Here is a 72,089-nt window from a genome sequence, read left to right as displayed (position 1 = left end):
GACAGAATTATGATACAAAGACAACCATTTATATCTTTTATTGTCTCTCAATTCTGTCACCACCAATATCCACCCTCCCCAGTTTCTAAAAGAAACACTTCCAATATGTATTCGGCTATGTATCACAGTTAGTAACCTAGGTATTCCGTTACATGATCGGAGTACGGGTAGATAAGGTACAATATGACCTATTAAAGGCCGACACACGGGGAGGGTTTCTGACCCAAATTCACCTGTTTACGAACACACAATAATAGCACACTTAATTCATACATTGATTAATATTGACTTCACAAAACAGATAAAGACAACAACCTTTAACTTAAATGAGGCCAATATGGAAATACCGATATACCAATGAATGTAAAATCTATAGATAACATTTCATAATTACACGGATTACAGGTGTGTTAAAGAGTATTCACTATGGCCCTGTTTGTATCTATCGGAGTTACCTCCCTTTGTTTTACTCTGTCGGTGATAGTATAACAGTAACTTGACCAGGGCCGAGAATGTTTTTATCCGGATAGGACGTCAACTGTTGCTTATAGGGTAAGATTTGACAGTTGGAAAGTGAAAGTTACAGTTTCGGTTCTTAAGGTTCTCGTGTCATGGGGTATGAAATGTTAGTTTCGTAACTAGTGTCAGCATGTCGTTTATTAACACTACAATAAAGATAGGATTTCATTGAAAGTATCTAATAAAAAAACTACAACAACAACAACAACAAAAATCACAACACTTATCAACTGTATGGAATAATATTCCAAATTAATCTCAATAACAAGTAATCCGAATCGTTCTGACTGTATATCCACTTTGACCTACAGCAGTCATACTGGGGTTTTACTTACTTTGAACAGATGATTAAAGTTTTGAGGAAGTTCTCTGGTCGGACAGAATGTTTTTATTATGGTTCATCTCTGGCGAGGTATCCTGGTGATGTAAGAGACGGCAATCAATATCAATAAGAGGAATGTCTACGTAGGCTTCAAATATAGATTTGATTTGTCCAATCTGAATTGACGAAATAAATATTTATTTAAAAGCGACGGCGGTTGATTTTGGTGAAAGTCGTTCTTACTTTAACTCTATTAATCTGTCAAAATCGTGCATTTTTCATCTGAAAAAGAAAATATTATCCACTTCCCCTCTACACACCTGCCGAAAAATAAATAGATAAATTAAAATAAAAGAAATTGATTTATCTAAATAAGTAAATGAAAATGTTAAGTCATGAAGACTTCCATAACCACATGTTATTACCTATATATTTGTACAGGAAATAAGTCAACGACACAAACGTGTAATTCGATAATATTGTTTGTATACTGTATTGTCTTTATTTCAATAGATTTAAATACTCAGTAATGACAGGTTATACGTTACTGGTATTATCGTACCTCTACTTTATCTTCTCTGTAAAAAATTAACAGGTTGAATATCGATTACATATTGACTAAAACAGACTAGCAAGGCTATCGACGGAGCAATACACGCCTTACATCTAAAACTACCGCCAGGTGTCGTCTTATACCAAAATGTGTCATAATACCGAATAAAGGTGTTCTAAAATAATTAATTCAATAAATTTAAGATATGTTTTTCAGAATTTGCATGATTTTAGGTATTTCTATTTATTTACCCGTCGATATTTTACCAATACATAGGACACACAAGCTGCCAAATAAGTCAGGTGTTTTCTAAACCTAGGTGGCGTATTGTCGGCTGCAAAGCAGTAATTACCAGGAAATTAATAGGAAAGTCAGAAAAAGTTCCTGTTATGTTTCATATTACACTAAAATGTGCTAATAAGGTTATATAATTGTGAGGGCCATATTTAAAATATCATTACACCGCCAAAAACAAAAAACAAAAAAAACGACAGAGGCTACCGGCATAGAAACCTTAACATAGCAAATGTTTTAAATACTTCCAGTAGATAGACCGACTTGGTATTGACAACATAGCACTTAAACTTTGTCTTGGAAAAGGTAAGTTCACGATAACATTTATATAGATATATTATTGAAATCAAAATAACTTTGTTCTAATTTCAATATTTTGAATGCATGCTTTTTGCTTTTTTATAGAGTAAGGTTACGCAGTATTTCATGTGTGAGTTTTGGTATCCATTAGTTTTGCAGTTGTTTTAATGAGATAGAAATGACTGACTATAGAGTCATTAAAATCTTAAAATGGAATGATATTGCTTGGGTATACAAAATCATTTCTCGTATATTCCCACATCAGGACTCTACCAGAAGACAGAAAGAGCAAACAAAAATTGCAAAATTATGCCGTTAAATTTGATTTCGTTAAATTCACAAATACAGGAAATAGAAACTATTTTGTAGGGGTCCTATACACAATAGATGATATCAGAACAATGGGTTATAATGAGATATAGACAAGGGATTCATGGATAACGATAGCCATATTAAAGTATTGTAGATGTAAGGATAATTAACCTGTGTTATCTGTATACAAAGATTTCTAAAATACGAACGAGGTATAAAATATAGCATATGGATAAATAATAGTAGTCTGAATTTTTTTTACAGTTTATGTGTGAATCATGGCAGAAAATATACAAACTTAATTCATTTAAAAACAATTGCAAATCAAGCTACATCAATATATATATAAACCACTCTTGTGTGTCCCGATTAAGCGCGAGGGGTCTTAGTGTGGAGGTTTTCATAATACCCGGGGAAACCCACGTGGACGGACAGATGGCCCTTATCCTTTTTTCAGATATCAATGTATACCCGTAATCGGAATCAAGGTTATTGTTAATGTTTATGAAAGTGGCATACTTATCCTTATATAGAGTTAATGACATTAGATATAGTTGGATATCGCTAAAGCTCGTGTCTTTTGTAACTTTTAAAAAATAACTTACTCATTTGAAATAAATTCCATATAAAAAATCACGAGTTGCATGACCTGTTTCTACCACAATAATATCGGCTTGAATCAAAGGGAAACGTGTGGCCAAGTCAAATTTCTCGTATGCAAATAATGTGTACAGGTGGCGGCCTGGACCAGGTGATGTGACGTCATTCGATTATTGATGACGTCGATAACAACAGCTCGGTTCAATGTTCGTATTCTTGACCAATCAAAAAACCGGAATCTCATATTCCACTAGTGGAATATAACATATTGATATCCAACAGTCGGCACATCTATACAATGGCTTGGGAGTGGAATAACACAGCGTATTTTGTTAGAAACAATTATGTATTACGATTGAACAATATAAGTAGATTATTACATTAAACTGGTCCAAACTGTTTACAATATTTACCTGTTTACAAACAGATTCTGCCATAACATCCTAACACTACAATAGAAGTGATGCCCAGACTACAAACACTCGTTTTTCATACAACCTTCATGGAAAATAGCAGGAACATTTTACGTGAATAAGCTTCTATTATTTTCACAATATGTTCATGGTCCTCTTTCTATATATATATGGGTCAAAGAAGTAATATAAACGGTAATTATCCGAATAACACCGGATTCTTGCAAAGGTATTATGCAGGATGCTATAATTTGATAGCTGGCGTGAAGTAACAGTATTGACAATGAAACATGTCAATTTTTCGAGGCATTCTACAGTGCGGGTCTTAGGAATGCACACAAAGTCACCATATGCCCGCGTCTAATTTTCTGGTCAAGGGGTCAATCACCGCGATTTATCACCCTAAATCCCTATCAGTGATCATGAAAACGGCGTCATCGCGATCCCCGGTGGTAATGTGTTCATCAAAATTCGCGGTGATCGTTTCTCCGCGAAACATCAAAGCAATTTGTCCGCCGCGAATCTTGATGATGCAGCCCCGGAGAGCCACGATTACATTAAGCACTCGGTTTTACCTGTGGTGGTGTGGCTCTCAGTTGACCATTATCGACCCTTATCGTTGTATCAATTGAACAAACGAAACGAAGGTTAGTAACTCCTAGCTGCGATAACGTACGTAGCTCTGGACGACGGACGGACAATTTCTGACAGATGGTCGTCGTCAGAGCTACGATTCCCTCCTATTCATATGCTCGTAATGTAGCAAAACAGTGAACCTCGAAAATGCTACAAATAGCGGATATCGTTTAACTTTGGAGTAATAGTTCGTATAATTAAACATTTCAAATACAATTTTGCAATGTATTAGCCTATCGTCTAATCTAGAAATCTTAAATTCGCATATTCTGATATCATACTGCTCGGAGTTGTCTCCGTGATCCGCCATGATACTTCTCGAAGAACTCTCGCGAGGATTCTTACCCAAATATGGAACCCGTGATCCATATGGATGAAGCTACTACGATAAATAAATACATAATCAGAGATATTTAACCACTGTTTTGTAACTCTTGTGAAGAAAGCGAATCTTAATTTGCGTGATTAAATAATTTCAGAATGAATTGACCTTCCTCACCGAGGTTTATAACTCCGAATCTGTTTTTCTGTTGAATCTCATTAGCATCAATTTATTTTGATTTCCTTATAAGGAAATTGACCTTTACACTTGTATCAAAGATGGCGATATGTTTGAACTGACATCTCCGTGTGTCTTGCTCGTTTTGGATTTTACTATTTATTGTCAAACAATTCACGTAATGTGCAGGTTTGTGGCTTGAATATTGATAATAGATACCAGAATCATCAATTTACATGTGTTTATTTTATCCGAGAAAATTTTAACCACAGCTAAATACTGCCTGATGTGAATCACATCGGGGCTTGCTACACTATCGGCAATGGGAGGGACTTCATACCCTGCCGGAGAGCAGTGTAGGCAGGGTATGAATATTCGTTCTAAGTAACTCCCTAATGACGACATCGAATGCTGTATAAGCAGACGCTGTGGAAAAGTGTTATGAATGAATGATCTATATATAAATGAGGTGTAATGTACAAATTTAGATGCAATATAATGTCCGATTTACCAGTAAATGATAAACCACGACATTATTTATTAATGTACGCAAGATTAAGACTTATAGCATACCACATACTTATTTATCTCATATTCATACCATAGCGTAATTATCAACAGTATGACAATGTACACGGGTATAAGATTACAACATAAATAAGATTAAATGATAAAAATTAAAAAAATAAAATTCAAAAATAAAACAATTTGATAATACGTTAACAAATGATGTTTATTCGTTAATGTGTATTCCATGTGGTATTATACACATTAAAACACTCATGACGACGTTATTGAGAAATGAGAAATGTGTACTGAGTCGATGTAATGGTAAAACACATGCAGAGAAAAAAATGTTTTGTGAATTGAAATAACATTGTCATAAGTATGAGAAATGGCCACAACCGACTTCAACTTTAAGGTTAGACACAGGACTGCGTACGAAGAATAATTCACGTCCCTACATCTGACTGACACAATGGTTATCAATGTACTCATGCATGGATGGTAGGCCACGCCTCTTTTCCTGACTGCCATAATCGAAGTACTCAGATTACGAGTGGCTAAAATATTCCATGTGATTACGCTAATGTCATCCGACGGTATTTTTTTCTAACTGTTTTCATCACTCGAAAAAAAACTTGTTAGATCGAATATCAGTATATATGTTTCCCTAGAAACTACCTATATAAAGCATTCTACCATCTTTGCTATGCAATGCCAGTTTTGATTGGTTTAAAACAATGTATTATTTGTCAAAATACACACTTGTGTTAATAATACACGCTCGTGAGTCACGGCTATTACAATTTTATGTAACCTTGATGTAATATGGTTACCTTAGCCGAGTGGGCTAATGGGTTAGTCTAACAAAACTGACTATCACGACGGTAATTCGAATCCTACAAACGCCGCTTTTTTATTATTTGATTTTTAAATCAATGCCATATGATAGATGTTCTTGATTGTAGTACTGTAGTGCATGTAAAGAAATGTATACTTTATCAACAAAATAATGCAATACTCAAGAAATAATTTACAAGGTTTTCCCGGGGTAGATCTCAGAACTAAACAGTACATGGTAGAATAAAAATAATCAACTTTGACTCGTGTATTGTTGCAGGATATACAACTCGGACTCGGATATTTTGCCATTTTAATTATTAACTCAGGCCTGCGGCCTTCGTTATTAATTTAATTGCAAAATATCCTCGTCCTCGTTGTATATCCTGCAACAATACACGAATCATCGTTAATTATTTCTTAAGTAACACGTTGGTATAAAATAAAACTCGCCTTCAAGTTGATATAGTTACATTTCATGTATGCATTTACTGTTATTCCTTTCCGCATTAAAGTACGAACCAATATTACGCTATGATATGGCATTGTAGTTCTTACTGGCTCAAAATTTTAACTATTTTTATACATGTATATTTTAGAAAAACGAGCGGTCTCTAATGATGAGTCAAATCTATATCCTATGCAATTTACCGTGGTTGTTTTTTACGACCAAACAGACGTGAAAAGATGGAAGGGGATCTCTGTCTGCTAAGTGTTAAAATGTACTCTATTTGCCAACATGTCGGATGTCACAGTGCAGCGTCCGCTTATGTGCAACTTTTTCGTGTGCCTTTGTATTTGTGCACCGAGTCGTCGCCGAGTACGCGGTCATGGGTGTGTATATCAAATATTGCATCACAATGTATAATTTCTATTATCCATTTAGATACAATATCTGAATTTGCTTATTATTGTTACTTGAATTTGGATATAAATGCTTTTATTAAACAAAAAGGTCCACGTTGTATAAAAAATGAAAGTTTATTTGTATCATTTGTGCTTATATTTCAGAATTTACATTCTCGTGGTATCTAAGTCCAAGATAGTCAATATCTCATTTGTATGGTGGCATGGATCTGCCATCACATAACAAGATAATTTTGTCAACATAGCGAGATAAATATACCATATAGCGAGATAATAAAACGATCCATGCCACCATACATTTGTATTCTGTAGCTTCATTTGTGTCGTAAAAATTATTTGTATTTTATACCTGACTTACATGACTTTTGTATCCTGTTTGCTTTGATATTTATTATTTTTTTAAATATGATTTACAGTCCAGTCACCTTGACCTTCTGCTACGGCATCACTTATGTTATGTTAACGTCTACATGCCCACTAAATAGCTGAAGATATGTCGGGCCTAAAGGCCGGTGTGGCGAAGTTTTAGACGCTAACTGAGATGAAATCCTGCATCCCGACAACAGCTCTTTTCAGAGCCAAATATTTTTCTGTAAAAGTACCACGAATCTCGAATTAACACAAAAATACGTGTACCGTTGTTATTAATCTATCTTCTTACACGTAGCGGTACATGCTATATCAAACCAAATTAAAACGAAATTAACAAATACTTGTACAGTGCAATTTCCGAAACCCAACCTTCTAAAAACCGAACACCTCTGAATACCGAACAAATTGTCATTGTACGGAATTGGTCCTTCTTTATCATAGTATTAAAAAAACTTCCAAATACCGATCCCTCTGAATTCCGAGCACAGGACCTATTTGATGTCCGGTTCCTGTTAAAATATACCAAAAATTACTTCTGAAAACCGGCCTTACCTGAGCGATTATGACACGAGCTCATGCCAGTCAACCTTGAAACAACACCTGTGACGGATATTGTCTGAAGCCTAATTGTCTCGGGACCTACGTATACATGTAGGTAATTTGTACAGGTATCCAATATATACCCCTCTTCAAATTAAAGTCGATATACAAAAATACAAAATTACCAAAACGGTCCAGGGTACTCCTTTTTTTTCTAGTGAAGTGCAATTTAATTTGTTGAATATTCTATTTTCTCTGACATTTCATACATTTCTGTTCTTAATTTCAAATCGGTCTGACGTTTAGAAAATACTTTAATGCATATCAGAAAACGGACACTTTCACGTGATGAGGAAGACACAAATTTTCATGTTATTCAAGCTGTGGGTCAAGATTACCAAAACGGTCCAGGATACTCCTTTTTTCTAGTGAATTAAAATCTAATCTGTTAAATATCTTATTTTCTTTGACATTTCATACATTGTTGTTCTTAATTTCAAATCGGTCTGACGTTTTGAAAATACTTTATTTTATATCGGAGAAACGGACACTTTCACGTGATGAGGAAGACACAAATTAACACGTTACTCAAAATGACCAAAACGGTCCTAAATACAGTTTTTTTTTTCTATGGTAGTGAATTCGAAGTTGTATCTGTTGAATGATATATATTTCCTTGAGATTTCATAAAAGGATGTTCTTAATTTCGAACTGATTATTATAAATACACCATGTTATATATCAGGAAATGGACACTTTTAACACAATACTTATTAATTTACCATAAAATTGACTCATTCTGAATGTGAAAAAATGTGCCTGCTTGTTGCGTCCTGTGCCACCCGGTATGTACGTTAATTGACCACCTCCAGCTAGATGTCACCATATTAACACCCCCAACCCCACCCCCCTCCGGCCATGGACGTTTTACTTAAAGCTTATACAAGTTCAAGTTCAAGTTTTATTTTATTTGAGTGTCACATGTCAATACAATACTTGATTAAAAAATTACATAAGAACAATAAAATACATATTGACATCCAGCCATTATTGGCTTATGAGACACTAATTACGATTAAAATCTATTAAAAGCTATCAATTATGCTATCCGTTATTGTTAAATTATACAATGATTAAAATATATAGATTATCAATGTCACATACTAATACAGTGATATACATGTATCTCCAATGCCGGTACAGGTATGACTGTGATCTAAAGTTCTCTGGCTGCAGTTCAAAGGAACCTTGCAACTTACCTGTGATAAAAATCACAACTTACCTGGCTGTGATCGGGTGGCATGTTGACAAACGGTGATGAGTACACGAGCAAATTCACACATGATTGTCTATAGCCAATTTCAGGTATCAAACGCTATTTTATCAGCGGTATTATCAAGCAGGGACATACATATCTTATATGTCCCTTTATCAAGTAATCATTAAGGAACATAAAATGTCAAACTTTTCAGGAAAATTAAAACCGGGAATAATATGCATAGAAAAAAAAATATTAGGAGAAAGATCCTACGGTCGGTTAATTTATGTACATGTCTGGTCTGTGATATTTAAATAAGACACACTAAAAAAATCCTTGCACATGTTTTACTTTTTAAATGACCGTTTCTTTAAATATCGTTATTCAATAAAACCGAAGACGACTTAAAGTTCTTTATTACTTTAAGACTTTCGGCTCAACCGTAGACATGTGAATATTCATATTATAACAAAATTATTGAACACTTTCGCCACATACCCACACCGACAAATGGACGTGATATCTAGCGTGTACTGTACAGAATGACCATGACATTATTATAGTAAATTGAAATACTTATACATTAGCAATTGCTGGCATATTTGTAAAATTCTCAGATTGTAAATTCCAAGTAGACATCACGTATGCATATTTACTATATCTTCATCCAATACACACACATGTATGAATATGTGTGCCTGTTCACTCATATATACATATACAACACGTGTATACATATATACCCTCACACATATTGATATGTGATTATATACATGTATATAACAATTAATTTACTATTTACATCATAAACAATATCCTATCATAGATTTGTACTGGAATCGCACAGAGACGATTCAACTACTAATAAAAGTAATACAACATATGTATGAGAAACATTATATCACTATACACAATTATTGGTTATTAGGCCATTCTAATTTTCTCTTCCTTGGAAACTTAAGATATTTAGCAAGATTTGAGATATCATTTCTATTACTTCTTGTTAACAGCTCTATTAATTTGAACATGCTAGGTTTTCATATATTATGAGGTTTAATGCATTTCTTTCGTAATGAATCAAAATAAGGACAATTTCAGATGAAATGGAATTGAATGGAGTGAAAGTCGTCTTTATAGCGGGGTTGTTTAATAAGGTGGTGGTCGTAATACCGAGTTTCATCAAATCAACATTTGACCACATATGACTATAGTTTTATATATGACTAAAAACAAACACATCTTATGTTAAATATTTTATTAGAAAAATTATTTAGACAATGCAATGCATGTATATTTGTAACTTTCAACATACATGTCAAATACAATTTATATAATTCATAAATTCATAAATATATAGGAACTCTAGCAATATAGTCTTTGGAAAAAACATTTGATTGCGTCACATGCATTTTAAAGTAGAGAAATGCTTTCACAGCTAAATATTTAAATCACACGCTTCAGGAAAAAAAACGTTGATTTTTTTTTATTGTTATCACATGAAAAAAAACAGCAAATATGTTTTTTCTTTATCTACTAAAAAACACCGTACTGCCTTCATAAATATTGTTAAATAAATCTCTTAATGTTTATTGTCAAAGATACCAAAGAAATTGTTGATGTAATACCATGATGTATACTTTCGTATACGTGAAGTATCACTATCGGAATGGAGATCATTTAAAAATCGTATGCTTTTCACACGCATCTTATTCCCGTATTCAACAAGACAAACACCGCAGCATGAATTAAATAACTTGCACAATTCAGATGATCGGTGGTAAAATTATGAATTGAAATATCTAACTCGTCATGGTCATAAACATGATAAAACTAACTTTCTGATAGGAAAACTTAAAAAGCATAGTTATTATTTATTTGCAAATATGTTTATCTATAAAAGATTGATACATAGTAATAATAAGACATTTTGTAATTGTCCTGTAAATCTTACCTGTGCACTGAGGATGACTTGTCAATCATTCTTATCAACCAATGAAATACGCGCAAAGCCATGCCACGGCGTTTGATTGACAGCAACGATGCTCACTGAGGTGTGACGAACTACAGTGTCATCTGCCTTGTATAAGGTGACTTGTCAATCACTCATTCTCACCAACCAATGAAATTCATGTAAGGCCAGGTACCATTTTCTAAAGCATTTGATTGACAGACAGCCAAGATGGATAATATAAACAAATGACGGCTATCCTGTTGATTCACGACATAATGAAAACGTGTTGTATTCTATAAGACGTTACGTAATACGTAATAAAAGGTACAGGTATTATGATTTAATAAAAATCATTGAAATCACATTTTTGATAGAAACAGAAACCATAAAATAGACCAGAGTAAAAAAATACTCAATGACATGATATAATATGAAGACATAAAACAGCCGGTACATTTAAGGCAGAGAACATCCATATATGCAGAGACATAATATACAGTATATATGTCTCTGATATATGGGTGCCCTAATGTAGCGGGATATAATTTGTCTTGAAATGATGACAATGCCGCTGGGTTCGTTTGATTTCAAAGGTTTTATTATTTCTCAAAAACCCACGTTCTGAAACATACATAATAAAACATAATTAGTTTCATTCACAAACCATACATCTGTCATCTGTCATACAACAATAGTTCACGCGTACAATTACATATAAATAAATAATATTTCCAACACAACGCTAACACGATAAAATATCACAGATAATGACGATTACTCGGTAATATAAAATCACACACTTACAACACGTATAGTGCATCAAGGTAAGGCTAAACACTGCTCACTTCCATGATCGTCATATACCACACAACAGATGTAAACTACAATAATAAAGTACAGTTTTCACACTTGTACAATAGTTTCAATATGAACACTATTACATTTATAAAAATATCTCTGCTGTACGATAACCGTGTACAGTACATATACGTATATTTATTCAAAGTATCAAAAGTACGGAAAACATGATCTTATCATTTATAACTTTCAAATAGCATTCTTACAGAAACAGAAACAGGGGAAAACAACTAAAGAAAGATATCAAACTTACCAATACAAGAATACGACTCTATATGGTGACAGATGAATTCGAAAACCTAGCTCCGGCTTCAGTGACGTCGAAATTCAAATGTACCGAAACACAAAGAAACAAAGACTAAAACCACAGATAGAAACTTTCAACCAATCAAACAACTTTGTCACAGTCACATGTCACGTTCGTCAGTGAAATATACTCAAGGATACAAAGACATACACATACCAATATACACACAAAGAACCGCGCACGGGATCGCCGGTAACGCATATATATATACGCACGTACGCAGGTAAAAGGTCGCGAGGGCCTTATACCTCAATAATAAATACCTTACATATTTATTATATTTTATTAATAATTACCACACATGTACATGTATACATTTCACAAATATCAAACACTTCATTAAAAATGACCCTGTTACACTAAGATACGATATATTGCATGCTTTTGACTATGCAACCAGTACCATTAAACATAATTAGTGTTATTCCCATTTTTGATCAGTTTCATATGTGGAATTAGCCAGAGTTTCTATTGGCCTCCTCTGGCACACTACGATATGAAAACGTGGAATTCTCCGACACCTCAGGTCCTGACATGTGGCATGTCGCTAAGATTTTGGTCCTAATACAATAAAATCGGGAGTGACATAACACTTACATATATGGATAAATGAGACATTTATTTACCCCAGTATACCCATTTAGCCCCATCTAGGTGTTTTATTCAGTCCCTATGCGCGATGGAGTGAAAAGAAAAAAATACACCTTTTCATACATTAACATAGGTTTTTTTTAATTAGAAATTAGTTTAGGTAGTTATTTTTATACGGCTACGCAGCTGTGCTAAACTCATTAAATTTCAATGTAATTTCTGGGAAGGAATGGTCAGATCTGTAACCGGAATATATGCCTGAATCAAAAATACTTGGTAATAAGCTTACAGATACTAAAATAATAGAGTATTACCTTACAGATACTAAAAAAAATTGAGTCTGGCTTTTTCTTGGTCTACTCTTCTGCCATGTATTTCTTGAAATATCAGGATGTTGCTCTCTGAAGACATCAACTAAATTAAAATTATCCGAGTTTGTATTACTAAGAAAAAGAAGGATTTTGACCGGTACCGGAGTAATACTTATAGTAAACAGGGTCTTCGAGTAATCCGAGTTCAGGTTAATGAAGTTTGACTGTAAGTGATTATAAAAATCTTCAAAAGTTATAAATGGGGTTTTTGCTCTTGCATTTTTTAAAATTGTATTACTATTTAAAACAAAGGGGGTTTTGCCGTAGGTGCTCCAGCATATCGCCCTCAAACTTGCTATATTGCCTTTGTTGAGAGGCACATGTACATGTATATTCATTTTTAACTTTCTCTATATACATTTATATTTCAGATATTTAATCTTTAATGCATGCATGTATGTTGTAAGAAAATAGGGGAAAATACTATTCTCTATGCCGTGTGGAACACGGGTAAATCTCAGGTGACTGTACAGGTAAAAAAGACTACTTATATGAAGCAGTATATAATTTCCTGAAACAACACCTACCTATTGTTAAAAAAATGTTGGCGTTCAGAGAACACCCCCTGTGGGCCGCCCATTATATTTTGGCGGCGTACGGAGGAGGTGTGTTATAATCGCACGTATTTTAGGTTAGCATAGTTAGTGTTAGGGAATTTATTTATAGTTATAGGAAATTAGTGTTAAGTTAGTATTAGGATAGCGTAGATTGGATATAATTATATGTATTATTGGTGTTATTTTATATAACACCACACAACTACAAACACATGTACAATCTGTGTTGTGTTATTTATTTACACCACCCATTTTGCCTACAAAATCTGTGATGTGTTCTTTATTTACACCACCTGTGTTGCCTTATTTATTTTTCCTGTTATAACCATGCCTTGTATTAATTTAAGAGAAGCAACAGAGGAAGAACTCTGTTCCCTTCCAGGTATAGGGGAGGTGTCAGCAGGAAAAATAATAGACATCAGGGAAAATGGGGAGTTAACATTGTCTGCCCTAAAGGAAGTAAGGGTTGCAAAGAACACTTGGTTAGAATGGATAGGGCAGGGGAAAATTACAGGCATTAGCTTAATGCCAACCTCACCACCCCATTCACCCAGTTCCCTGGGAGGGCACCATTCCCCTGTGAAAAACTTAGAGAACCGTTTGAATCGGCATGATGAGGCTCTCTCAGAAATGACACATAAATTCCATGAATTATGGGGTAAGCTAGAAAAATTTGTGGTAGACAGGGAGACAGCGGATCTCTTAAAGGAGGAGTCCGCTGTTACCAGGTCAATTCCTGGTAAGGTTGTACAACCGGGGACAATTCAGCTAACCACCCCTAGTGGGGCACAATACATTCACGACCAGGTACCACTGGAGCCCCAGCCCTCAGAACCAACAGTTCCTGACTTTCAGTCAGTATGGGGGAACCCACCCAACAACGGGAAGCACCAGGGGGGTTAGTCATGTCGGGTACCCTCCCACAAGGTAACCCTTATCTGGACAGTATCATAAATGTACTACCCAAGGATGGTCGATACATAAGAGATCATGTCCTTGTAGGGCCTCAACCCTCCCAAGCTACCTCATACCCTCCCCAATCTAAGGCCAATACATGGGGGATACAGATATCGCCCCAACAACAAGAATTTAAAACATCTTGGGGTTTTACAGAAACTCAGAACAACATGAACAGTTCTGTGGATCAGCCACCAGTATCTAGGGATACTATGGGCATTACCAAATCCCATGTTGGGGACAATCTACCATGTCAAGGTATTCAACCCATAGGCAATGACATACCTGTAGGTTATGGATATCAACCAGGTCTCCAGGTACCAGGCAGGCACATGGTAACTGCTGGAGTCCAAGCGTTCGCTGACTTCGACCCTTTGTGTTCCAGGGACCTGGGTGGTAATGGTGGTAACATTACTACCAATCTACCACCACATGATTATGGGGGGGGGGGGGGGGGGGGGGGGGGGGGTGGTGGTGGTGGTGTACACCCATACCACACCCACAGATACATGACTTACCCACAGCCCCTGTATGTAGGCCCAAAGTGGGTACATAGATGGCCTCACAATACCAAACCGTATTAAACCGGATAACTCAGGGGGGATAGTAAACCTCCTCCTATGGGAACAGAGACCCACGTGGGGATACAGCTGTTAGGTATACCCATAGGGGTTCAGTAGACATACAGTCAGTATACCCAGTGAGGGGGGGGGGGGGGGGGGGGGGGATGGGAGGCACACATATGATAGGCATAATCGAGACGACCACGGTTCTCGGCGCGGCTCAACCGATCGAGGGGCCGTTGACAATAGGCGTGCCCGCAATCCGCGTCGTGTCCGAGTGGAAAACCGTCGTGCCGACTCATCGGATAGTGAACCATCTGACTTCAACCGACATCGGAGAGATGGACACCGCCACCACCGACATCGCAGTAAAAGCCCGCAGCGCCACAAGATGCCAACATTTACTGGTAAGGATAGATGGGAACCCAACAGTCAACGGGTGATGAAGGGCGTCAATTTCTGCCTAGGGACCGGAATCGTTTCCCTAATGCTGACCGGAAGACGTGGGACCGAGGACGTAAATCTACGCCACCAGGGTGGGGTAATGGTAAGAGCCAGGGCAGCGCGGACAACAGCCGCGTCCAGGTGAACAATTCCATGTCCCCAGACCGCCAGAAAGGTTTTCCTACTCGGTCCCGCTCACCGTCACCATCAAACAAAGGGTCCAGGGACCCGTCCCCTCATAGGGAAATAAAGTTGGTAGTCTCGGAAGGGAGTAGTCTCACCATACCCGTGACCTTGAATGGAATAACCATAAGAGCAGTCGTAGATACAGCCGCCACTATGACGTTGGTTCGGAGAGGATTGTTGGACCACCTGAACGGACCGTTAATACTTGGTAAGCGGGTACAGCTCAGAGGCTTCACCGGCAACGTGGAGAACGTGTGGGAAATTAAGGACCTACTCATCGGGATGGGAACCACAGTGACCCCCTGGACGGTATGTGAAGCACCAATTACCGACGATATGTTGCTGGGAGTGGACTTCCCCCTACCCAACATAGATGATAGGCATAATCGAGACGACCACGGTTCTCGGCGCGGCTCAACCGATCGAGAGGCCGTTGACAATAGGCGTGCCCGCAATCCGCGTCGTGTCCCAGTGGAAAACCGTCGTGCCGACTCATCGGATAGTGAACCATCTGACTTCAACCGACATCGGAGAGATGGACACCGCCACCACCGACATCGCAGTAAAAGCCCGCAGCGCCACAAGATGCCAACATGTACTGGTAAGGATAGATGGGAACCCAACAGTCAACGGGTGATGAAGGGCGTCAATTTCTGCCTAGGGACCGGAATCGTTTCCCTAATGCTGACCGGAAGACGTGGGACCGAGGACGTAACTCTACGCCACCAGGGTGGGGTAATGGTAAGAGCCAGGGCAGCGCGGACAACAGCCGCGTCCAGGTGAACAATTCGATGTCCCCAGACCGCCAGAAAGGTTTTCCTACTCGGTCCCGCTCACCGTCACCATCAAACAAAGGGTCCAGGGACCCGTCCCCTCATAGGGAAATAAAGTTGGTAGTCTCGGAAGGGAGTAGTCTCACCATACCCGTGACCTTGAATGGAATAACCATAAGAGCAGTCGTAGATACAGCCGCCACTATGACGTTGGTCCGGAGAGGATTGTTGGACCACCTGAACGGACCGTTAATACTTGGTAAGCGGGTACAGCTCAGAGGCTTCACCGGCAACGTGGAGAACGTGTGGGAAATTAAGGACCTACTCATCGGGATGGGAACCACAGTGACCCCCTGGACGGTATGTGAAGCACCAATTACCGACGATATGTTGCTGGGAGTGGACTTCTTAGCCAAAAACAACTGCATCCTAGATATGAACTCCGGGAGGCTCCTAATGGCGGATCAGATAATTCCCCTCACACCGTATAGGGAGAATAAACAAAATACCACAATGGTGCCGGCGACTCAAACTACAACCATTCCCCCAAACTCTATAGGATTTTGTTACGTAGCCTGGGATAAAACCATCCAGCAGTCGGCCATGATCCAGCCCCACTCCAGCCCAATAGGACCGTTGTTTAGCAACACATTTGTAGCATCGGGGGCGGACCATGCTATAATGAGGGTGGTGAATGATTCCTCGAAGTCCTTTAAAGTTAGACGGGGGAAAGATGTCGGGAAACTGGAAACCGTGGAACTACTTACACTACTCCCAGTACGAGAACAGAGAGAAGTACAAGGAGTACAGAGTGCCCCAGCTTCTGACAAGGAGGTTAGGATCCGGCATTTTTGCAAGATCTGGTCAATCGTTCAAGCCAGGAGTTAAGTCCCGATCAACGGCGGGAACTGGAGGATTTGTTGGTTGGTAGAATTCCAAGACACCTTTGCCAAACACGATTTGGATATAGGATGCCTACAGGAAATAACACACAAAATTGATACGGGCTCAGAGGATCCAGTCCGACAGCGAATGAGGAGGACGCCTGCTCATTTCCAGGACCAAGAACGTGAGCACCTGGAAAAGATGTTAGCTGCTGGCGTTATCCAGCCATCAAACTCAGAGTGGTCCTCAGCACCGGTATTAGTTAGGAAAAAGGACGGAAGTCTGAGATGGTGCATAGACTACCGAGCCTTAAACGACAAAACCACCAAAGATCGATTTTCGTTACCCAACATAGATGACTGCCTAGACTCGCTGAAGGGAACTAAGTACTTCTCAACGTTGGATATGGCCTCCGGTTATTACCAGATAGTCCTGGACGAACGGGACAGGAAGAAGACGGCGTTTATCACCCGTTATGGCCTGTTTGAACACACTAGAATGGGCTTCGGGTTGTGTAACGCCCCAGCGACGTTCCAGCGTGCCATGAATCTTGTCATGCGGGGGTTAACCTGGTCTGAGGTATTAGTTTACCTTGACGACATAGTCATCCTCGGTAAGTACTTCCCGGACACACTGAGCAAGCTAAAGAAGGTTTTGGAACGTTTTCGTCAATATGGGCTGAAACTCAAGCCCAAGAAATGCGAGTTAATCCGCAGGGAAGCTGTGTTCCTAGGACGACTTGTCAATGAGCATGGAGTTTCCATGGATCCTAAAAAGATGAAGGCGGTAAAGTCTTGGACGGTTCCCACCGACAGGATCAAGCTCATGTCCTTCCTGGGATTTGCAAATTACCATAGGAACCATGTCCTCAACTATGCTGGAATTACTCAGCCACTATATGAGTTGAACAAGCTTACAGTAGACTTGGGGAGAGGAGCATCGTCAAAACAGCTCTGTTTGGAGCACAGTCCTTGTCATACCCTGACGGCGAGGGGGAGTTCATACTCGACACCGATGTTTCAGACACCATGATCGGAGCTGAGCTATCACAGATACAGGACGGGGAGATCAAAGTCATTGCTTATGCTAGTCATGTACTGATCCCTGCCCAGCGTAAATACTGTACCACCCGGAAGGAGTTGCTGGCCGTGGTGAAATTCTGCTGGCATTTCCGTCATTATCTCCTAGGCAGGAAATTCTCCGTACGCACAGACCACAACAGCTTAGTCTGGCTTACTCGGTTCAAGCATATCGAGGGCCAGCTAGCTCGTTGGTTAGAGGAGCTAGCCCAATTTGACATGCAGATACTCCACAGGTCCAGAAAAACTCATGGGAACGCAGATGGCCTCTCCCGGATTCCGGACACTAAGGAAAACTGTAACTGCTAGCAGGCTGGAGTGGAAGTAGAGAATCTACCGTGCGGAGGGTGCCAATTCTGCCAGAGGGCACATCAACAGTGGGAGAGGTTCAGCGAGGATGTAGATGACGTAGTCCCCCTTGCTCACCATGATTTCTGCTCCCCGCGAACTCATGAAACCCAGGGTAGTATCAATCGGACGACAGCCTCGCACTGTGATGTAACCTCCTCAGACGAGGACAACTCAGACAACGGACCCCTCGGAGAGACCCGACACAGTTGTTAACTGGATGGAGGGGCTAGCCAGTGAAACCCTCGGTAAACAACAGACCCAGGACCCCTACATATCACCAGTCTACCACTGGATAGACAAAAATGTGGAACCGACGGAGGGGGAATTATTCTCTCACGGACGATCCGTGAAAGCCTTGTGGCTGCTACGCGCCATGTTAACTATCAGACAGGGAGTGCTGTTTGTCATACCCGAAGGACACCAACGTCTCCGGGTGGTCCTTCCACAGCAACTTCAAGCGATGGCCTTGACTTGCGCCCACGACCACACAGTAGAAGGCCATATGGGGGAAACAAGACCTACAAAAGACTGAAGCAACATGTCTGGTGGCACACTATGAGACTGGACGCTAAACTACACGTCCGTTCCTGTACAACATGTACACGCAACAAGAAGACTAGGAAGCCTAAGACCAGCTTGGGAACCTTTCACGCAGGTTTCCCCATGGAGAGGGTCCATGTGGACAAATTGGGGCCTTTCACACCCAGTAAAGCTGGGAACCGATACATCCTAATGATGGTAGACCAATTTTCTAAATGGGTCGAATTGGCTGCGCTTCCAAATCAGTCCGCGGAAACGGTCGCATATAGTTTTGTTGAACGGATTCTGTCCACATTCGGGTGTCCTCTCCAGGTCCACACTGAGTATTGTCACCACGATCGCTTAAAGCTATACGCGGGGGATACGTTCCCCATATGGCTACGCCGCCTGAGGTGGTGATAACACACCACCAACTGTGGTGCCCCCAGAACGACAATCAACAGACCCCCGGGGTCTCTAACCGTCCGAGTACCGTTGGCTCTCCCGATAACACCACTTTGGGGGGGCAGAAAAAACCAGTGACCCGTACGGGGAGGCAAACCAAGCTACCCCGTATTTTTGATAACTATTTCCTGCCCTAGATAACGTCCTGGGATGGGGGGAAGGTAAGTTAGGCAGTCCAGGTGAATGCAGGTGGTGTATAAGCTAAGGAAAAAAAATGCCCCATATTCCAATCCGCACACTGCAACTCTCAGTTGATTTTGTTGCAGAATAATGGACGTACTAGACCTGCACGACATGGAAGACGGTTTTGAGGGCCTCCTTAGGGAGGTCCAAGGATTGTTAGAACCTAATACACCAGAAGTTTCACGTCCATCGACCCCTTTGGGGCCGGTGGGTCAAACTCCTACCATGGGGCCTCCATAGCCACAGGGACGGCGGAGCCCAAAACACCTGGAATTTCCACGCCCCCAGGGCCCGTCCATGCTCCTCTGGCAGAGCCGGAGAATACGTACCTTCGGGGCGACCGCACTCCCCCGAAAAAGTCCCAGGGGAGTACCCCTTCACCAGCCCGGGCCCCCAAGAAAACCCGGGGCCTGTCTTCTGGGGAGCCAGAATCTGATCCCTAGGAGACCAGCCCAGAGCCCCGGCTGTATCCCCGGGGGATACCATTCAGGACCGCTGACCGCCCGGACGGGCCATTGGCTGTCCCGAAGGTGCCCCTAGGGGTACCGCCGCCAACCCTGAGGCTCGTGGGGGAAGCAAAGGCCACCGCGGTTCCATTGGAACCCCGGGTGGCACCCTCCACGAGCCACGCCTCATCTACAGTCCTCTCCAGTCCTGCTGAGGGAACACTCACGCTAATGCCTGGTGTGATCCCCGCAGGAGCCGAGGGGACATACAACCCCAGAAGTGCTTCCCTGGGGACTGGAGGACACCGAACGTGTCCTCCACCCCAGGAAGAGGAGGTGGTCCCGGAGGAGGCGGGGTGACACCCCCAAATCCGGGACTCCCACTTCAGAGTCCCTCCAGTCTAGCCCTTCCTAGACGGGGAGGGGGATTTGGAGAGACTCAGGACCCCAGCCGGTCAGTACCTTCTCTGGTCAGCCCCTCCTACACAAGGAGGGGGCTCAGCGAAGACCCACAAACGAAACCAGCAAAGGGACCGTAAAAGAGAAAGGGAGGCCGCGTCCAGTGCACAGTCGGGCTTCGTCGCTAAGCCTGAAGCATTGCCGGCGGCTTCCCTGGCCGGGAAACACCCAGAACGGCCTCTGGGGTCGGGACCGCGTCTTGCAAGCACCGACGGTGGTTCAGTCACCGTCCGTGTTTGCCAAGACGGCGAGTTATGCCCCCTGTGTTGAAAGAAGGTGGCCAACGAGGGGGAGCCTCCAGGATCTCTTATTTGGGTGGCCACTCCAGTCATCGGGAGACCCAGGAGGAGAACGCATCCCCGTGGATCGCGGGCCTGAAGCGCATGCTCTGCGCTCAGGCCCACGATTGCGGGTGTGAGGAGGTAGGGGAGCTGCTGGGCCTGGTTAAGGGCCTACATCTCCCTACAGAGGAGGGGCCCTCCCGGGAATTCACCTTACGGGAAGGAGAGGTGGCCGAGGCCATTAACTCAGAGTTCTGGGACCCCCGGGATGTCTCCCCCTCGCCTCCTCGGTCAGTTGGGAGTCTTCTCCATTGGAGAATCCAACTGACCATCTTGGGCAGAATACCCCCACGCCTGATGGAGGGGTACTGCGAGTCCGGACGCTTTCTGGTCCCGGGCTCCGGTATCCCTCCATCCATACAGGCGCGGTCTTCCCGGGTTGCAGTCTATGACTGCCACTTCCACCTTGACGCTCTCCTAGCTCGGACGGGGGGTTAAACCTTATCCGAGCTGGAGAGAGCTGAGGATGAAGGGGGGGGGGGGGAGGCAGAGGTCACCTTACTCGGGGGGGGGGGGGGGGGGGGGGGGGTAGCCAACTACGCCTACTCGAGGGGCTGGCCTCTGATGGCCTCCAACTGCACGCGCCGACCGAGGTGCAGATACCCTGTCGCCTGCAGGAGAAGGCTAACTGAGGGTCAAGAGGCCGTTTTGACCACGGTCCTTCAAAGGGCTGTGGTCAGGGCCTCCCAACCGTTGGTCCTTCACTGCAGGGATGGGGGAAGCGGCCCTGAATTGTATCCGCCAGGTTCCCGGCGCCACCGAGCTGGTGACGCATTGGCACTGCGTTACTGCGTCGGTGGAGCAGGTGCAGGAATGGGGGCGGCACCTCCCAAACCTGTACCTGGGGGTGACGGCTCTGTCCCTCAGAGCCGAAGCCACTCGTCGTGCCTTGAGAGAGCACGACCCCAGCAGACTGTTGCTGGAGTCTGATGCTGCCTACCTGGTACCCTCTGGGGCAGGGGAGGGGCCCAACACCCCTTGGCCCCTGGGGCACGTGCTTCGTGAGTTGGCCTCACTGAGGGGGGAGGATCCGGGCCAGCTGGCGATTGTCCTCAATGACAACGCCAGGCGGGTCTATCCCTTCCAGTGAGACCCCTCAGCAGGACCCTCCAACGAGGGAAACAGCCACTACAACAACCACTCATGTCCCTATGAGGAAAGTTGAGGCGAAGGAAAAGCCAGGCCAATATAGGGACAATATATGGATTTTCTTGAAACTTTAAAGTAGATCCCTTTACGAAGGGAGGGGGGAAAGTGCTAGATAAGTCCCTGAAACGCTTGTGACTCCAGTTTTGTCATCGAACAGTGCTCAAGGGATAACGAGTCTAGGTGGATGAGATGTTTAAATGATCCATTCCGTAATATTTTGATTGGGTTGAGAGATACATCGAGATGGACCAAGGTATGAGGAAGATCCCTAGGGATTGATGTCAGTCCCAGACCGTTACAGTCAGCATCTGTAGAATGTTTTGTTATGGTACATCCATGTCCAGAAATCCTGGTGATGAAGAGGCAGCAAGCAACACCAACAAGAGGAATACCCAAGTAGGCATCATATCTATATTTAGAGGAGACAAATCTGAAAAAAAAATAAGATGCACATTTAGCGACAGTTGATTTCGGTAGATGTCGTCATATCTACTAAACTGTCAAATCTAAAATGTGACAGACATTATTAACATGTCAGCATACCATAACATCAATTATAACTGTTGAGTTGATGTCTATTTTCTATTTTTCGGTTTTATAATATTTCTTTGATTTGACCTAGATTTAAGTGAAGGTTGACGTTGATGATTCAGAAGACGATTAAATTTTAGGAATGCAAGGTCTTGTTTCCTTTGTTCTTTCATAGGTAAAATATTCCTCATTTTTACTTATTTTGTCATTATCTCTTCGACTTTGAAGACGAATCCACATTTTTGTTTTCTTACTTTTATTTTGAATGAAATTGGATGCAAAATCATAAGAGGAGATAGATGTGGTACTATTTAAATATTGTGAAGGACGACGAATACGATAAGTATGGCAAGAGTAAAGCTACGCAAAATTCGTCCGTTATTAGGCTTGACCAAGTGTAGACTACACCGATTGTAGTCACATACCGCCGAACATCACTTTCGGGGCTAGCTGACATAACAAATTGTTCCTATTCGGGTTGAGCTGTGTGTATCGTGCCATCATAAGAGTTCCATTAAAAGTGGCGTTATCAATTTACGACGCTGCATTTTTTTGAGTAGCGTCAAAGCACGTGTCAGCTCTCTTCCCCTTATCCTTGTGAGATCTATTTATCTGATTCCGAGCAACCATGGAATAACTCTGTGAAGTACCGAAAATCTCTTTTTTTTGTACACATTGTACCTCCCGCTCTAGCTTAATCCCCCCCCCCCCCCCCCCCATCCACCCACACATGCACACACCCACCCAACCACACACAAACACACGTTTTAGTTTTATCAAACACCCGTTTTAGTTAATTCATATCCTGTTTTTCTTAGCTTAATCTACCTCCCGTTTTGACTTAATCTACCTCCCGTTATAGCTAGTCTACCTAAACAGCTAATGTTCAAATATGGAGCAGATAACATGTGATTTCACAATACAGGATAGTACAAATATCCGAAATATGCTTAACACGGTATTGATCAATAGTATTGATAAATCAACATGTATTTGAAACAACTGCAATGTATTCATCAAATATTTTCTGTGCACAAAGTAAATGAATAGCTAAAGCTAGCAAGTTTGAATACAGATATTGACAGATTAAGAAACATTTTTCTATCAACCACACGATTCCCGGTACGTGACGTTTTACCTAATCGATCTAGTTAATAACCTTGATTATCTATTGGGAATTGAGAGAGTCGGCTAGTACCTGTGCTATTGATAAATAGGGGGGGGGGGGGGGGGGGGGGGGGGGGGGGGGGGGGCAAAAAAAAGTTTGCTATCTATTGTACATGCACAACATTTTTACAGATAACATTTCGCATGAAAGATTACGATAAAATGCCAAATAGAAAAATAGAACTGACTGTCCTGTGTGTTCGAAGAGACCAATACATTGAAATGCATCCTAACTTTTCCACTGATAAACTGCACGTAAAATTACGGTTTGTACTAGAGGCACATGATACACTGAAGAAATCGTATCTAATATTTTTTTCGAAAAACCCAAAATGTTCTTGCTACACGACAATATACATTCTTAGAATGAAAATGTTCACTCACCATGGACGAATGTTACGTAAACTTGTAAATCGTTGTGTGCCGTGTAGCCGATAGGAGAGTACTCCGCACAGACGTCGCTTTATAAGGGTCCCTTATGTTGGGTTTCCCTACAGAGACCAGGAAGTCCATTATAAAGTCGATAGATAAGGTATTAGATCATATCCCACGAAAATACGAAACATTTTTCTGATATGCTTAAGATGTATTTTATTTCCATTTTTCCGAAATGATATTTTAGCGGGTATGTCATTCGCTGATAAAAAAAAAATCATCAGTTTGCTTTCGGAGTTATCCTTTCTTTCAGAATCATCATTCTTACTACGTTTTGACTCAATCGTAAGAATACCGATTGAAATGCAATGGAAGCTACCGACAAACGGATGTCACCATTAGCGCTTGTATCAAACTTTTACATTGAAAACTAACATTTCTGAGATAGCGGTCATACTATGAATGAACTGTATATAATTATGCTAATTTGAGTATAGGTGAAGTGAAAAAAGCAAATAGATGGACAAAATAAAGATGTATCAACCAAGAAAGAATTAAGTTAAGTAAAATATGTAAGTGTAATATCATACTTATCTCTTTTTGTATCCGTGCATTCTTTTTCTACTGTTTACCTCTACTACAGGTGTTCCTCTTAGTTATATCATTTTTTTCTACTGTTTTCTTCTATTACAGATGTTGCTATCAAAAATGCTAGATTTTTCTACTGTTAACCTCTTCTACAGATGTTACTATCAGTTATTATATTATTGTATTTTGGTCTATCTAACCCTTTCAAAATTAAATTATGGTCAAGGTCATTCATTTGGACAAACTTGGTAGTCCATCACCCCAGCATGCTACAATATTAAGTTCCTAAGCCTTTTATTCATTGATAAGTCGTTTTAATACTTCAGCCTACTCGACCCATGTGACCTTGAATGTAGATCAAGGTCATTTATTTAAATTAACTTCGTAGCCCTTCACCTCAGCATATGACAGACCAAATATCAACTCCTTGTAACTCTCGGTTATTGAGAAGAAGTCATTTAAAGATTTTTGCCTGTTTGACCACTGTGACCAAGAATGTAGGTTAAAGTTATTCATTTGAACAAACTGGAGTAGCCCTTTACACCAGCATGCAATAAACCCAATATCATGCCACCGGCCTCTATGATTATTGAGAGGTTGTTTAACTCTTCTAGCCTGTTTGACCCCTTTGGTCTTGAAGATCAACTTCTTTCATTTTTAAAACTTGTTAGTCCATTACCCCATCATGCTAAATGCCTAATATTAGGTCCCTTGGTCTCTTGATTATTTAGAAGAAGTTGTTTAAAGATAAAAGTTGACACCGGACGGCCAGACGGCCAGACGGACGGACGACGGACACCGCGCCACGCTACGGAAGGTGAGCTAATAAAAATGCCGTTTTTTCTCCATTGTCGTGCAGTGTAATAATAAGAAATGTAGTACGGACGTTTTGACACTTATCTCATAGCTTTGATTTATAATTGTAAATTTGAAATCAAGGAAAAACAAGGACAAACAGGAGTAGATACCAGGGAAAAGAGAAGGTGACTTAAACCATGATACTGAAATTATCATTTAAAATCTTAACAAATAATTATACGAAAGAAATCAGTGCTCAACGATCCCAGGTTATGTTGTGAAGGAGGAAATATTTCAAAAAAGTCTTCGATTAAATTTATTAAATACTTTTTCTAATTCTATAAAAGAAATAGTTTTTAGAAACCGATTTAATTCCTTGGCGTGATATATGTCGATAAATATCTTGTCAGGCACATTAATAAATAAATTCCGTACAAAACCTTATTACATTACCCGACACCAAGACACGACAGGTATTCATCCAGTTAGAATGATATAATTATATCTATCTTTTCAAAGCAGGAAGCACGTGCTACATGAGTCCAAGGACAAGCGACCTCCTCTGAGGGAAAGCGTGTTTGAGGAAGTAACCGTTAGGTAGGTAAGGACATCGGAAACAGGACAAGACAGAATTATGATACATAGACAACCATTTATATCTTTTGATGTCTCTCCCTTCTGTCACCACCAATATCCACCCTCCCCCAGTTTCTAAAAGAAACACTTCCAATATGTATTCGGCTGTGTATCAAGTTAACAACCTAGGTATTCCGTTACATGATCTGAGTACGGGTAGATAAGGTACAATACGACCTATTTAAGGCCGACACACGGGAAAGGTTTCTGACCTAAATGCTCCTTTCAACGAGAACACAATAATAGCACAATTCATACATTGATTAATATTGACTTCACAAAACAGATAGTGACAACAACCTTTAACTTAAATGAGGCCAATATGGAAAGGAGAGTTAAACATACAATACGGATACACCAATGAATGTAAAACCTACAGAAAACATTTCATAATTGCACGGATTAAATATGTATTAAAGAGTATTCATCATGGCCCTGTTTGTATCTATCGGAGTTACCTCCCTTTGTTTTACTATGTCAGTGATAGTATAGCAATAGCTTGACCAGGGCCGAGAATGTTTCGGACGTCCGCTGTTGCTGATAGGGTCAGATTTGACAGTTGGAAAGTGCCAGTTACAGTTTCGGTTCTAAAGATTCCGGTGTCATGGGATATGAGATGTTAGTTTCGTAACTAGTGTCAGCATGTCGTTTATTAACACTAGAATAAAGATAGGATTTTCATTTAAAATATATGTATAAAAAAAAACAACAACAACAACAACAACAAAAATTACAACACTTATTAACTGTATGGAATTATTTTCTAAATTAATCTCAATAACAAGTAATCCGAATCGTTCTGACTATATATCCACTTTGACCACTTTGACCTACATCAGTCACACTGGGGGTAACGCAGGTTTTACTTACTTGAACAAGTGATTAAAGTTTTGAGGAAGTTCTCTTGGGACGAACCGGTAGTATGTGCAGCTGCAGAATGTTTTTATTATGGTACATCTCTGGCGAGGTATCCTGGTGATGTAAGGGACGGTAATCAATATCGATAAGAGGAATGTCTACGTAAGCTTCATATTCATATCTAGATTTGATCTGGCTAATCTGTATTGATGAAATAAATATTTATTTAACAAGCGACGACGGTTGATTTTGGTGAAAGTTGTTCTTACTTTAACTCTATCAATCTGTCAAAATCGTGCATTTTTCATCTGGAAAAGAAAAAATCATCCACTTCCCCTCTGCACACCTGCCGACAATGAAATAGATAAATACAAATAAAAGAAATTAATTTATTTAAATAATTAAATGAAAATGTTAAGTCATGAAGACTTTCATAACCGGGTCACATCCCTAACCACATGTTATTATCTATATATCTGTACAGGAAATAAGTCAACGACACAAACGTGTAATTCGATAATATTGTGTTTATACTGTATTGTCTTTATTTCAATAAATATAAATACTCAGTAATGACAGGTTATACGTTACTGGTATTATCGTACCTCTACTTTATCTTCTCTGTAAAATAGTTACTGGTTAAATATCGATTATATCCCTTGACTAAAATAGACTAGCAAGGCTATCGACGGAGCAATATACGCCTTACATCTAAAACTACCGCCAGGTGTCGTCTTATACCAAAATGTGTCATAATACCAAATAAAGGTGTTCTAAAATGATTAATTCAATACATTTCAGTTTTTTTTTTCCAGAATTTACCTTCATGCATTATTTTAGATATTTCTATTTATTACATTTTTACCAGTGAAATAGCAAAAATCATTCATTCTATAAAAGTGATATTTTTCACAAGTGAAAAATATCACTTTTGCTGATTTGACCAATCAAATTAATGATTAGAAAATACCAAAATAATTGACCAATCAGAAAGACCGACATATATGTCAGCACCTGGACAGAGGGAACTACTTTTTTTGTTTACAAATTATCGCTGTAGGCCTAGTTAGCATACAGGGTAGGTTTTTCGTTGATGAAAAATGTAATAAACAGAATATCTAACAGTGTCTTCAGTAATACCAAATATATTTCACTCGTGTGGCTAATATTTTGATATTTTTCACTCGTGCTGCACACTCGTGAAAAATATCAAAATATTACCCCACTCGTGAAATATATTTGGTATTACTGAAGACACTGTTAGATATCCTCTATTTATTTACCCGTCGATAGTTTACCAATACATAGGACACACAAGCTGCCAAATAGGTCCGGTGTTTTCTAAACCTAGGCGGCATATTGTGGGCTGTAAAGCAGTAATTGTCTAACCAAATTCTCTTAATTATACCAGGAAATGAATACAGGAAAGTCAGAAAAATTTCCTGTTTTGTTTCATATTACACTGAAATGTGCTAATAAGACTATATTATTGTGAGGGCCATATTTAAAAAACATTACACCAAATAAACGACAGCAGTTATCGGCATAGAAACCTTAACATAGCAAATGTTTTATATACTTACAGTAGATAGGCCGACTTGGTATTGACAACCAACATAGCACATAAATTTTGTCTTGGAAAAAGGTAAGTTCACGACAACATTCATATATATATATTATTGAATTCAAAATAACTTTGTTCTAATATCAATATTATGAATGATGTTTTTGTTGTTGATGGAGTTATATATCGTTTTTTATAGAATAGGGTTACGTAGTAGTTCCATGTATGAGTTTTGGTATCCATTAGTTTTGCAGTTGTTTTAATGATAGGAATGACTGACTTTATAGAGTCATCGATAACTTAAAATGGAACAATATTGGTTGGGTATACTAGATAATTTCTCGCAATATAAAACTAACTATATTCCCACAGCAGGACACCACCGAAAGACAGAAAGAGCGAACAAAAATGGCAAAATATTGCCGTTAAATTTGATTTCGTTAAATTCAAAAATACAGGAAATAGAAACTACTTTGTAAGGGGTCCTATACACAATAGATGATACATAGATATGTAGCTACCGTTAACCATATTATAGTTTTTTAGATGTAAGGATAATGAACCTGTGTTATCTATGTACAAAGCTTTCTTAAATAGGAACGAGGTATAAAATATAGCATATGGATAAAATAATGATAAAATAATAAAATAAATGCCCGGATTAAGCGCGTGGGTCTTAGTGTGGAGTTTCCATAGTACCTAGGGAAACCCAAGTAGACGGACAGGTGGCCCCTAACTTTTTTTCAGATATCAATGTATACCTGTAATCGGAATCAAGTTAATTGTTAACGCTTATGAAAGTGGCATACTTATCCTTATATGGAGTTAATGACATTAGATATAGTAGGATATCACTAAAGCTCGTGTCTTTTGTAGCTTTTGAAAAATAATTTACTCATGTGAAATCAATTCCATATAAAAAATCACGAGTTGTGTGACCAGCTCGGTTCTAAGTTCGTATTCTTGACCAAGCAAAAAACCGGAATCTCATATTTCACTAGTGGAATATAACATATTTTTATCCAACAGTCGGCACATCTATACAATGACTTGGGAGTGGAATAACAGAGCGTATTTTGTTTAAAAAATCATGTATAACGATTGAACAATATCAGTAGATTATTACATTAAACTGGTGCAAACTGTTTACAATATTTACCTGTTTACAAACAGATTCTGCCATAACATCCTAACACTACAATAGAAGTGATGCCCAGACTACAAACACTCGTTTTTCATACAACCTTCATGGAAAATAGCAGGAACATTTTACGTAAAAATAAGCTTCTATTATTTTCACAATATTTTCATGGTCCTCTTATATATATATATATATATATATATGGGTCAAAGAAGTAATATAAACGGTAATTATCCGAATAACACCGGATTCTTGCAAAGGTATTATGCAGGATGCTATAATTTGATAGCTGGCGTGAAGTAACAGTGTTGACAATGAAACATGTCAATTTTTCAAGGCATTCTACCTCTTTATCAAGACACAGATAATACAGATACAATCACACGATATATAAACATTACTAGAAAATACAATATGATACAGTAAGAGTAATATATATTTCGAAGTGGTTCGAAATGTTCATGGTTGTTATTTCAACTTCTCAGCATGTCAAAACTGATTTTTATTCCAAATCACGTAGAAACTGTCTTCACGGAGTATTTATACACATATTTTAGAACCTGTCATCATGGAGTATTTATACAAATCACGTAGAACCTGTCATCATCGAGTGTTTATATAAATAACATAGAACCTGTCATCACTGAGTGTTTATACAAATAACGTAGAACCTGTCATCACTGAGTGTTTATACAAATAATGTAGAACCCTTCATCACTGAGTATTTATACAAATAACGTAGAACCTGTCATCACTGAGTATTTATACAAATAACGTAGAACCTGTCATCACTGAGTATTTATACAGATCACGTAGAACCTGCCATCACTGAGTGTTTATACAAATACGGTAGAACCTGTCATCACTGAGTATTTATATAAATAACGTAGAACCTGTCCTCACGGAGTATTTATACAAATATTTAGAACCTGTCATCATGGAGTATTTATACAGCTCACGTAGATCCTGTCATCACTGAGTGTTTATATAAATAATGTAGAACCTGTCATCACTGAGTGTTTATACAGATAACGTAGAACCTGTCATCACTGAGTGTTGATACAAATAACATAGAAGCTGTCATCACTGAGTATTTATATAAATAACGTAGATCCTGTCATCACTGAGTATTTATATAAATAACGTAGAACCTGTCATCACTGAGTATTTATATAAATAACGTAGAACCTGTCATCACTGAGTTTTTATACAAATAACATAGAACCTGTCATCACTGAGTGTTTATATAAATCACGTAGAACATGTCATCACCGAGTTTTTATTCAAATAACATAGATCCTGTCATCACTGAGTGTTTAAACAAATAAGGGATAGCTTGTCATCACTGAATCTTTATACAAATAACATAGAACCTGTCATCACTGATTATTTATACAAATAACGTAGATCCCGTCATCAATGAGTTTTTATACAAATAACGTAGAATCTGTCATCACTGAGTGTTTATACAAATAACGTAGATCCTGCCATCACTGAGTTTTTATACAGATAACATAGAACCTGTCATCACCGAGTGTTTATACAAATAACGTAGATCCTGTCATCACTGAGTTTTTATACAAATAACATAGAACCTTTCATCACCGAGTATTTATACAAATAACGTGGATCCTGTCATCACTGAGTATTTATACAAATAACGTAGAACCTGTCATCACTGAGTGTTTATACAAATAAGGGAAAGATTGTCATCACTTAGTGTTAATACAAACTAGGTATAATTTGTCATCACTTAGTGTTTATACCAATAAGGTATAGTTTGTCATCACTGAGTGTTTATTTAAATAACGCAAAGCTAGTCATCACCGAGTGTCAATACCAGTAACGTAGACCCTGTCATCGCGGAATGTTAATATCAACATAAGAAAAGAAGACAATGCAAGTATTATCAAAAATGTACTTGTCTATTATTGGCTCGAAAGATATATCAATAATAACATATGACCGGGGAACTCAGCAACTACATCGTATAGAATGCGATTTTGACAAATTAGGAGACATTAAAAACATGACGACATCCTACAAAACCAAATGTGGATACTTCAAAAATGTGCATCTTACTATTCCAGATTTGACACTTCAAATACAGATATGAAGTTAACGTGGATATTGGTCTTTTCAATATTGATAACTGCCGCTCTCATCACCTAGGATATCTGGACACGGATGTATAATAACGAAACATTCTACAGATGCAGACTGTACCGGTCTGGGACTGACATCAATCCCTAGGGATCTTCCTCCTACCTTGGTCCATCTCGATGTATCTCACAACCCAATCAGAGTATTACGGAATGGATCCTTTAAACATCTCATCCACCTAGATGCATTATTCCTAGAAGACTGTTCATTGACAGAATTGGAGCCTCAAGCGTTTCAGGGACTAGATTTTCTTAGATTATTAAGTTTGAATTCAAATGGTTTCACGTCGCACTCGTTTTTTCCTGGGGTGTTTGAACCACTGCAGAACTTAGAAACGATTTCTATAAACGGTTTCCCATTTTCTTATGTTACTAACGAGTTAAACCGACTAGTGACCTTAAGAAATTTAGTTATCCAATCTTCGGGTACGTTCACTCTGGGGCTGTGTACTTTAAGAAATCTAAATAATTTAGAAGTGTTTATGCAGAAATCAGTAATGAACGGAACATTTAAATGGTTTAGAAATACTCCTATCATGAAGTTGACCGTAACATTTCTTGACACATTTGAATTATTTGAGAATGGATTCTTATCATCTTTTCCTAGTATCACGTATCTATCTTTGATTGGTTGTTATTTTCAGTCTATTACAGAGTTGATTAAGGTATTGGCACCGTTAAATGATTTGACAATCGATTTCATAGGATTAACACATGTATTTCCTAAATTCAGCTTTCCAGTTCGTCTTACCAGTATTTCTCTCGAATCTATTGGTAACATCTGTGTACGTAATTTAGATTTAAGCTACGACCAAATTGGATACGTAGAGTTTGGTACATTTTCTTTTTTGAAATACAAGAATTGCATTGAAAGTATAAACCTGTCAAATAATTTTATAGTCGGTCCATCATTAATATTTCTCACGTGGCTTCCTCTCCCGTCCTTACAACTGATAGACTTGTCTTCTCAGGTATACTCCCTATCCACTCACCTGAGTACTAGAATAATCAATATTACTTTTCCCCAATCATTAAAAGTGATTAATTTATCCTATTTTACAGCCCAAAACATAGATATAGAGGATACGTTCTTGATACAAAACAATAGTTTAGAAGTCTTAGATATCACAGGTACAAATCTGGCCGAATCATGTAGACAGGTCCTTAAAGGATTGTATGAATTAAAACACCTCAATGTGTCACGTTTACAATGTTCTTCTTTGTCAAAGGATTTTTTCCGTAATTACACTAGTTTGGAGGAACTCGTGTTCAGGAGTTCTCACCTTGATGTCGGCCTTACTGATGAGGTTTCCAAGGACCTACTGAGAGGTCTATCACTCTTGAAATACGTAGATTTCTCTGCTAACAAGTTGATTAATTTGCAAAACACAATTGTTCACTTCTCAAAGAGACGTTCTCAAAAGTCTAACACTTACTGATAATCGGTTAACCGGTGTTCCTTACAACATCAAATATCTTACGAATCTCTCAGTTCTTGATCTTACATCGAATGCTATATCATCATTGGGGGAACACGAACGTTTGATGTTGGAAACTCATCGTACAAAAGTTCCTAACTTCCGAGTTTTACTGAAGGGAAATCCTTTTGAATGTAGTTGTCAAACTGTCAACTTTATCGAGTGGATATATACAACAAAACTTGCCCTGGATGATCCGAACAACTACATGTGTACCGACCGGAATGGTGTTAATATGAAGATGGTCTCCATTTATAACAAATTATCTACATTTAGGGAGACATGCGTAGACAGGACATGGCTTATTTTCTCAATATGTGCGTCAATCTTGTTTGTTCTCGTGTTGGTTACCGTCGCGGTGGGATACCGGTACAGAGTTTCCATTAACTACTGTTGCCTGGTGATCCGCAGACGATACCGAGGATATCACAATATAGAAGGGGACACAACTCAATATAAATACGATGCTTTTGTATCCTACAATTTTGAGGACTACAAATTTGTTTGTAATGATTTAATGGATCATGTCGAGAGGGAGATGAATCTGAAATTGTGTTTACACCATCGCGACTTTACACCAGCTGTCGACATAACTGACAATATAATGGATGCTATCAGTGAGAGTAAATGGATCATCATCGTCATTACAAAGAGTTTTCTGTCCAGCACGTGGGGCCAGTTTGAAATAGAAATGTCCAGGAGACATATGTTTCAGAGAAACAGCTCCAACTTGATCGTGATCATGCTTGATGACATAGACAAAGTTAAAATGCCGAGGAAGTTATTCAGAATATATAACCAGATCACGTGCTTAGAACATCCTGGGCGAAATACATACTTACAATGGAAGGACAGTGATTATGATGTTGGAGATGATCACTTATTCTGGGTCTATTTGCAAAACACGTTATTGTCCTAGAGAATGTTCTTAACTGGTAACACAATCAATAAGTAGTTTACATGTGTATTATTCAAATGGCAATAAAGTATTATATATGGTATCTTAATCCTCCATTTAGTGAAACTCGTTTAAGTATTTTAATAGGATGTTTTATATTAAGCTTATAAGCACAACGTTACTCAGTTTTTGAAGAAATGGAGATGTGAATGAAGCATAAAATTGTCTAAAGAGAGACACAGAGGGAGTCAAACCTTTGACTTCAATTTACAAGACTGGCGTTCTAACCATGATATTTGTAAAGTAAATGTTCAAAAGATTCCATATCATGAGGACAACCTGTTCCCTGGCCACTGCGGACTCCTCTCACAGTAAAACCCCTCAAGATTGTTGTAAAACAAGCTTACATTCTCGAAAATATGAGCACAAACTGAACAAGGCTGCCGAATTCCTACACGCACCATGCAGTCTTTAAAGTGATGAGATCCCTCTGAATTCGGATAGTATTTGTGATACATATCCTGGTATTGTCCAGTGTTGAGTTTAAATATTTCACCTGAGTAAAGCTATCCTTAGTCCAACAAAATACATATTCATATCTATATATATATATAACCATTATGTTGCATCTTGGTTATCAGTGATAACAACAAAAGCCCTCTTGCAATGTGTCTTTTTATTCAAGCTGTATTGATATTTTCAAACATTTCACATCTAAAGCATATTATTCATGTATACATTTATCACGATCAATTAAAAATGAGAAGGGAACACAATAGCAATTATCACGAAAATAATTATAACAAAAATAGTGATTGCTAATGAAAATCATAATTGTCAAATTATTAGAAAATCACCACCACCAAAACAGAAGAACTGTAAGGAAATAATTCATTTACTGTCTATGTGATGTACAAATCTAAGCTCACTTAAGTATTGATGTCATTTTTTTTTTAGTTTCATCGGGATATGAAACAAATTTTGTTTGCAAACTGTATGAATCCGCGTAGCGGATTCTTACAGAAGTTTGCAAAACAAAATGACAAAAATCTCAATTTTGATGGTACCAAATCATGTCAAATTCCCCGACTACTTTCAAGATTTCCATAGACATAATGCCGTTTATTTTACTATATCGTTTATCTTGTTTCTAGAATCCTTAAGATGACACAACCAAAACAAAACACTTTCCTTTTTGGTGTAGAAACTCAAAATGTAACACTTTTTATCATTTTGAATGTAAGTCAGACTTTAATTATCTCGGTATTCTATAAAGGGGTTTCATGGGAGTTCTTTAAGAGATAACCGTCGGTGTCTTTAAATAAACGTGATGTATTGTTGGTAGTAAAGAAATGACCTGATCTAAACAATTTAATACAATAAAAATGATAAAATCGAAAAACGTCAAATCAAAAATTCTGTTTACTCGTATGAAGTGTAGAATATTTTGTTGCAAATAATACAAATAGAAAGTTTTTAACAATCAAAATCGAATATGGATGCTTTAGCAAAATAAACATTTTCCCATATAAAGGAAACGACTCCAATATCGTAAAAAGGAAGAAAACTGAAAGTCTCCAAGGTAATTACAACTACAGAGATAAATTTTCACCAACTTCGCTAGCCAAAGCTAAGCATGGCGATGATACGCATATGACATATCTGGTGTGTAGTTATTATGTCGTAATGTTACGTTTTAAAATATTATATAGTCCGTAAGTTGTTTGTCATTTGTTTCCAGAATTCGTTTGCATCTTAGTCCGGAAAGTGTTTTTGAATTGTTTCCAGAATTCGTTTACATCTTAGTCAGTAAAGTGTTTGTGAATTGTTTCCAGAATTCGTTTGCATCTTAGTCCGGAAAGTGTTTTTGAATTGTTTCCAGAATTCGTTTACATCTTAGTCAGTAAAGTGTTTGTGAATTGTTTCCAGAATTCGTTTGCATCCTAGTCCGTAAAGTGTTAGTCAATTGCTTCCTGGATTCGTTTGCATTTTAGCCTGTAAAGTGTTTGTTAATTTTTTCCAGAATTCGTTTGCATCATCATCTTTACAACCTTTGTCCTACATTGTGAGTATGCCTTACGCCCAGGATGTTCTAAACACGTGATCTGGTTATATATTCTGAATAACCTTTCGGGCATTGAAGCTTTGTCTATGTCGTCCAGTATGATCACGATCAAGTTGGAACTATTTCTCTGAAACATATGTCTCCTGGACATTTCCAGTTCAAACTGTCCCCACGTGCTTGAAAGAAAGGTCTTTGTTATGACGAAGATGACCATTTACTTTCATTGATAGCGTCTATAATGTTGTCGGTTATGTCGGCAGCCAGTGGAAAGTCTCGATGATGTAAACACAGCTTTAGATTTATCTTCGTTTCGATATAATGCGTTAAATTATTGTTCACAAAATTCCAGTCGTTATGGTTGTAGGAGACAAAAGCATCGTATTTATATTGAGTTGTGTCCCCTTCTAGTTTGTGATACCCTCGGTATCGTCTGCGGATCATCAGGCAACAGTATTCAAGGGAGACCCTGTACCGGTATCCTATCGCGACGGTAACCAACACGAGAATAAACAAGACTGACGCACATATTGAGAAAATAAGCCATGTCTTGTCAATACAAGACTCCTTAAATGAAGGTAGTTTGTTATAAATGGAGACCATCTTCATATTAACACCAGTCAGGTCGTTACACATGTAGTTGTTCGGATCATCCAAGTTTTGTTGTATATATCCACTCGATAAAGTTGACAGTTTGACAACTACATTCAAAAGGATTTCCGTTAAGTAAAACTCGGAACTTTTATACGATGATTTTCCAACATTAACCGTTCATGTCCCCTTAATGATGATATTACATTCGATGTTAGATCAAGAATTGAAAGATTCGTAAGATATTTGATGTTGTTAGGAACACCGGTTAACCGATTATCAGCAAGTGTTAGACTTTTAAGAACGTCTCTTTGAGAAGTGAAAACGTTGTCTTGCAAGTTCGCCAACTTGTTTCCAGAAAAATCTACGTATTTCAATAGTGGTAGACCTCTAAGTAGTTCCTTTGAATCCTCATCAGTGAGGCCGACATTTAGAACACGAGTTCCTCCAAACTAGTGTAATTACGGAAACAAATCCTTTGACAAAGAAGAACATTGTAAACGTGACACATTGAGGAGTTTTAATTGATACAATCCTGCAAAAATTTGTCTACACGAGGTAGCCAAGTTTGTGCCTGATATATCGACTACTTTCAATATATTATTATGAACCATTAAAACGGTGTGCATGTCTGCATTTTTCGCCAAAAAATTTGATATATTCACTATTTCTAAAGATGATGGTGCATAAACATCAATCGTGTATCGTAAATTCTCGGAACGAGAAATAATTGTCCTTCCACGGATGCCGAAGATGACCGAAGATGTTTGATTGTCATAAACATTCTTTGTTCTCGTGACCGAACGGGTTTTTGCAAAAACCACTTGGGAGGACATGTCTAGAAATTTAAGGGACGGGAGAGGCAGCCGACCAAGGAAGGTTGCTGATTCACCAATTATCTTATTTAAGGATAGATTTATACTTTCAATGCATTTTGGATATTTTAGATATGAAAACACCCCTCTATGTATATATCCGATATGGTTGTGACTCAAATTTGTACGTCGCACACAAATGTCAGCAATGGGTTTGACTGAAACGTTTGTGAGAGGAATTGGAGGACTTAGATTCAGGAAGACATGTGTAAGTCCAATGAAATCCATTTTTCCTATCACGTAATGGTTCGAGTATCTTCATTAATTCTGTAATTGTCGTTAAATAGTACCTACGAAGAGAAAAATTCGTGATATTAGGAAAAGCTGATAGGAACCCGTTCTCAATGGGCCCTGCATCTCTTTTCCAGTAATTAATGACACAGTCAGCCGCTCGATGGGTGTATTTCTAAACCAGTGAAATGTTCCGTTCAGTATTGTACTATGTATTATCACATCTAAGTTTTTTAGATTACCTAACGTACACATTCCCGGAGTAAATGTATCCGGAGATTGAACTACTAATTTGACCAATTTTGTTAAGCGATTCATCTCTGTAGTGACATACGAAAAAACACATCCTTTTAATGAAATCGATTCTAAGTTTCGTAGTGGTTCAAACACTCCAGGTAAAAATGAGTCTGAATTGAAACTATTTGAATCCAAATCCAAAATACTAAGATTATTTTGTCCCCGAAACGCTTGCGACTCCAGTTTTATCATCGAGCAGTGCCCTAGAGATAACGAGTCTAGGTGGAAGAGATGTTTGAATGACCCATTTTGCAACACTTCGATAGGGTTGTCAGATACATCGAGATGGACCAAGGTATGAGGAAGATCCCTGGGAATCGATCGCAGTCCAAGACCGGTACAGTCTGCATCTGTAGAATGTTTCGTTATGGTACATCCGTGTCCGGATTACCTGTTGATAAAAGAGGCAGTAATCAATACCGGTAAAAGGAAAATCCACGTAGGCTTCATATCTAGATTCAAGGTGTCAATTCTGTAAATATAACAAATATAATTACTGGGCACAGTATAATAACAAGACAAAATATGTACAGAAAAATTGAATCTGTTTCTCGAATGAGTTCACGAAATCAATAGATATTGACGGGATATTGCGGGTCATGCACGAGACATATAACATAATTTGCGCTTGATACCAAGTTTTCAGACAGATCGGACAAGATAGAAAATTCACGCACTGGCCAGAGTGATATATTATCCAGGTAACGAAAGTATATCATGACCAGTGACTAGACAATGTAAGAAAGTAAAAAAATCCGAAATATATTTCCAAGTGTAATAATAAATGGTATGGATACATAACCAGGTGTTGGACATAACTGTAACGCATTCTTCAAATATTTATGTGTACGAAGCAAATTCGTACCACATGCAAACAATACTTAAGTTAGAATAACAGTTATTGATTAAAGACTAAAAAGGAGAGAGACATATTTCATATTTCCTATTATGGAATGTTATGTATCAATCACAGGTTTGCACTGCTATCTACTGTGAGATAAACAACATTCTATAGACAATATTTCATGTACACTGTGCGTTCGGTCGTTCGACCAATACTTCAAAGTGTATCCTACTTTTGTAGAGTGTAATTTAAGAGTGAGGTTAGGTGGATCCTATAGAAAACACTGAAAAAATCCGTCACATACGTTGTTTCGTACCTAATATTTTGTCGCAGGAACATACATTCGGAATAAAACAGTCAATTGTTGACAGGAAAAAAAGTTTTAAAAGTATTCCTGTTGCTACAAACAACATGCTACTATTATAATTGTAACTGTTCACTTACTGTCGAGAATGAAAACTGATAAAATCAGTATATGCCGAGTAGCCGATAGGAGGGTACCAAAGACAGAGACGTCGCTTTATAAAGACATTAAATACTGGGTTTCCCTACAGAGACCAGGAAGTTTTTCATAAGATTAAGGTCTAGAGATAAGGTATTGAATCATATCAAACGAAACGTATTACCCTGTCCCGACATAATGTTTGTTCTAAGCGGATTGTGTTTACCATTGATCTAAAGTATCATTTTGCTTTCGAATAATCATATCGTTTTTTTTTCTGAGATTATTTTTCTTACATATAATTGTAAATATTGACAAAAAACTAAGGAAATTAAACAAAATATACATTTATATTCATAATCATAAAGTAAGCAAGATATACGAGGCCTCCGACAACAATGAAACATTTTGACCTTTCATTGAATAGGAAATATATAATGTAATATATTGGGAAAGATTCTTGGTTCCAATTTATATTACTGCCCAGGCTGAGTGTATCTTAATGTACAATATACCATACCGTTTCCATCTAATAGAGGTGACACTGTCACCTGTAACGTTTTTCTATTGTTTACATCTAATACAGGTGTTGCTGCCATCTGTAAAGTTTTTCTATTGTTTACATCTAATACAGGTGGTACTGTCATCTGTAAAGTTTTTTTTCTGTTGTTTACATCTTATACAGGTGTTACTATCATCTATAAGGTTTTTGTATAGATTAATTGAGTCCATCAATCTTAATGTTTGTTTTTAGATTTAAATCAAACGTGCCATGTTTATCCATTATTTTTCAGTGTAACAGTACGAAATGTAGTTCGGGTGTTTTATCGCTTTTCTCATAGCTTTGATTCCTGATTATAAATTTGTAATGTGGCTGCCTTGCATGATAGATGGATAAATCGTGATTTATAAAGGAAAAGACTGTCAAACTGTGGTAGAGACCTAGGGAAAAGAGATGACTTTCATTATGATAATAATAACGAAATTTGACAAATGATAATTCAAAAGGGTTATGTTGTGAAGGTGGAAATAGTTCGAAAGGCCAGAGATAGAAATTGTTTTAATACGTTTCTTAATTCTGCAAAGGAAATAGTTTTGAGTGACCAATTTAACTCCTTGATATGATATATGTCGATCATTATCTTGTCAGGTACATCAAGCAATATATTCCGTTCAAAACCTTATTACATTACACCACATGTAAGGTAATGATCCTGTGTAAAAGGAAGAATTAAACCTTAAATCTTTTTCAAAGCTGAAAGTATGTGTTATATGAGTTAAAAGACAAGCGACCTCCAATGGAAATCGTGTATGAGGAAGTAACTGTTCGGTCGTATAATGGAAGGAATATCGAAAACAGGATAAGACAGGATTAACATACATAGGCAACCATTTATATATTTCGATGTCGGTTCCGTCTGCCACCACCAATATTCACCTCCCCCCAGTTTCTAAATGAAACGCTTCCAATATGTATTCGGTTATGTATCGCAGATTGCAACCTAGGTATTCCGTTACATGATCTCAGTACGGGTAGATAAGATACAACATGACCTATGACCTTACGACGACACACGCTAGGGTTTCTGAACTAAATGCTCCTGTTAACGAGGAGACAATAATAGCACAATTCATACATTGTATGATATTGACTTCACAAAACAGATAAAGACAACAACCTTTAACTTAAATGAGGCCAATATGGAAGGAAAGTTAAACATACAACACCGATATACCAATGAATGTAAAATCTATAGATAACATTTCATAATTGCATGGATTAAAGATGTGGTAAAGAGTATTCACCGTGGCCCTGTTTGTATCTATCGGAGTTACCTCCCTTTGTTTTACTCTGTCAGTGATAGTATAGCAATAGCTTAACCAACCCGAGAATTTTTTTTCTCCTGATCGGACGTCTACTGTTGCTTATCGGGTCAGATTTGTCAGTTGGAAAGTGTCAGTTACAGTTCCGGTTCTTAAGATTCTCATGTCATGGGGTTTGGGATCTGTTAGCATCCTGACAACTGTCTGCACGTCGTTTTTTCATTTAATAGTTTTTCATTAAAAAAACACACACAACACTTTTTGATTATATGGAAATATTATCCAAATTAAGCTCGTTAACAAGTAATCCAAATCTTTCTGACTATATATCCGCTTTAATCTACAGCACAGCAGTAAGGGCAATGTTTGCTTACTTTGAATAGATACAGATTATTTGAAGTTTTGATGTAGTTCTCCTGTGATATGCCGATAGTGTGTGCAGCTGCAGAATGATTTATTATGGTACATCTCTGTCCTGGTGATGTAAGCGATGGCGATCAGTATTGCTAAGATGGATATACATGTAGGGTTTATTTCTAGAATTGATTTGTCCAATCTGGATAGCAAAATAAATATTTAGTTAACATACGACGACGGAGAATGGTTTAACTATAATGTCAAAATTGTGCATTTTTCATCTGAAAAAGATAAACATCCAACTCTCAACCTCCCCTCCCTCATCCCCACACCTGCTGGCAAATAAATAAATGAATTCAAATAAAGTAAATTAATTATTTAAATGAAAACGTTTTGTAAGTTTTGAAAACTTACATATCCTGGGCACATCCCTTACCACATGTAATTACCAATACATCAGTACAGGAAATAAGACATCGACAAACAATTCGACATATATTTTTTGCTGCCGTATTGACTTTTTTTCTCAAATTATTCAGTAATAACAGGTTATTCAATTACTATTATTTAACGTACCTTTACTTTTCTACTTTGGTTATATCGATTATATCCATTGACTTAGATTGACTAGTACTCATATTAATTCTAGTCTAATTAAGGCTAGTGACAAAGTACTAAATACCTTACACCTTAAAACTACGGACTGATTTGCTCTGTAGCAAAATGTGTCATAATACCGAATAAAGGTATTCTAAAATGATTAATTCAATACATTTAAGATATTTCTATTTGGCTTTTGTTGCGAAATATGTCCGATGTTTTACCCCATACCTCATGACCCCGCCTATTACTAAACCTAATATCTAACCAAAGTATCCAAATTATACAAGGAAGTAAATATAGGAAAGTCAGAATAAGGAATTTCCCGTTACACTAAAACGAAATCTGACTCATTGGTTTATTTAAAATAGCATTACGCTGCCAAATATACGACCTAGCCTACCTAACAATTATTTTATATACTTCCAGTAGATAGACTGATTTGGTATTGACTTCATAGCACATAAACATGTATTCTCTTGGAAAAAGGTAAGTTAACATTTCTACATATACATTATATTGATCTTTCAAAATAACTTATTTGCAATATCATGAATCATTGTTATTTTTCTGCTGATTGATTTATATATTGGTAGTTCTTTTTATATAGAACATGATTAGACAGTAGATAATGTGTGAGTTTTAATAACCAGTAGTTTGGCATTCGCCTTAATGATATAGAAATTACTGACTTATGAATCATCGAAATCCTAAACTGAAATTATATTGTATTATAGATATTATATAACACGACTAATATGATATTTAAGAGTGCGTCGTTTCGATGACTACACTGTCACATCAATGTAAAGTGTTCTAGCACTAATGTCTATATTTATATATAGTGTCCGAGATGGTAACAGACTCGACTGACTTTTTATGATGTTTCGTCTCTATCATAAACCTATTGACACCAACTTCGAAAACAGTGTGACTGGATAGTAAGAATAAAATAAATCAAATAAGTGTAGTATATAGTATGTATACTGCAGCCGAATCGGCTACGCTTTGTTTAACACTTGGTCATAGATGTGCAAGAGTCTGTGGCCCCCTCGTCCCTGTTTAGTACTGGATCCCAACGGCGTATCCAGATGGCCTCCCTGACCGGTTGCCTGAATAGGTTACTATCCCTGTCGCCTATTTTAGCTTTGGCTGTTTCTGAAAGGCCTTTGTTGCAAGTAATATCCAATTATACTTGGAGTCTCAGATTGTTAGTGTTAAGAGTTTATTCTATGAGTGAGTGATATAGAAACTAGTGGTCAAATTGTTTGACCAAGAAGATATACCGGGTATGTCAGGAATAAGTTCTGATAGGGCTTTACAATATGGATCGAGCCATTTTTGACATCAACGGCAGAACAGCCGAAACTTAAACTTAAATTCATACTTTCGTTTCTTGTTCATGATAAGGGGGAATCTCACAATCCATCCTAGATTTATCTATCTAGTCCGATCTGTCTGGAAAGCTGTACATGGTATCTGACGCAAATAATGTTACATGTCTCTGGTGCATGACCCCGTAGTCTTCTCAATATAATTTCAAATACAATTTTTATCAACGATATCATAGTAATTTGCTATTTTCTTTTTTCCTATTAAAAATGCGAGAATATTGACAGGGGAAGTAAGTCAGTGTGAGGGTCGCGGATAAACCAATGATGTTATGATTCAGTGTTACAGAAAATTCCTCCCATCCTTACATCTGTTGTTTTCATGAACTCATGCGAGTAATAGATTCTATTTTCTGTACAGATTTTATCTTCACCAAAAGTTTAACGTGATTTTATGATGTGCCCTATATTTGTGTATATTATTTTTCCAGATATGATACATGGAATCTAGATATGAAGCCTACGCCGATATTCGTCTTACAGGTATTGATTGCCGTCTCTTACATCACCAGAACATCTGGACACGGATGTACCATAACGAAACATTCTACAGACGCGGACTGTACCGGTCTAGGTCTGAAATCAATCCCTAGGGACCTTCCTCCTACCTTGGTCCATCTCGATGTATCTGACAACCCTATCGAAGTGTTACGGAATGGATCCTTTAAACATCTCTTCCACCTAGACTCGTTATCTCTAGAGAACTGCTCTATGACAAAACTTGAGTCACAAGCGTTTCAGGGACTTAACAATCTCAGCGTTTTGGATTTGGATTTAAATAGTTTCAATTCAGACTCATTTTCACCAGGAGTATTTCAACCACTAAGGAACTTAGAATCAATTTCATTAGATGGATGTGTTTTTTCGTATGTCACTACAGAAATAAATCGCTTAACAAAATTGGTCAAATTAGTAGTTCAATCTCCGGATACATTGACTCCGGGAATGTGTACTTTAGGTAATCTAAAAAGATTAGATGTGATAATACATAGTACAATACTGAACGGAACATTTCACTGGTTTAGAAATACACCCATCGAGCAGCTGACTGTGTCATTTATCACTGAAAAAGATGCAGGGCACATTGAGAATGGATTCTTAACAGTGTTTCCTAATATCACGAGTTTGTCTGTTCAAGGATACTATTTAATGCCAGTTACAGCCATAATGAAGATACTGGAACCATTACGTGATAGGAAAATGGATTTCATTGGACTTACACATATCTTTCTGAACCTTCTTCCTCCGATTCCTCTAACAAACGTTTCAATCAAACCCATTGCTGACATCTGTGTACGACATTTAGATTTAAGTCACAACCAAATCGGATATATACAGAGAGGTGTGTTTTCATACCTGAAATATCCTCATTGCCTTGAAAGTATCAATCTATCATTTAATCAAATATTCGCTCAATCAATACGTTTTCCTTGACTGGCTGCCTCTCCCGTCTCTGAAATTTCTAGACTTGTCCTCCCAAGTGATTCCCGGAAAAATCCGTTCGGTCACGAGAACAAAGAAAATTTTTGACAATCATACGTCTGCAGGCATTCTTAGAACACTTAGTTCCCCTTCCGAGAATTTCCGATACACGATTGATGTTTATGTACCACCATCTTTAGAAATAGTGAATGCATCAAATTTTTTGACTAAAAATGCAGACATACACACCGTTTTAATGGTTCAGGATAATGTTTTGAAAGTGGTCGATATATCAGGCACAAATTTGGCTACCTCGTGTAGACAAATTTTTGCAGGATTGTATAAATTAAAACACCTCAATGTGTCACGTTTACAATGTTCTTCTTTGTCAAAGGATTTTTTCCGTAATTACACTAGCTTGGAAGAACTTGTGTTCAGGAGTTCTCACCTTGATGTCGGCCTCACTGATGAGGTTTCCATTGGCCTATTGAGAGGTCTACCACTATTGAAATACGTAGATTTGTCTGGAAATAAGTTGATTAATGTGCATGACAGGCTCTTCACTTCTCAAAGAAACGTTCTCAAAAGTCTAACACTTGCTGATAATCGGTTAACCTGTGTTCCTAACACCATCAAATATCTTACGAATCTCTCAGCTCTTGATATAACATCAAATTTGATATCATCATTAGAGGATCATGAACGTTTGGTGTTGGAAAACCATCGTCTAAAATGTCCTAACTTTAAACTTTTACTGAAGGGAAACCCTTTTGAGTGTAGCTGTCAAACTGTCAACTTTATCGAGTGGATATATACAACAAAACTTTCCCTGGATGATCCAAGGAACTACATGTGTACCGACCGAACTGGTGTTAGTATGAAGATGGTATTTTTCTATAACAATTTACCTGCATTTAGGGAGACATGCGTAGACAGGACATGGCTTATTTTCTCAATATGTGCGTCAATCTTGTTTGTCCTTGTGTTGGTTACCGTCGCGGTGGGATACCGGTACAGAGTTTCCATTAACTACTGTTGCCTGGTGATCCGCAGACGATACCGAGGATATCACAATATAGAAGGGGACACAACTCAATATAAATACGATGCTTTTGTAGCCTACAACTTTGACTACAGATTTGTTTGTAATGATTTACACGAACATATCGAAAATGTGATGAATTTAAAACTGTGTTTACACCATCGCGACTTTCAGCCAGCTGTCGACATAACCGACAACATTATGGACGCTATCAGTGAAAGTAAATGGATCATCATCGTAATTACAAAGAGTTTTCTTTCAAGCACGTGGGGACAGTTTGAATTGGAAATGTCCAGGAGACATATGTTTCAGAGAAACAGCTCCAACTTGATAGTGATCATACTTGACGACATAGACAAAGTTAAAATGCCGAGGACGTTATACAGAATTTATAACCAGATCACTTGCTTAGAACATCCTGGGCGAGAGACATACTTACAATGGAAGGACAAAGATTATGATGTTGAAGATGCTCATTTATTCTGGGCCTATTTGAAAAACACTTTATTGGCTTAGAATATGTTCTTAAATGAGACTTTGTTTACGAATTCAACAAACAAATATGTTTTTATCTATAATGGAAAGAGCTACTTCGCTTGTGTTATGCCGGTTGGTTTATACAATTAAATCTAAATAATCATCTTTGTTGTGATATATCTTGTTGTAACAACTATATATGATCATGCATGTATCGATATGTTAGTTGTACCATAACTGTCAAATGAAACAATGAAATGTTCGTTCCTTTATTGTTTAAGGAATTTCACTCTTGACTGTCATTGAAACATCATTTCACTGTTAATTTGTGTTGTTGTTTTGAGCCTACTAAATTGGCAATCATTGGTGATCAGGACATGATGTTTAGTTATTGAATAATTATGAGCAGAAAATAAGTTTACCGTTATGTGTTATCGGATAATCTCATATAGTCCGGCTGAGGCATATTTTTTCTCGTGAAAATTGTTCAGCATCATGATATAATATCAAATCTGACATTAATATTTCAGTTAATCTCTCGTCCAGGCTTTAGTTTATCTCGGTAAACACGTCCGTATTTACCGAAAGCAATCATTGATTATCTTTTCGGAACCTCTTTAGGGTTATCTGCTTACTATCTACTAGGTTTTCTCGTATTTTATCGATGCTTATATGGTGGCGCGGGAGGTCTCTCGTACCTGAATTCTTAAGAGATTTCCTAACAACAATGGAGATACACCCCTCTAAAATATTACGAGAAATCTCATGGGCCGTTCACTTTGTTAGCTATACAACCTTTTCCTATCAGTAAAGCTTTGAAATTGTAAGAGGTCAGTATACTGACCCCATAAGGAACCAATAACACTATCATTATGTGTCTGGTCGTTGATATACGAGGAATAACCAGTTCAGAATATTAGCTCGAATTGTCTGATTTTCCCAAAAAGAACCATGAATTGTGGTATGGTTATCAGAGTGTCCTGTCGTAGTTAGGTGACAAGCACTTGACAAAAATGTATCAATTGTTTGGGTTTGGAACACTATCTTGAACATATTTCAGCTATGATCCAGACTGTGTGTTTATGTGAAAACCACTTCCTACTGGTTATCCGGGATATTTGCGTTGGGAAATCCCCTCTGATTGTATTTTCCGATGTTTTCTGATTGGCTGATATTTTTGGGTTGTGGTTATAATCACCTCACCTGTTCATCACTTTACGCCCGGGTATTGGTCTACCTAGCGTCACAAGTAACACACTGTACTGTCATTTTGAGGCAAATAATTAAATATAGCTATACAGTCATGTATTTTAGTATTTAGTCTAGCAGGGGCTTACATGTATCTGGCCAGCTCGTCTTTCTCTGTTATAGGGTCAGGTTTGTAGGATTACATTTCAGCGCGTTAGACCTCTAACTTATCCGGCTTACCGGGTCGTCTTTCTTCCTTATAGGTTTGTTAAATTTGGGGTATTTTGTGTACATTTATACGAAGAGAGGTGCAGAGGTGAATGTATTATGTATTGGCCGGACAGACGGTTTAATGACATACGCATTTAGTGCATATTTTGTCATCGTATTTCATCTGATCATCACTATCACAAACTGAAAGTAAAGAAAAACTAAACTTTATCGACTATGCTGTCATTCATTGATCTGTAGCACATTTACACCTGTTTTAAAGCTAGTTACTAGTTTGATGGAAATTCAACGAAAAATGTACGTACATATTGTATGTCAAAAATATCTACTGCTAGTTGTAGATAAATTTGTACACAAAAAGTGTACGTACAAATCCTGTGTCAAAACACCTGTTACTAGTAACACATTTTTGACACAATATGTACGTACATTTTCCGTTGACAAAACGTACTACTAGTAACACTATTTTGTCCGTCCGATATCGGCCATCGTAAAATTTCTTTCGACCAAAATGACCAGCAACATTGGCGGTTTTTACAGCAGGAACACCGGTACTGGCACATGTACACGTGCTGGTGCTTATGTGTTCTCATGGGCACTTCAAATCTACTAGTTAAAATAGTGCCGTTACATGGAAAACTTTTTTCTGTAGGTTCTCAGTACAGCGGGTCAAGAAGAAGTTATGCAATGTTACAACTGGACCAAGCAGACGGGGCATGGATCCATCCGAACAAGGGAACATCCATCATCATTCTTTGTCCGTGTCTTCTCAAACATCAGTCTTGAATTAATCATTTAAGGATATGATTTTTTTCTGAGAAGTCGTCTTTGATATTTTTTGAAATAGTAGAGCACATAACTATTGAGCATCAGGATTATATATTATTTTTTTATATAGATGATGGGCGTAATTTTCCGTTAATCAGGCTGTACTGGAATATGTTCAACTATCCTGAGTATGCCACGTTAAAAAAATAACGTACAGGTATATAACATATATTTACCTTCGATATAGATAATGGCATTATTTTTGGTTTATCTGGCAATTCTGACTTTCTGTCTCTCCGGTAGTGTTATGCTGTGGGTATACAGATTTAGTATGCAAGGAGCTTGTATGTGATTTAAATAAATACCAATTTCTATCTGTTGTCAGCGAAAAAAAGGTCGGAATACTTCTTTAAAAAGAACACCTGTTGATACCGATCGAATTGGCGATGTACGAAATCGATCATTCTTCTACACCTGCGGCGATTGTTTTTGTAAGCTTTGTATTGGGGCATACGCGTGTATAAGGTAAATTTGTACATAATACCTATGACTAGCTGAGCATTATGATTTAATTGCGTACTGATCAAAATAGTCACGCTGAAAACACGCATCATCGAAGCAGTACAGTCTGTTTTTCTATCAGAAAGCTAGAAAGCCGGAGTTTCACATCTAACTTGCATGAGGCCCTGAATTGGTTGTTTTTGCAGCAGACAAATTCGCATACGATTAGGAAGCTAACAGTAGATCAGATTTCAATCATTTTAAAATGTAATATCGATGTTTTGAATAAGGTCGGAATGAACTGGTTAATGTTTAGGAAAGTTCCACTGTATTATATTTCTGAAATGTTTCTCAATATTCTATTTTTACAATTTAGAACGTAACCAGGAAGATATATCTCGAATTCTTTCTTCTTTGTTTGTGTGTATCATATTCTCTTGCTTATGAACGTATACATATGTCCGCTGAGTGGTCCAGTATTCGTATAATTAAACTAGATTTCCCCATCCTTAAATAGATTCATTGTACACACTTCCTAATCGGCTGTATATAGCAGTGTGAGTGCGTTGTGTTATCAGAGGAAACAGATCAGTTTGGTAACGACTATACTGCACACACACATATATATATAGCCTTCTGAAAGGTAAGTGAACAATTCTTTATATGTAGTGTATAAATGATTCGATATCACTTTATTATACCTTCAGTGTTATGTATGACTACATCGTGGTTGATAAAATACAATTATACTGTATTTTATACGAACAATTTCCGCATCTAGTGAATTGGGAGTCAGCAGATTAGAATTACTGACTGGAGAATCATCGGACTCCTTATACGAAATAAGACAGGATTGGATGTAACAGTGATAAATTACAAATAACAGTGAAAGGTGAAGTGGAGGCTTCTTGATGAACACTCAGGAAATAAAACCTGGTCCAATACGTTTCTTATCTCATTTTTTTTCTCGAAAGAGCCAAGATTATTCTTACTACAAACAATCACCCACTTTACAAACTGTAAATCTCCACTCACCTTAGGCGTAAACCAGTAGATCTGTGTGTGTCGAGTAGCCGATAGACGTCGCTTTATGGGTCTCTTATGCTGGGTTTCTCTACAGAGACCAGGCAGTCAATCATAAGAGTAAATTCGATAGATATGGTATTGGATCATATCCCACGAAAATACTAACTTTTTTCCCGACATGCTACAGATGCATTTTATTTCTCTTTCCCAAAATATTATTTTAGCGGGTATGCCTTCCGTTGATCAAAAATATCAGTTTTTGTAATTTTCATATCCTGATTTCTTAGATAACGTTGCTACATGTAATTCCAAAAAGATCACTCCAACAATAATATTTGAAATTTTCTCTTTTTCCATGGTCATAATTGTTTAAATGAATTATAATTTATTTTTTATTACTTTTTAATTAATTGGTAAGCATACCGATGAAACACAATAAAGTTAGGGACAAACTAAAATTAAAAATTAACATTTCTGTGATAGCAGCCATAATATGAATGATATATATATAATTATATTATTTTGGAATATGGATAAAAGGCAAAAAGGGCAAATCATGCTAACGCAATTCCATCGCATATGGCAAGAAGCCAATGTTGGTGTGACCTTATGAATGATGGATACATAAATTTTATTCCTGAAATATACCCGTGTGGTCAGATTGTCTAATTTATTGAGATTTACTCAGATCATTCTGTACCAATGTATAGTCATGTCGGCCATTAACATACAAATTCGGATTATTGAATATATACTTATTTACATGTAATTATTAAAAAGTGGATTACTGCAGTAGTCATGACACAGGTACAGGTGGATGCTATGTATCATATCGGTATTTGATCTAATTAATCCAGATAATTTTGCATATACATATTACTGTATTACGCTGGACGTGTTTTGCTATTTGTGGAAGCTATAGATTTCGATACGGTGACAAAACTGCGTCCTCATCTCTGCCAACAGCTGATCGCGAATAAGATATCGAGCGCAATGACGAACAGAATTTTTGGTATTATTATGCGTAATTTGCCATTTTCTGTAAAACTACGAGGGCTGATTGATAAGTTGTGAACTTTGTTTTTAATGAAGTACTCAAGGATGTGCTTTTTAGGTCCTACTAGTCTCTGACTATACCCAAGGACTGGTCTCATTTGGTCAATTTATATCGACGAGGTAGCTCTCTAAAATAAACAAGACAAGTGGGGTTTTTTTTGCAAAAAGGACAAAATCGGTTAGGGTTAGGGTGAAAGAGTCTGCCATTGACAAGGCTGTCATTCACGATTGTGGCTTTAAATCGATAGAGCATCCGCCTTATTCACCTGATTCGTCAGACAGCTATTTCAGGCACCCTAACTCTAACCCTAACATTGAGTGGATGACTTTCTGAACAGCCAAGAAAAGGCGTTCCATTGAGGCCCTTAAACACCGTTGGCAAAAGCGTATATATACTGAAGCGGATTATGTTGAAAATGACACAATGTGTTCGACAAAATTCAAATCCTTCGATACGAAGCTCACAACTTATCAATCAGCACTCGTACATGCTTGCCTTGAATTGCTTAATAATTTTTGACCAAATATCATCCATTCAAATACAACAAATTGAAAACAAATGCTTAAAAACAGTAATAATGCATCCCTTTATGTCATGCAGTGCCTAACACAGCGGGTAACTCTTCGGAATGTGCAGATATTCATATGGACACACGTAGCAAAGAAATGGGGCGCAACATTAACCCCAAGTGCTTTGTATATACAGTGTATATGTTTGCGAACCTGTTCAAGTTATGCCTATTTTATACAACAGTTCTCATCTTTTATGTTGCCTATTGACGCTGGAATTTGGGCAATCGTGTTCATCCGCGCGGCTTCAAACTCCTTGCGACCTACTGATCATGTCGGAAAATAATGTTCAGTTAGTCTTTGGTTGAAGTCAATAGAGTTAATACCATCAATTCACCACTGACTATAAATATATAAATACTTACACAAATAACGCATACCAAATACAAATAATGCACAGCTTGTCGTCGCCTAGTGTTAGTACATACAATGCATAGCTTGTCATCACCGAGTAATAGAACAGAGTATGCATAGTTTGTCATCACTGATTGTTCTACCTTGGCAAAAAGACATAGCTGTAATTACATATGGTTAGGGAACTCCTACTTAATTGAATCGACCGTGATTTTGTTAAATCAGTAGATGTAAAAGATATGACGGGATATACCAAAACCAATTGTTGCTACTTAAACTTATTAATAAACTTATTATTCCAGATTTGACTCTTCAAAGATAGATATGAAGCCTACATGGATATTCCTCTTATCGATGTTTGCTGCCAATAACATCACCAGAACATATGGACACAGATGTACCATAACGAAACATTCTACAGATGCAAACTGTACCGGCCTAGGACTGAGGTTAATCCCCAGGGATCTTCCTCCTACCTTGGTCCATCTCGATGTATCTCACAACCCAATCAGAATATTACGGAATGGATCCTTTAAACATCTCATCCACCTAGATGCATTATACCTAGAACACTGTTCATTGACAGTACTGGAGCTTCAAGCGTTTCAGGGACTAAGTAATCTTAGTGTATTAAGTTTGAATTCAAATCGATTCACTTCACACACTTTTTTTCCTGGGGTGTTTGAACCACTGCAGAACTTAGAAACGATTTCTTTAAACAGTTTTCCATTTTCTTATGTTACTAACGAGTTAAACCGACTAGTGACCTTAAGAAATTTAGTAATCCAATCTTCGGGTACGTTCACTCTGGGGTTGTGTACTTTAAGAAATCTAAATAATTTAGAAGTGTTCATGCAAGGAGCAGTAATGAACGGAACATTTCAATGGTTTAGAAATACTCCTATCACGAAGTTAACCGTAACATTTTTTGATGAAACATTTGAATTATTTGAGAATGGATTGTTATCATCTTTTCCAAATATCACCTATTTATCTTTTAATAAGTGTTATTTCAAGTCTATTACAGAGTTCATGAAGATCTTGGTACCGATCAGGGATTTGACCATCGATTTCATTGGATTGAGACATATATTTTCACATCTTAGCATCCCAGTTCGTCTTACGAGTGTTTCGGTCAAACCTATTGGTAACATCTGTGTGCGTAATTTAGATTTAAGCTACGACCAAATTGGATACGTAGAGTTTGGTACATTTTCTTTTTTGAAATACAAGAATTGCATTGAAAGTATAAACCTGTCAAATAATCTTATTGTCGGTCCATCATTAATATTTCTCACGTGGCTTCCTCTCCCATCCTTACAATTGTTAGACTTGTCTTCTCAAGTATACTCCCTATCCACTCACCTGGGTACTAGAATAAACAATTTTACTTTACCCCAATCATTAAAGGTGATTAATATATCCTATTTTACAGCCCAAAATATAGATATAGACGATACTTTCTTGATAGAAAACAATCGTTTAAAAGTTCTAGATATCACAGGTACGAAACTGGACAATTCATGTAGACAGGTCCTTAAAGGATTGTATAAATTAAAACACCTCAATGTGTCACGTTTACAATGTTCTTCTTTGTCAAAGGATTTTTTCCGTAATTACACTAGTTTGGAGGAACTCGTGTTCAGGAGTTCTCACCTTGATGTCGGCCTCACTGATGAGGTTTCCATGGACCTATTGAGTGGTCTATCACTATTGAAATACGTAGATTTTTCTGGAAACAAGTTGACGAACTTGCAAGACAACGTTTTCACTTCTCAAAGAGACGTTCTCAAAAGTCTAACACTTGCTGATAATCGGTTAACCGGTGTTCCTAACAACATCAAATATCTTACGAATCTTTCAGTTCTTGATCTAACATCGAATGTAATATCATCATTGGGGGAACATGAACGTTTGATGTTGGAAACTCATCGTACAAAAGTTCCTAACTTCCGAGTTTTACTGAAGGGAAATCCTTTTGAATGTAGTTGTCAAACTGTCAACTTTATCGAGTGGATATATACAACAAAACTTGCCCTGGATGATCCGAACAACTACATGTGTACCGACCGGAGTGGTGTTAATATGAAGATCGTATCCATTTATAACAAATTATCTACATTTAGGGAGACATGCGTAGACAGGACATGGCTTATTTTCTCAATATGTGCGTCAATCTTGTTTGTTCTCGTGTTGGTTACCGTCGCGGTGGGATACCGTTACAGAGTTTCCATTAACTACTGCTGCCTGGTGATCCGCAGACGATACCGAGGATATCACAATATAGAAGGGGACACAACTCAATATAAATACGATGCTTTTGTATCCTACAATTTTGAGGACTACAAATTTGTTTGTAATGATTTAATGGATCATGTCGAGAGGGAGATGAATCTGAAATTGTGTTTACACCATCGCGACTTTACACCAGCTGTCGACATAACTGACAATATAATGGATGCTATCAGTGAGAGTAAATGGATTATCATCGTCATTACAAAGAGTTTTCTGTCTAGCACGTGGGGCCAGTTTGAAATAGAAATGTCCAGGAGACATATGTTTCAGAGAAACAGCTCCAACTTGATCGTGATCATGCTTGATGACATAGACAAAGTTAAAATGCCGAGGAAGTTATTCAGAATATATAACCAGATCACGTGCTTAGAACATCCTGGGCGAAATACATACTTACAATGGAAGGACAGTGATTATGATGTTGGAGATGATCACTTATTCTGGGTCTATTTGCAAAACACGTTATTGTCCTAGAGAATGTTCTTAACTGGTAACACAATCAATAAGTATGTTACATGTGTATTATTCAAATGGCAATAAAGTATTGTATATGGTATCTTAATCCTCCATTTAGTGAAACTCGTTTAAGTATTTTAATAGGATGTTTTATATTAAGCTTATAAGCACAAAGTTACTCAGTTTTTGAAGAAATGGAGATGTGAATGAAGCATAAAATTGTCTAAAGAGAGACACAGAGGGAGTCAAACCTTTGACTTCAATTTACAAGACTGGCGTTCTAACCATGATATTTGCAAAGTAAATGTTCAAAAGTGTCCATATCATGAGGACAACCTGTTCCCTGGCCACTGCGGACTCCTCTCACAGTAAAACCCCTCAAGATTGCTGTAAAACAAGCTTACATTCTCGAAAATATGAGCACAAACTGAATTCGGATAGTATTTGTGATACATAGCCTGGTATCGTCCAGTGTTGAGTTTAAATATTTCACCGGAGTAAAGCTATCCTTAGTCCAACAAAATACATATTCATATCTATATATATATAACCACTATGTTGCATCTTGGTTATCAGTGATAACAACAAAAGCCCTCTTGCAATGTGTCTTTTTATTCAAGCTGTATTGATATTTTCAAACATTTCACATCTAAAGCATATTATTCATGTATACATTTTATCACGATCAATTGAAAATGAGAAGGGAACACGATAGCAATTATCACGAAAATAATTATAACAAAAATAGTGATTGCTAATGAAAATCATAATTGTCAAATTATTAGAAAATCACCACCACCAACACAGAAGAACTGTAAGGAAATAATTCATTTACTGTCTATGTGATGTACAAATCTAAGCTCACTTAAGTATTGATGTCATTTTTTTTAGTTTCATCCGCGTAGCGGATTCTTACAGAAGTTTGCAAACAAAATGACAAAAATCTCAATTCTGGTGGTACCAAATCATGTCAAATTCCCCGACTCCTTTCAAGATTTCAACAAGTGAAGCATTACTTTCTGAAGGACGAAATATCAACAGGACGAAGTTTCATACTCAAAATTAGACATAATGCCGTTTATTTTACTAGATCGTTTATCTTGTTTCTAGAATCCTTAAGATGACACAACCAAAACAAAACACTTTCCTTTTTGGTGTAGAAACTCAAAATGTAACACTTTTTATCATTTTGAATGTAAGTCAGACTTTAATTATCTCGGTATTCTATAAAAGGGTTTCATGGGAGTTCTTTAATAGATAACCGTCGGTGTCTTTAAATAAACGTGATGTATTGTTGGTAGTAAAGAAATGACCTGATCTAAACAATTTAATACAATAAAAATGATAAAATCGAAAAACGTCAAATCAAAAATTCTGTTTACTCGTATGAAGTGTAGAATATTTTGTTGCAAATAATACAAATAGAAAGTTTTTAACAATCAAAATCGAATATGGATGCTTTAGCAAAATAAACATTTTCCCATATAAAGGAAACGACTCCAATATCGTAAAAGGGAAGAAAACTGAAAGTCTCCAAGGTAATTACAACTACAGAGATAAATTTTCACCAACTTCGCTAGCCAAAGCTAAGCATGGCGATGATACGCATATGACATATCTGGTGTGTAGTTATTATGTCGTAATGTTACGTTTTAAAATATTATATAGTCCGTAAATCGTTTGTCATTTGTTTCCAGAATTCGTTTGTATCTTAGTCGGGAAAGTGTTTTTGAATTGTTTCCAGAATTCGTTTGCATCTTAGTCCGGAAAGTGTTTTTGAATTGTTTCCAGAATTCGTTTACATCTTAGTCAGTAAAGTGTTTGTGAATTGTTTCCAGAATTCGTTTGCATCTTAGTCCGTAAGGTGTTAGTCAATTGCTTCCTGGATTCGTTTTCATTTTATCCTGTAAAGTGTTTGTTAATTTTTTCCAGAATTCGTTTGCATCATCATCTTTATAACCTTTGTCCTTCCATTGTGAGTATGCCTTACGCCCAGGATGTTCTAAACACGTGATCTGGTTATATATTCTGAATAACCTTTCGGGCATTGAAGCTTTGTCTATGTCGTCCAGTATGATCACGATCAAGTTGGAACTATTTCTCTGAAACATATGTCTCATGGACGTTTCCAATTCAAACTGTCCCCACGAAAAAAAATGTCTTTGTTATGACGAAGATGACCCATTTACTTTCATCGATAGCGTCTATAATGTTGTCGGTTATGTCGGCAGCCAGTGGAAAGTCTCGATGATGTAAACACAGCTTTAGATTTATCTTCGTTTCGATATAATGCGTTAAATTGTTTAATTGTTCCCAAAATTCCAGTCGTTATGGTTGTAGGAGACAAAAGCATCGTATTTATATTGAGTTGTGTCCCCTTCTAGTTTGTGATACCCTCGGTATCGTCTGCGGATCATCAGGCAACAGTACTCAAGGGAGACCCTGTATCGGTATCCTACAGCGACGCTAACCAACACGAGAACAAATAAGATTGACGCACATATTGAAAAAAATAAGCCATGTCCTCTCAATACAAGACTCCTTAAATGAAGGTAGTTTGTTATAAAAGGAGATCATCTTCATACTAACACCAGTCAGGTCGGTACACATGTAGTTACTCGGATCATCCAAGACAAGTTTTGTTGTATATATCCACTCGATAAAGTTGACAGTTTGACAACTACACTCAAAAGGGTTTCCCTTTAGTAAAACTCGGAAGTTAGGAACTTTTTTACGATGATTTTCCAACATTAACCGTTCATGTCCCCCTAATGATGATATTACGTTCGATGTTAGATCAAGAACTGAAAGATTCGTAAGATATTTGATGTTGTTAGGAACACCGGTTAACTGATTATCAGCAAGTGTTAGACTTTTAAGAACGTCTCTTTGAGAAGTGAAAACGTTGTCTTGCAAGTTCGCCAACTTGTTTCCAGAAAAATCTACGTATTTCAATAGTGGTAGACCTCTAAGTAGTTCCTTGGAAACCTCATCAGTGAGGCCGACGTTAAGATGAGAACTCCTGAACACGAGTTCCTCCAAACTAGTGTAATTACGGAAAAAATCCTTTGACAAAGAAGATCATTGTAAACGTGACACATTGAGGTGTTTTAATTGATACAATCCTGCCAGAATTTGTCTACACGAGGTAGCCAGGTCTGTGCCTGAAAGATCGAGCACTTTCAGTGTGTTATTATGAACCAATAACACGTTATCTACGTCAAGATTTTTTGCCAAAAAGTCTGATATATTCACTATTTCTAAAGATGGTGGGGCATAAACATCAATCGTGTATCGTAGATTCTCAGAAGGCAACCTAAGTGTTTTTCTGATGGTGTCAAAGTTGCCCGAATATGTTTGATTGTCAAAAATTTTCTTTGTTCTCGTGACCGAACGGATTTTTCCGGGAATCACTTGGGAGGACAAGTCTAGAAATTTCAGAGACAGGAGAGGCAGGCCGCCAAGGAAAACGTATTGAAGGAGTGGATATTTGATTAAATGATAGATTTATACTTTCAATGCATTTTGGATATTTTAGATATGAAAAACCACCTCTATGTATATATCCGATATGGTTGTGACTTAAATCTAAACGTCGCACGCAAATGTCAGCAATGTGTTTGACTGAAGCGTTTGTGAGAGGAATCGGAGGACTTAGATTCAGGAAGACATGTGTAAGTCCAATGAAATCCATTTTCCTATCACGTAATGGTTCGAGTATCTTCATTAATTCTGTAACTGTCGTTAAATAGTACCTACGAAGAGAAAAATTCGTGATATTAGGAAAAGCTGATAAGAACCCATTCTCAATGGGCCCTGCATCTCTTTTCCAGTAATTAATGACACAGTCAGCCGCTCGATGGGTGTATTTCTAAACCAGTGAAATGTTCCGTTCAGTATTGTACTATGCACTGTCACATCTAAGGTATTAAGATTACCTAAAGTACACATTCCCGGAGTCAATGTATCCGGAGATTGAACTACCAATTTGACCATTTTTGTTAAGCGATTCATCTCTGTAGTGACATACGAAAAAACACATCCTTTTAATGAAATCGATTCTAAGTTTCGTAGTGGTTCAAACACTCCAGGTAAAAATGAGTCTGAATTGAAACGATTTGAATCCAAATCCAAAATACTAAGATTATTTTGTCCCTGAAACGCTTGCTACTCCATTTTTATCATCGAGCAGTTCTCTAGAGATAACGAGACTAGGTGGATGAGATGTTTAAAGGATCCATTTCACAACACTTTGATAGGGTTGTCAGATACATCGAGATGGACCAAGGTAGGAGGAAGATCCTTAGGGATTGATGTCAGTCCAAGACCGGTACAGTCTGCATCTGTAGAATGTTTCGTTATGTTACATCCGTGTCCGGATGTCCTGTTGATGAAGGAGCCAGCAATCAATACCGGTAGAAGGAAAATCCACGAAGTATTCATATCTAGTTTAAATGTGTCAAATCTGGAAATATAACAAATGTAATCATTGGGCATAATACAAAAAGAAGATAAACTTTGGTTGAGGTAAAATGTGTACAGAAAAGAAAATCTATTACTTGAACGAGTTCTACAAATACTATTGATATAATATTAGTATAGAGCTATTTTTATAACATCAAATCATATCTTCCTTGGTTTATCCACGACCTTCACATTGTCATTGTCAAATTCCTGTCAATGCCTATTCTTGCAAAGAAGAAGAAGAAGAAGAAGAAGAAGAAGAAGAAGAAAAGTTAACGTGTGAGATTTCCCTGTATCAAGTACAAGAAAGTAAGGATTGCTGTGGTATCGTTCTCCGGAAAGGAATATTTATAGGGATGCCATTAGGTTCAGCGCATTATGGCAATCAAAACGGCTCTCACTATTTTGTTAAAGCTTTATACACTTTCTAAAACTATATCAGAACTAGGTCCAGCTATATCCGTTATATCTTCTAGGTCAAACACATACTGGTAACGCTTTAGAAAAAAAAACAGGTTAAAGATGAAATAGTTTTCAATCGCTTTGGATCATTCCTAGTGAGATCTCATTGCCTTTTATGTATCAATCATAGGTTTACCTATCACGTGTTTTGTTAGCGAGCCGATCTAGTTATTAACCTTGATTATATATTGAATATTGAAAAACTAGGCTATTACCTGTGATATCGATAAATATGTTTTAGAACTATGCATAAGAAGGTCTGCAATCTTTTGGCAACAATACAGTAGCATGCATTGTTGTCTATTCTGAAAAGTACAACATTTTACAGACAATGCTCCGCATGAGTGGTTTCCATTACGGCTACATGTACTGTGCGTTCGGTCGTTCGAAGAGACCAATACGTCAAAATGTATCGTACTTTTTTTTTCTTCTGATAAATTGCGCATAGATGTAAGGTTTGGATGATCCTTTAGAAAACATTAAAAAAATCCAAAATAATCCAATGCGTTATTTCATACTTATGTTTTTGTCACGGACAAAACGTTCTGAATGAAACATTCAACTATGTTGGCAGGAAAATATGTTTTAAATGTATTCTTACTACAAACGATCTACCATTCTTATAATAGTAACTGTTCACTTACCTTGTCGAAAGTAATGTAAACTTGAAATCTGTGTGTGCCGTGTAGTCGATAGGTAACTACTGAAGATAGGGACGCCGCTTTATAAAGGATATTAATGCTGGGTTTCCTTAAAGAGATCAGGAAGTCATTCGTAAGATTAAAATCGATAGATAAGGTATAATATCCCACGAAACTACGAAAGCCGTTTTCTGACACGCTACAAATGGATTTTATTTCCCTTTCCGAAATAATGATTCGTCTAAGTGGATTATGTTTTCCGTTGATTAAAAATATGGTTTTTCTTTGGAACTTTGATATCGTGTTTTCCGAGATTATGTTTGCGAGTTCTAAATATTTGATTTCAATCAATTTTCGTTTTGTTTATACTACCTTTATTAGAAGTCATTATTGTTTATAAGTTATATTTTAGCTCTTACTATTTTTCAACCAATGGTTACTTTACCGATGTATGTTACACAATTCTTGGCAATGAAAGCTAGAGACAGACTAATTATTTGTATTATAACACTGGTATTAAGCTTTCAAATTGAAAACTAAAATTCCTGAGATAGCGTTCTAATTGAAGGCCTCAGATTGCAATTAATTTCTATGTTCTATCAACGAGAAATGAAAATTAAAATATTTTTAAACTTTGCAATATATCTTGGTTCCATACAGATATTGGAAAAAGAGGAAAAAAAAAACGCTTTCTTACATAATTTTGACTTATTTATGACAATCGCTACTGTGATGTAGTTTATAACTATATATATACATGTACATAAAACGTTTTTTAAACAGTTATCCTGCCTATGTTTACATCTGTAAAAATAACCGGCCGCACTACAGTTCAGTGCTACCTTAGAAAAGGTTGACAAATTTTGTTATCGAGAAATCGACTTTGTTATGATTGATTAAATCCATATAAAAGAAGTTTAATTCTTAACTTGCTTTATTTGATATTTCCCTTGTAGGTTCACAAGTATACTACTAAATTAATTAATGTTAATTGAATAATCAGTCAACGTATTTAGTTAAACCTAATGTAATCATTTCAAGAACACTGTAGAATTATGGGAGAGTAAATTTCCAAAATTGCCTTCCCTTTTTTACTGGCAGGTTTTCTATGATTTTACACTGGATCTTATTTTCACTTAATCAAACGTCAATATCGATACCCCAACAGAGTCCGCCAAAGAGAGAAAAACCGATGATGACAGGGTTTAAAGGTATCTTCAGGAGGAATGATAGATCGTTGAAATTATATTATAGAAAAACGGATAAGCCCTCATCCAACTTGATACTGTATATATTTGGTACAGGAGGTTGAAAGTCTAATTTTTGTCCCCTACCCCAGGTGCAAATCGCACTATAAATCGGACCAGTTTGCTATACCTGTCCTATGACCATTATCTTTTATTCAAGTAACGGATTATTAAAAGAAATCAAACATTCTGTAAAACATTAACCTAGCTATTGAACTTTGATAAGGCCCCTGTTGAGACGAAAATTGATAGTCCGGGTACTGTAAATTGGCCTGGGACTGGTTTTTTTCATCCAAACAAATTCTCAGTTATAAGAGAGTAGTCAAATCGGGGACTGACTGTCCAATAGGGTTATTGAACGCAGGAATGGATGTCTGGAAGCAAAGATTACGTGTGAAATTTGATAGTATCTTCGTGGTTGATAAACATTTTCTTTCTAAAGTTATTTTCTGGTTTAGGTCAGTCATCAGACTCTAAAAAGCATGTTGTACATAATAATTTCTTATTTTCAGTAATGTATTTATTCTTATTTGATTAATCATTCTTTGATATTAAGACATTGTGCCTAATTTACCAAGCCTGTCTCTCAATACACCACGAGGACATAGTAATTCTGTTTACGTCAGATTAACGATGGTGAAGACCTTGTAGAAGACAATGACAGCATATCTTTGTAAAATTAAGCGTCGCGAGGAAATCAATTTTACGCAAATTAGCTCATTATATGGCTTATGTTGAATTTACCATCGTGAATCTGGCGTAAACAGTTAGACTTACTTTGTTACTAATATATATGTGCTTCCCAAAACAAACGGGATTTTATAACATTAACATTTGTTGAAATGAAAACAAACGGTTAAGGAAACAAACTCAGTTCCGAGACAAAACAACCGATCTGGGTATTCGTACGTCGCCAGCCGGCATGCAAATTGTACACGTTACTCTCTGCAAAGCGATCAGAAGACAACGCTATGTTATATGTTATAGGTAACGCGGGTTTTACTAAATTTGTTTAGAGAATTGACAAAAACTGAAGGATTATGAGAAAGATCCGTAGAGATTGATATCAGTCCCAGCCAGAATGAAGAATTTCCTGTGAATGAAGAGTTTCCTGTCTGTTATCATGTTTCATATTACATTTATACGACTAACTATTAGATTGACCAGTCTATATCATTGTGAGGAAGATTTTTTTTTTATAATTTTACGGTGAGAAAGGGAAGCAGAATTCAAGATTATTCTTCGAGGAAACTTCTAAGAAAAGCAAATGTAGAAAAAATATTGACTTCCTTGTTATACACGGAAAATCGGGTAGCTGATCAAACATACATATTGATCTTGTACACGTCCATTAAGTCACCTTGACAATATCGATAGTTGTTCAAAAGTACTGAAAACATATTTCTGAAGCTAAACATGAATGTTTCCTTTTTTCAATAATTGTGCCCATTCAATTTTGAGTCTGATTGACAAAAACAGAATGGCTGATAGGTCATCTTGAATTTTGTCATTTGAAAGGACTATATGCACTTTAGGCCATATCTGGTCCCGATGACTTTTTACCCTAGTTGCCAGTCTTGTTTTTGAAAATAAAATAATAAAAAATAACTGAAAGTTTATTGCATTGTGTTTTGATACAATTCAATGTTTAGCAAATTGTTTTGATAGAAATATAGCAATAACTATTTCAATAGAAATAATTTAAAGTTATACATATTTATTTATTTTAGCTCTGATTTCTCCTTTCAGTGTGTTATACATATTTTATTTATTTTAGCTCTGATTTCTCCGTTCATTGTTCACTATGGCTATGTAGAATACAACTAAACAAATCCCCAGTCTCAGTACCCGTCGTTCCCGTCGTTCCCGCAGGAGTACTCTTGTGAAGTGTTGTGGCAGTAAGGTGTCCACACTGTGCACGTGTTCTGTAGGTACTATATAGCTACCTGTGAATGTATATCGACAACAGACAAAGGACATACTAGTACTTTATTTACACAATGTCGTATTTTAATTTTGTCGAAACTGAAGCCACTATTTCAATTTAACCATTGGAAGGTATAGTTGCTCGAACTATATGCATATAAATAATAAAATTAACATTTTTATTTATGCATGGTAAAAGGGTTACCTACCTTGATTTCCCCCCACAAATTGGTTGATCACTAGACTAGATGATTGATATGTTGTATTAAAGGAGGTACTCAAGGAAGTTCTTTTTAAGTCCTACTATTCTCTGACTATATAGGGCCGTGTCCAAGGACTGGTCTCATTTGGTTAGTTTATATCGACTAGGTAGCACTCTAAAGTAAACCAGTTAAGTGACTTTTGCAAAATGGACAAAATCCGTGAAAGAACAGTGATCCAATATTTGCATAAAAAAGCGTAAACACCAAGGGAAGATGCCCCTTAATATGCTACAGTGAAAAGATGGGTGACAGAGCCTTGAGAATGACCCACGTCCTGGAAGGCCTGTCAATGTTGCAACCCCAGAAATGATCAATAAATTTCATATTGTTATGACTGACAGACGAGTCACAGAAAGATATATAGCCAGTAGAATTGGCATTTCACAGGAAAGACGACATTCCATTCTGACCGAAGATGGGTATCAAGACTTCTGACAATTGATCAGGTCACACACCAGGCGCACATTATCGCGTGCTAGTCTTAACCTTTTTTAGGAAGATCCTGCCAACTTTCTTCAGAGATTGGTCACTATGGATGAATCATGGGTCCATTATTTTACCCCAGAGGCCAAAGAACAATCGAAACAATTGAAGCACCCTGGCTCTCCCCCGCCAAAGAAGGCAAAGACTGTTCCATCAGCTGGGAAGGTTATCGCCTCTGTTTTCTGGGATGCAGATGGTATTCTGCTGATAGATTATCTCCAAAAGGGACAAACAATCAATGGCACACACTATGCTTCACGTCTGAGGCAGTTACGGGAAAATATTAAACTTAAGCGCCGCGGAAAGCCCACTAAGGTGTGTTATTCTGACAGGATAATGCTCCTGATCACAGGTCTGTCATTGCCATGGCTGTTATTCACGATTGTGGCTTTAAATTGACGGAGCACCCACCTTATTCACCTGATCTCGCTCCATCAGACTTTCATCTATTTCCAAAACTGAAAACAGCTATTTCAGGCACCAACTTTCAGTCCGATGATGACGTCATACATACAGTGGATGACTTTCTGAACAGCCAAGAAAAGGAGTTCTATAAAAGTGGCAGTGAGGCCCTTAAACCTCTCCTGCTATATAGTAGGAGTAGAGGCTATTTTTTTCCTATTCATACTAACAGGAAGCAGTCGCAATGTGGTAGAAGATGATGTTAGTGCATTTTAAAAGTGTTGTTGGCTTTGGAAAGGCTGTGCGCGCGTTCTGCTGAATGCATATAAGATAAATAATGGACTTAATTAAGTACTTATAAAAACTCAAAGTTGGTTAAAAATGTTTTTGTTTAGCACTTAAATTTGAATTCACAGACAATTTCATGCATGGATTTACTGCAAAGTACTACCTCAAAGAAGAAATTAATAAAATGGCATTCGTTCAAAAATATTCAAATGCCAACACTGGAGACGAAGTCTTAAGTGATCTATTGCAAACGTTTCTTGTCCGTCATTCGTCGTGCGTCGTCTGTCTGTAAACTATTTACATTTTTGACCTCTTAGAAACCCGTCGACCAAGTTTAACGAAATCACAATGGTTTTCATGGAAATATACATTTTTGACCATCAGCAAAAATATAAATTGATAAGTACAGTAGCATCAGTATGTGTTGTCAGTCCGATAGTATGCAGATATTGGCCCTGACTGAACCCCAACGGCTGATGTGTGGACCACAATGGGTAAAACTGCCTGAATATATATCAAAACTCAAGTGACCGGAGGACGCATGGGCCTCTTGTTTATATTTAATCAATCTCCGGCTCCATAGCTCAGTTGGTTAGAGCGCCAGTCTAGTAAACTGGAGGTCGAGGGTTCGACTCCCTCTGGAGCCTATCTTTTTTTTATTTTTTTAATATGCGGCGTTATATTCAGAAAACTGTTTCTCCAAATTGTAAATATCTCATGCAAAGTAAATATTGTATTCCGATTCTACTTAAATAATTTGATATGATTTACTAAACAGGTCATACGGATACATTGCGCAATATTTAAATCAAACTGTAACAGGTTTAAAGTGTATAGCCATTTATATCAGGGAAGCAAATTCAATTATTACAATAATACAGTAACGCTATTACTAATAAACTAATGTATATAATCATTTGTTTTACCAGACAGTTTCAGACTTTATATAACTACTGAACGCGACTATCGCGGGACTGTCGAGTAGCGGCTGGGGGATCGACAGTCAGCAGATAGGAGATGTCGTCCGTTTCCCGTACCAGGATCTTACTGGACTCGGCAGTCTTTTTATAAAAAAAAATCCTTCCGTCATTGGTCCAGTAGGAATGGATCCTGCCTTGTTTGCGTGCCGAACCTAGGGACCTCACGATTCCCTGTCGTGTAGTCGTCAAATCCTCAGTAATGATGACACGAAAATTAGGAGAATTGAATGTCTTAGGGTTTTTTGTTTTTTTTTATTGGTAAACATGATTTTTAATTTTCCAATTACGGAAGCAACATATAATTTGGGGCCTTTCCGGAAACGATCTTACCGATGATGTGCGATCTGTTATGTCGTCCTCTGAGATGTTGAGACCAAGCTTGGAATTACAAATGACCTTTAAACACTGATACTACTCATTTATTTAAACTATGCTCACCTAGAAAATTAAATATCACTCTTTGCCAATTAAGAAACTCTGCTAGCAACTTAAATTATCACAGATTAATAGATCATCTAATTCCAAATTCAGCCTGTTCCTGTGGTTATTATTCTGAGGATCTAGAGCATTACTTCTTCTACTGTCCAAATTACAACCATATAAGGTACTTTATACATGACATATTTATACAAGTTGGTTTTATAAATATTAACTTATTAACATGTGGTAACTATGAACTTTCACTTGATCGTAATAAATTTGTATTAAGTAATGTAGAAAGATTTATAACTAATTCGAGAAGGTTTTAATTCTCTTTGAATCAATTAATTATATAATATTTCATTGATATGTATGTATATCATTATAATTGTTCAATAAAACACTCTTCTTTCTCACCGTCAGGTAGGTGAAGCGCTTTTGCTTTACAAAGTCTTGTATAATTATCTATTTTCTATATATAATGTATATAAATAAAAATATTTCCTGAACTTTTGATACTTTTTAACTATAAATTATTCCATTAAACTATGTCAACCACTTTTTGGTCAGTGGAATTAAGTTCGGAATCACTGAGGGGTACACCGTGGAAACGGAGGGATGTCCTCCGTCCATATTGTTGCAGATCCTCATGGGAGGACTCAAGTTCATCAACACTCTTACGACATTCACCTGGCTCTTAAGATCAGAATTTTCGCGTTTTAAACCTTCAAGGATACGAAACAGTGAATCAAATTTCTCAGTTATTGGTTGTAACGCAGTCAAGATAAGTTGGTTGATACTTGGGGCCAGGGCAGAGACAACTGAGGGGCAGTTTGTCTACAAAGCCAGGTACTGCAAAAGTGGATTCTATCATTGAAACGTCAAAGAATTGACCCTGAGATTCAACCACATATTGTGGGGAAATAACCGTACCCTCACAAGAAGAGTCAATAGGGTTATCACCGGGAGAACCAAATCTGCCACGGCAGGTGGCTGGTGCCGGGGCCTCCATGGATTGAGGACTTCTAGTAGACTCGCCAAGTTTACGTTTGGAAAATGGAGTGGCACTTAACGTAGCTTCAGATTTATCAGTTACATGTATATCAGTTTGTTTCTCTTCACTCGATACCGGTAGAGTAGGACATTTCTTAGGTGGCATGTTACAGTGAGGGGTACTCACGCAATGTACACACAAACACACACACGCGTGTAAATGTATATACACGTTCCAGGTATGAGCAGATCAATAGCACCGAAAATAGACACACTGTCACACTCTTGGACTCCAAGTTTTGTAGTTTCATATAAAATGTACTAAAAGTTCACATCAACAGGAGAAGAAAGTAGCAAATTACATCTTAAATAGACAATATACCCATATTTTCTTCGGGTCAAATTTTACCCAGCCATGTCTTGCTGCGCATGCGCTTTATTTCGTTTTTAATACATCCTCATATTAAGGGTTTCTTTTCTTCGAGTTGCGAGTTACAAAGTGCGAGTTGCGAGTTGCAAAATGCGAATTGCGAGTTGAAAAATGCGAGTTGCTAGTTACAAAATGCAAGTTGCGAGTTACAAAATGCGAGTTGCGAGTTGAAAAATGCGAGTTGCGAGTTACAAAATGCGAGTTGCAACTCGTAACTGACAAAAAGTGAGCCTCCTTGATCTTAGGGTTTGAAAAATTTGGCAAATTAACAGAAAGTGATACTCGTCTTCTATGTCGCCATAGTTACAGACTCTACACAGACGTTCATTTCTTACAATATTTCGATAACGTCCTGTTTCAATATGCAAGGTATGCGCCGATAGACGAATTTCAGTAAAAGCAATTCTATTACGTATTTGGATATTTTAACATAAATAATGTTGTAGTAAGATATCATCTACTAAGTGTCTATACAGATTACATTTTGAGGAACTATCTATCATATGAATACTTTGGTATTACGGAAACGTATATATTTGTATGTAAGGTCACGCAGTCTATCTCAGGCTAGTGAGAATGTCCTTTAGTGCAGTGGCCAAGGTTAGTGCGGGTTCGTGTTTCTGTTTCATGTTTTATAATATCGATGACTGTCCTTTTATATACCATTGTGCTTGTAATCCCAGTAATGCATCAAAGCTAATTGTGCATTCCAATAATTGTCTGTGCTACCTAAGAGAATATTCAGTGGCGAGGACTGTCTGTCGTGTGATGGGAGCTCAATGAATTCAAATAGAGATCCAACAGATAATAGTCAAAAATGTTATTTCCCTATATAAACTATAGTAAAGTTTACCCCCCTCCCCAGGGGCAAACGTGAGACCCCAAGGTCATGAAATTCACAATTTATGGTAAAGCACTATAAGACCCTTTCATCTATGAAGAGTTTATGATTCTAACTTATTTTGGTCTAGAGAAGAGTTTTGAAATTTCTGTCAATTTGACCCTTTTTGGCCCCGCCCATCAGCCCCTGGGAGTCAATCAGGGCCATCATGTACATACCATCAAACTATCATCCCATGCTGATAATGTTTACCAAATTAGAATGAATTCCAATACAAATCCAACAAATCATGGTCTAAAAATGTGATTTCCCTATATAAGCTATAGTAAAGTTTACCCCCTCCCCGTGGCAAACGCGAGACCCCAGGGTCATGAAATTCACAATTTTGGTAAAACACCATAAGACCCTTCCATCTATGAAATGTGTTTGATTCCACCATATCTGAGAGTAGGGAAGAATATTTTTGAAGCTTTAGTCAATTTGACCCTTTTTGGCCCGACCCATCAGTCCCCTGGGGGTGGGGACCATATAATTCATAATTTTAGTTGACCTTTAGCCATAGAAGCTCTCTGCCTAATTTCATTGAATTTGGTTCAGTGGTTTTGGAGAAGAAGTTGAAAATTTAAAATGTTTATGGAAGCACGACGGACGACGACGGACAAAAGATGGTTAGAATAGGTCACTTGAGACTTCGTCTCAGGTGACCTAAAAACTACTTATACTACACAATACAGCTGTCTATCCCTTCTATGACTTGTCAGTGATGCTAAGGGCTTGAAGTAATTCATTAAAATTAACATGAACGCCTTTCAAACCAGAATACTGCAGACCAAACATCATCACTTAAGCTTCTTCGTATCACGTATCCGACCTCTGTAACCTTGAAAGTGGGTCAAAGTCATTTACAACATTAAATTTTGATAGTTCTTGATCCCAGTTTTGGTCAAAGGTTTCGCACATCTGACCCTTGCAACCTTGAATGCTGATCAAGGTCATCCTTTTAATAAACTTGAGAACTTCATCCTAGACGTTACTGGTCATGTATTACAACCCTGATTTAAACACACCGACACCTTAAATCTTACCACCACGGTCCTATATAACGACTCCTTCCTCTTGATTATTGCAAAGCTCTTTAAAATAAAAGGAGTACGTCGGATGGTTAATGTGCCACAGAATAAGCCCACTTTTCCTTTAAGGTGGTGAGATGAAAATAATGTCACAAAAGCACACAATAAAACAGATATATGTGTATTTCATACTTTATTTCAATATCTTATGCATCACAAAAATTTTAATAAACATAATAGTTGTAATAACTAACTGGAAATGACATTTCATCCACCTTGAAAAAATGATAAAAAAACCAAAGAAACAATCACTTTCAATTACAGAACATCCTTTAAAGAATTATTCATTTTAGTTTAAATGACAATTTCTTGGTTTTTTAATATTTTTTCCATTAGTAGTGAGATGTACTTTGACAAAAGATTATAATTGCAAACTTTGTTATGGCTACCTTTGTAATGAATCTCTTCTCCTAAAAGGACCAATCTTATCCTCAAATAAGCCCCCGCTCCTTGATTAAAAGTTTAGTACATGTACCATATTTATCCTCAAATAAGCCCTCCCCTAGTGTACAAGTTTAGTACCATATTTATCCTCAAATAAGCCCTCCCCTAGTGTACAAGTTTAGTACCATATTTATCCTCAAATAAGCCCCCGTCCCTAGTGTACAAGTTAAGTGCCAAAGAGGTATGGTCGTTTTTCGCTTATCCTGACCTAGGCCACGTACAGCGATAGTCTGGGCTTAAAATATAGGTGAAAAATATCATGTGACCACAGTGATTCTCACAGTACCAAAATAGATCGTCATGGTCCATTGGCGCACTGCGTGTTGTGAACGGATTACATGTATGAAGTCAATCAATATCATATGAAATAAAGTTAAATTGACATGTTAAATATGAATTTTACACTACTCATCCATGTATGCCTGTTGTCGATGCTGCAGTTCATTTACATTTTACTTTGAATGATACAGAGTAAATCGGTTATGATTTCACTCTTTTTTTTATCCAAGTGAAATTTTTTTACCTCAACATTTCTATCTTTATACTAAATATTCTATATCAAATATGCATTTATTGTTGAAAATGTCTTTCAAATACGATCAAAAATATTAAATGGTATTATTTTTAGAAACATAACAAAATATGAATATGATACATCTTGGTAATTCGAACTCTGAACCTTCAGGTTGCTAAGCAATGGTTCTACCATATGAGCTATGCGGACTTACGGCAATGTGAAGTTTATGTTATCAGTTAGTCAGTCTAGTTAATGCTAAAATAAAAATATTTTATCAACTAGGTTTTTTCAATATTTCGATACCAGCGCATAGGAGGACCACTTTTAAGAATACGATTTTAGTTGTCTTTTGGTACATATAATAAAATAAGACATTGTAAAAGTTGGTCTTCCGATGCGCTCTGTCAAAAAATGATACGAATGTGGGAAAACCCCCCTCGAAAGTTGCAAATAGCCTGATGATGTAACTTTACGGTCATTTAATGAAATATCCATTGCAATGAACACACAAATTGTTCGCAAATAATAAATTTTATGTGTTATAGATTTCGAACAAATAATAAATTTTATGTGTTATAGATTTAAGGTTTTTATTCAAAAACCAAGTTTAAACATTTATTTTTTTGATTTTGAAAACGGTCACCGTTTAGTCGAAACAGGCCAATATGCGCCATACCTCTTTATCCTCAAATAATCACCCGACACTAATTTAACAGTTTGGTACCATATTTATCCCCAAATAAGCACTCTTCCCCAGTGTACAAGTTTAGTACCATATTTATCCTCAAATAAGCCCCG

The 72,089-nt window shown here is 37.4% G+C and overlaps 2 protein-coding genes and 1 non-coding gene across 3 annotated transcripts; all 3 read left to right on the top strand.

Annotated features, from left to right (window-relative positions):
- The first annotated feature begins 21,827 nt into the window (after positions 1-21,827).
- Positions 21,828-55,640, top strand: LOC117341781 (toll-like receptor 4). Its single transcript, XM_033903644.1, has 5 exons — positions 21,828-22,201; positions 26,246-26,320; positions 32,095-32,316; positions 52,912-53,006; positions 53,955-55,640. Exons 1-5 carry the CDS (start codon positions 21,828-21,830, stop codon positions 55,376-55,378), a joined length of 2,190 nt encoding a protein of 729 aa, XP_033759535.1. The 3' UTR covers positions 55,379-55,640.
- Positions 42,993-48,544, top strand: LOC117342764 (toll-like receptor 4). Its single transcript, XM_033905006.1, has 2 exons — positions 42,993-43,072; positions 44,406-48,544. Exon 2 carries the CDS (start codon positions 45,653-45,655, stop codon positions 46,952-46,954), a length of 1,302 nt encoding a protein of 433 aa, XP_033760897.1. The 5' UTR covers positions 42,993-43,072; positions 44,406-45,652; the 3' UTR covers positions 46,955-48,544.
- Positions 55,641-66,109: 10,469 nt separating the features above from the next.
- Positions 66,110-66,183, top strand: Trnat-agu. The gene has a single exon. It is a non-coding gene; the product is annotated as a tRNA-Thr (tRNA).
- Positions 66,184-72,089: the final 5,906 nt, after the last annotated feature.

Source organism: Pecten maximus, chromosome 14 (assembly GCF_902652985.1).
Source record: "Pecten maximus chromosome 14, xPecMax1.1, whole genome shotgun sequence".
In the NCBI taxonomy this organism is placed as follows: domain Eukaryota; kingdom Metazoa; phylum Mollusca; class Bivalvia; order Pectinida; family Pectinidae; genus Pecten; species Pecten maximus.
Note: the sequence above shows the minus strand (reverse complement) of the source record. Positions and strands in the feature narration are given on the sequence as shown.

Bases quoted from the DNA above. Each gene is read 5' to 3' on its own strand.
- LOC117341781 (XM_033903644.1), top strand. From the start codon at position 21,828: ATGGGGGAAGCGGCCCTGAATTGTATCCGCCAGGTTCCCGGCGCCACC. The intron at 32,317-52,911 runs GTTTCAGGGACT...TTATTATTCCAG, and splicing joins ACAGAATTGGAGCCTCAAGC to ATTTGACTCTTCAAAGATAG. The intron at 53,007-53,954 runs GTACCATAACGA...TGTCTTCTCAAG, and splicing joins CAGAACATATGGACACAGAT to TATACTCCCTATCCACTCAC.
- LOC117342764 (XM_033905006.1), top strand. From the start codon at position 45,653: ATGGTTCAGGATAATGTTTTGAAAGTGGTCGATATATCAGGCACAAAT.